Source organism: Amaranthus tricolor, chromosome 15 (genome assembly GCF_026212465.1).
Source record: "Amaranthus tricolor cultivar Red isolate AtriRed21 chromosome 15, ASM2621246v1, whole genome shotgun sequence".
NCBI classification, from domain to species: Eukaryota; Viridiplantae; Streptophyta; class Magnoliopsida; order Caryophyllales; family Amaranthaceae; genus Amaranthus; species Amaranthus tricolor.
This window is the reverse complement of record NC_080061.1, coordinates 6,563,339-6,624,286: the sequence shown is the minus strand read 5'-3', so window position 1 is coordinate 6,624,286 and position 60,948 is coordinate 6,563,339. Positions and strand designations below refer to the sequence as shown.

The 60,948-nt window shown below is 33.6% G+C and overlaps 5 protein-coding genes across 10 annotated transcripts; 3 read left to right on the top strand and 2 right to left on the bottom strand.

The window, feature by feature from the left end:
• The first annotated feature begins 5,103 nt into the window (after positions 1-5,103).
• Positions 5,104-20,202, top strand: LOC130801315 (protein MAEA homolog). 3 transcript variants are annotated; one of them, XM_057665138.1, is made up of 6 exons: positions 5,104-5,459; positions 7,519-7,701; positions 14,417-14,602; positions 18,609-18,742; positions 19,085-19,271; positions 19,376-20,202. In XM_057665138.1, exons 1-6 carry the CDS (start codon positions 5,235-5,237, stop codon positions 19,475-19,477), a joined length of 1,017 nt encoding a protein of 338 aa, XP_057521121.1. In that variant the 5' UTR covers positions 5,104-5,234; the 3' UTR covers positions 19,478-20,202. The 3 variants fall into 3 exon arrangements, with proteins under 3 accessions (XP_057521121.1, XP_057521120.1, XP_057521122.1); XM_057665137.1 differs by having other exon boundaries at positions 7,513-7,701; XM_057665139.1 differs by lacking the exon at positions 18,609-18,742 and having other exon boundaries at positions 7,513-7,701; positions 19,131-19,271.
• A 357-nt stretch (positions 20,203-20,559) lies between these two features.
• LOC130801316 (serine/arginine-rich splicing factor RS2Z32-like) lies at positions 20,560-24,300 on the bottom strand. 3 transcript variants are annotated; one of them, XM_057665140.1, is made up of 7 exons: positions 24,188-24,300; positions 23,629-23,761; positions 22,856-22,895; positions 22,628-22,723; positions 21,990-22,186; positions 21,615-21,719; positions 20,560-21,047 (listed from the first exon to the last, which is right to left on the bottom strand). In XM_057665140.1, the coding sequence occupies exons 2-7, from the start codon at positions 23,754-23,756 to the stop codon at positions 20,669-20,671; spliced, it is 945 nt and encodes a 314-aa protein (XP_057521123.1). In that variant the 5' UTR covers positions 23,757-23,761; positions 24,188-24,300; the 3' UTR covers positions 20,560-20,668. The 3 variants fall into 3 exon arrangements, with proteins under 3 accessions (XP_057521123.1, XP_057521124.1, XP_057521125.1); XM_057665141.1 differs by lacking the exon at positions 24,188-24,300 and having other exon boundaries at positions 22,856-23,128; positions 23,629-23,763; XM_057665142.1 differs by lacking the exon at positions 24,188-24,300 and having other exon boundaries at positions 22,856-23,120; positions 23,629-23,760.
• A 2,892-nt stretch (positions 24,301-27,192) lies between these two features.
• LOC130800979 (uncharacterized) lies at positions 27,193-27,564 on the top strand. The gene has a single exon (XM_057664722.1). The coding sequence runs from the start codon at positions 27,193-27,195 to the stop codon at positions 27,562-27,564; it is 372 nt and encodes a 123-aa protein (XP_057520705.1).
• A 469-nt stretch (positions 27,565-28,033) lies between these two features.
• LOC130801314 (uncharacterized) lies at positions 28,034-46,910 on the top strand. Of its 2 annotated transcripts, none has more exons than XM_057665136.1 (15): positions 28,034-28,426; positions 28,552-28,608; positions 31,811-31,892; positions 33,745-33,848; positions 37,288-37,414; positions 38,401-38,495; positions 38,657-38,780; positions 40,723-40,803; positions 41,367-41,465; positions 42,534-42,692; positions 42,782-42,833; positions 42,959-43,029; positions 43,218-43,262; positions 45,463-45,639; positions 45,721-46,910. In XM_057665136.1, exons 2-15 carry the CDS (start codon positions 28,571-28,573, stop codon positions 46,165-46,167), a joined length of 1,701 nt encoding a protein of 566 aa, XP_057521119.1. In that variant the 5' UTR covers positions 28,034-28,426; positions 28,552-28,570; the 3' UTR covers positions 46,168-46,910. The 2 variants fall into 2 exon arrangements, with proteins under 2 accessions (XP_057521119.1, XP_057521118.1); XM_057665135.1 differs by having other exon boundaries at positions 28,035-28,426; positions 42,782-42,845; positions 45,721-46,909.
• Positions 46,911-54,864: 7,954 nt separating this feature from the next.
• On the bottom strand, positions 54,865-57,846 carry LOC130801312 (aquaporin TIP1-2-like). The gene is made up of 3 exons (XM_057665134.1): positions 57,625-57,846; positions 56,130-56,380; positions 54,865-55,459 (listed from the first exon to the last, which is right to left on the bottom strand). The coding sequence occupies exons 1-3, from the start codon at positions 57,755-57,757 to the stop codon at positions 55,082-55,084; spliced, it is 762 nt and encodes a 253-aa protein (XP_057521117.1). The 5' UTR covers positions 57,758-57,846; the 3' UTR covers positions 54,865-55,081.
• Positions 57,847-60,948: the final 3,102 nt, after the last annotated feature.

Below are 60,948 nucleotides of genomic sequence, written 5' to 3'. Positions count from 1 at the left end.
GATAGTAATGATTGTAGTGATAACATACAAGTAACTAATTCATATGTCTATATTCATAGGTGTCCGATACAGACACGTTAGGCACTAGGCATCCAGATTCCGTTCCGTGGGTGATCGATGAAAGGATCATCCCGTACTTGGAGTTCACGAGGTTGTATGATTTTCACCTCATTACATACGGCAGAGTTGACCGTGCTATTATCACAGCACTGGTCGAGAGATGGCGTCAAGAGACACACACATTTCATCTTCCCCTAGGCGAGGCTACCATCACACTGCTTGATGTAGCCTTACTAACACGGCTTTCCATCGAGGGACATGTCGTGTGTACCGCTGAACGCCAGCTATCAAGTTGGCGTGACATGGTGCACCGCATATTGGGAGAGCGCCCTCCGGCAGAAGTCATTAGGGGGAGCGGTTTGCGGTACACATGGTTGGTTCAGACCTTCTCGCATCTCCTCGGAGGTGCTGATGAGGGCATCATTGCGAGTTACGCCAAGGCGTACCTCCTATATTTGATAAGAGCTGTCTTGTTTGCCGATAAAACAAGCAACCAAATACAGCTCCTATAGTTGACTTTACTTGACGACCCCTGGGAGCATATCGCCGAGTATAGTTGGGGCTCTACAGCCCTAGGATACTTGTACAGGAGGCTATGTGGTGTTGCCCATAAGAACGTCAAGGAAATTGCAGAACCACTAGTCATATTACAGGTAATAACAATAACATTTAATTTTAATCCACATTTGGTGAATTACATACTAATTACATTTGCAATCTTCAGCTGTGGGCGTGGGAGCATATTCTTATCGGCCAACCTTACAGAACCGTTGGTCGTGGTGATCCTGCTCCTCCACAACAACCCCCCACCAGATGCTGCGTATGGTTCACGGTGGAATTTTGCACGCCGAACGCGCAAGCACACCGGGATCAGTCTCAGATTCTATCGAGATCAATTAGACCTACTGCGACCCAACCAGATAAATATTCCAGTACTCATTAACATTACTGCAATTTATTTAACACATCATTTACATTTTCATAACATATACTATAGTTTTTGTGGGACCCATACCCTGCGGAAGCCTACGCATCTGTTCCCGAGCACTCAGGGATTCAATCAGGTGCGTGGAGGGCTTCTGTGCCACTCATATGCTTCGACATTGTCGAAGTACATCTACCAGAGCGCAAACTGCGTCAATATGGGTTGGTAAAGGGCATTCCACCGCTTTGCGACACTAAACCCGAGTTGCAATCGATTTCGCGCAAGAATCAGGGCACGGCGAACTAGATAGAGATCAACTGGCGCCACATCGCTTGTTGGGATCGTAGACTTGAGTTGCTGGCCCAAGGTGCGCCGATCGATGTTCATGGCGCACATACTACACCGGACTACATGTCGTGGTTCCTCTCCATCACTCGCCGATGGATGACACCACGTGGCATCATCGCAGCATCACATTATGCACCTGTTGTGCCTACGATGACCCAATTTGTAAGTCTTCATTTGCATTTAAATGATTAAGTTGCCGATTACATAATATAATATTACATTAACTAAATATTAATTGCAGTCACAAGGTGCGGCAGTAGTGATGCGATACAGCCACGAGGAGCCGGTGAGGGAGATTACGCAAGGCATGCTCGTCGGCACGTAGTTCCAGCACTTCATACTGGAAGTCGCTACGGAGTCATCACCGGCTACCGTCGATGCGCACGTCTCATCTCCTACTTATGACTATCATTTGGAGGAGATGGACCTTTAATACCCCATTGACGTTGCCGGGACCTTGCAGGCTGGGCCATCGCAGCCATCACAGTACCAGTCCCCTTCTCTGCCAAAGAAACACCTGAATGCCTCTTACTACCGTAGAATGCTTCTTCTTCATCTGATTTTTGCCCCTGATTTTCGAAGAAACATAGTACTCCATTTGATTTTCGAAGGTAACAAACAAAATAACTTGTACATTCTTTCCTTTTTCCTTTGATTTTTGAAGAAACAGCAATGACAACCCTTTATCTTTTCGATCTTGTACAACCAAGCAAAATGCCTTATTTTCCTCTGAATCTCGAACCAAATTCCGAAGTTGCTGGCTTGGTTTTATTCGAAAACTTGATAAAAACAAACCGCCTCAAATTCCACTTGTTTTGGGTTTATATTTGGAGGTACTGCTGCTGTCTTCGTTGCCTTCTTTCGGAAATTTCAGCAAGTATCAACAACATCACAGAATACTCTTTCCTCTCTTAGTTCTTTTTAATGGAACCCTAAACAAGAATTGTTCTTCTTTTGGCATTGTGTCATCAATTAAAAGGTAGTTGCTATTCTTTTATATACTCTTTTCTTTCTATCCTTATATATACATAATTGTATTTCAGACAATCTTTATTCTATGTTACTTTGTGATTTATTACCTTCATTCATCATGTGTCTTTACCAATTAACTAGTTAATTCAAGGCTATTATATACACTTATTTTGATAAGGTTAGATGCATCTTATGATGATTGGAATTGCATTAAAGGAATACTAGTAAGGATTAAATGTTGGATGATTTAACATTTTTGGATCAATTATTAAATTCTTATGGATTGTAGGCTAGAATAAATACCTTGCGATAATTAAATGTATAATGGTCAAATATTAATTTAATGGTGGATTGGTAAATATGGGAGTAAGTTTGGATCTTGATGACTAGCATGAAAGTTATGAAGATTAAGAAATAAGTGGAAATGTTGGTTATTGGTAGGTTATCGATGATTCAAAATTCTTGTTTATATTTGGAGATTCTTTGGAAACCATTGATTGTGGATCAAGAGTTTTAGTTAAACGAGGACTTTAGTAGGAGATGCAATAATTTATTTGTTAGTTTAGTAGCATCGAACGCACTTTGGTGATTATGTTTATTGTTATGCTTCAGAATACGATTTTTTTGGGAACTCTTTCGAGCTGATAGCTGTGCATCGAACCCGACTCTTTGAAGCGTCATTGTTAGTGAGTAGTAGCAGTCCCTTAAAGGGTCTGGCCAGACTACACTTCTTGAAAATAATTTTATTAAAACTCTTTCGAAATCAAAATTTGTTGAGACAAATGTTGTTGTGACTGCTTATGTTGATATTATGATATGGTCAATGAATCGGACTTGTGAGCTGGTCATTGATGGAGTTGAGGAACATTGTTCCCTACTCCTTGTTTTTGAGGCGATTTGTCATTCAAATATTGACTAGCTTCACCCGAGAGCGACATAGCCTTAGAGTTATGGGGCACCTCTCAAACTAGACTTCCTGTGCACACATAGATCTAGGAAACTGATATTGCTTTTAAACTTGGATTTTGAATTATTGTGTTTTGATCTTTTGGATTGTTACTTCTATTCAATTTAACCTGACCCCCTATTGTTTCCATCTTTTAGATTGTTTATAGATCGGAACCGGTCGGGAACGATAGGTTAGCGGTGTTGATTAGAGTTCCAAGGATGTTATATTGAGCTGAGCACGTGGGAATTTGTAGTTTTGTATTAGGTTTTTGATAAATGTATATTAGACTTAGCTGTGTTGGTTATATTGAACTTAAAGTGCATTATATAATTACTTTATGATTTAGATAGATGTTTGGATTGAGAATTAGTTTATTTATTTAGCTATGTTTTAGAACTAAAGACTCATTTGCACAGGTTTTGAAATTGAGATTTGAGTTTCTTGGGAAGTAAACCCCGTGATAACCTTGTTTACTCAGTCAACAGTAAGTCGGGTTGTTACATATAAATATTGAACCACTTTTTTGTATACAAAATTGTATGTTAAAGTATAAATATTATTATAATCATCACATATTAAAATCTTTGGTTTTTGCTTACTTTTGACCCATGAAACAACTATATATGATTGATCATGCATTAATACATATTGGTAAAAATTTAAAATTTATGTTAGGTAATAATCAAATGATTAAATTCTAATTTTATATCTTGCTCATTATTTTCCTATCAGAAAAATAAAATTTTAGATTTTAGTATTAGGAAATAATATCACGATTGTTATTGTCAATCCTTCTCACGTTTAATTACTCCTCTGTGGATTTCGTCAATCTCTAAATACAACTTACTTCCCCTCAATTTGAATAAAGAAATTAAAATTTGCAAAATTAGAAAAAAAAAAAAAGAAAACCAAGTTTGATCAATCAAAATAATAACAATAAAAGGCAATTAAAATTTAAATTTATAAAAAATATGATACAGATAAATCAATAAGTAAAATATTTAAAAAAATAAAAGATAAAAATAGACTAACGCAGGAGATGACCTATTCATCGAGATTGGTTACATGCTTTACTTCTCTCTTTGGTTCGAATTAGCTATACTTAAAAAATCTATAGAGAGAGATAATTAAAAATAAAAAACCCAATTTTTTAGATATGAGAGTAGAAGAAAGATAGAGAATTTATGTGAGAAAAAGATAGAAGTAATCTTCCATCACAAGTTCCAATGATCTTCAAAAAATGTGATAATTAGTTTAATGAGACATAGAAAGTCAGTAATATTGCAGTAATTAATTCCTTAATGGTAGGGATTATTATAGTAGATAATCTAGATATTAAAGATTATTTAAGATAATAGCGTATTCAATACTCTAGTTATTAGGCAAAAACTAAACTCATCAGAATATGACATGTGTCCTTAAATGATTTCTGTTTTAGTATTAGATATAGATAAATAGATAGATTCTATGAAAATGTGGTATGTACATTTCTTCCTTTATCACTTGTATTCTAAAATTTTTAGTGAAATGTCTAATGCTTGTCTAGATAATAAGAAAATCAATAAATATTGAATTATTCAAGTAACTAATCCAATCTATTTAATAGTACCTCCTATTTATTCATAATGAAACATTTAGTTTTTGACACTATTCACTTAACTCTTAATTGATATTTTATTCTTAATCTAAAACATAGTTAAGTGAAATCTTATTTAATTCATTTTAATGCAAAGATTATTAATATCAAATTTTTATAATATTTCGTTATTCATTTTAAATATTGAATAAGTATATTGGATGGCGTGAATAAAATTTAAAATGAGTAAATGAGAACAATCTTTACCTTCGTGTTGCATTTCTCCATCCTCATTCATCACTTTCTTCTATAATCAAGTTTTCCTTATATAACTTCAGGATCGTACTTCCTTTACATCACTCTGAAATTGCGATCGATCCTCTTAAACCTGAACAGCGGTAACAATGGCGGCATTGCCGACGTCGAACTTGTCTGATACAATAATGCAAGAATTCCAATTTGTTAAAGTTCCTTTCGAACACTACAAGAATACTATCCGCCCTAATAATCGTTCTGTTAAGAAGGGGATTTCATCCGTTATCTCCGCTGTTGATTCTGTTTCCCTTAATGATGATACTGTTTCTCATCTCTCTTCTCTCGTTTCTCGCCTCCATGGTCTCAAGCGAAAGGTATTGCGTTCTACTCATTTGTTTGTGTTCTTTTTCTTGTTAGCGTTTATGAATCGGGATAGTTTTTGTTGATTGCAGTTGTTTAACTAGCATTTTTGAAGTTTAGAATTTGACGTTCTTTGTTCAATGGAGTCTAAAAGTTATAATGTCATGAAAAAACAGGTATAAGGTTTTGGTAACAAATTAAAATAGGATTTGACGTTCTTCTAAACTTTGTTGTTCAAGATGGATACTACAAGGAGTGCACTGCAGTCTTTTGCGAAATTAAAGATATGGATAGTCATTAGAGGGCAAGAATATGATTTTGGTTGTGAAATGGATTTTCGGATTAATGAAGAGGGTTTTGGGATTGTCTTGGCTATATTTAAGTTGCAATTAGTTCTAGACTCATGACTTAACACTTGATTGAACATGCCTTAGTTGTACTTCGGAGAAAGACTTTAAGGATGTGTCGTATGCAAGTGATTTGGTGTTTGAACGATCAATGAAGTGATCGATATGAGGCTAATGAGGGCTGAGGCTTCATTAAGGAGTGAAGCCATGCCTTGAATGAGTCAAGGCATGGGAAGGTGGTTGCTTTTTGGAAGCAACATGAAACAAGTGAACAGCAGGCAGCAGCAGGGCTGCTTGTTCGAGCAGCCTGTTGTGCTCTTTCGAGCAGCATTCCAGTGGGCCAACAGTGGGTTTTTGATGTGAGTGCTCATTCGAGCAATAGGTTGGCGCCTTCGAGCACTCTACCTTGGATGCTGATTCTAGCTACGGCTTTGCATTGATGGGCATTGTGTTCCTTTGGCTAATGCCATGTTCATTACTATGTTTATAGTCATAGTTAATTTTGTGTTGTTAATGTGAGTTAATGGTGATTTGTGAGGGAATTCTAACAATGATATATGGCTTGCCTATAAATAGGATACATTATTCATAGAATTACACACTACAAACACACATATTGAGAGAAGGCTATTACATTGTATAAAACTTGACAATGTTCTTTGTTCTAGTATTTGTGATCTTGAGAGGTTGTTTTCAAGATAGGAGAGGTTTATTTATACTTGTATTGTTGAATCCAATCATAAATAAAAATACATTTGAGGGGAGGTATCCAAGAAACCTCATAAACACTTGTGCGCATTTTTCCTTATTGTTTTCATCTTAATTTTCACTTTTTCTTAAAGATAACCTTTTGAGGCTTTCATTTCATTTGCGATTAAAAATAAAATTACTTTTAAACTTCTTGACTTTCTTTACACAGCATGACTTAGCCTAATCACTTTACACGCTGCTCTGCATTTTCCAGAATTGGATTGTCTTGGCTATATTTAGGTTGCAATTTGTTCAAGAATTTAACAAATTACAATTACAAATAAAATTACTTTTTATACTTCCAGACTTTCTTTACACAGCATGACCTAGACTAATCACTTTGCACATTGCTTGCATTTTCCAGAATTCTGCACTCCACAGTATCCAAGTTCCTAAATTCCAACTCTATTATTTAGCTGAAATAACCACACTAAAGGCTTGTTAAAATTCAAACTGAAGGCTTAAACATTGATCCAACAAACTTAACTTGCTTTAATTAGGTGTCAATAAAATTTGACACAAAGAATAGGAATGTTAATCATAGATTCTTTAATGGGCTGTAATCATTTACCTAGAAGTATCTTAAGAGCTGGATGATGGTTGTGATAGGATAGTGTTGTGATTGGATGGTTTAGGTTCATCAAGAAAGGATCTTGTATTAGCTACGAATTTGGTTTGTGGGGTAGTGACTAATGATAGTGGTGCTCTTTATATACCGGGAAACGCGGCGGCATAGGAACCACGGGCTAGTTGTAAGATACAACACTGGGTAATGGAATATTGTTTTAAATGTGTAAATCAAGAATGAGATGTTAAGGAGGAGAAACTTTGCACAATCTTTTAGGTTCTTATACAGGATATGTCACATATTTTATGAAAGTAAACCTCTTGTTGAATTTCATGATGCATAATCTTTTTTCATGTGGTTTTTCTGTGGCTTTTATAACTAATCGTATCCATGATAAATGAGCTGAAGGAAGGAAGTCAAGTTGAGAACTTACAAGCTCAGCGGATTAAAGCTCGGTTAGACCATTTGGAATCTACTGATGCAAATTCTATATTAAACAACACACGTTTGACGCGGATTATTGTGGACTATATGCTTCATATGACATATTATGAGAGTGCTGCAAAGTTGATTGAAGCAAGCAAAATACAAGTATGTATTTAAGTATTATTGCTTCATAATATGTATACTGTGCATTCTAGATTTTCATCATAGAAAAATTTTGTGGCTTGACATATTTAAGTATTATTCCACTATTACTGACTAACTCATCATTATTCCGAATTCCATCCATAATATTTTCAACCCTATTTTGTACATGAATTTTCTGACCTCCAAATATTTCAACCTGTTTCTCTTAAATCTAATTTTTTCTACTTATCATGTTTATTCAGATTTGCCATTCAAGTTTTTTTTTTTCAATCCACCATGAGGTCAAGGTGGAACTTCAGATGGTCGGTAATGTGATATATTATTAGTTACAAGTGTATTATAGGTAACTAGTACTAATTAGTTATAATATTAGGGGAGAGAAAACTAGTTTAAATAAGACTGGTTAAGTAGAGGAACATATGAGAATATTTTGTAAACACATTTAGGTTAAGTTCGTAACTCATTTTGGGAGAGTTGTAAGCCTCTTGAATGATTGTATTCAATCATTGTAGTTCTTGAATCACATTGATACAATCTTTTTTACATTTTTATACTATACATTGTCATAGATTATGAATGGATTTTTCCAATCTATTACAACATCCTTCTTATATGTTTGTTTTAGGTGACTATAGATTACACGAGATTATTGTATATAGTGACAATTCAACATACATCATTGTCTTACATTTGTGTTTTGATTTTTGTGTTTTTGATTTGGAGAAAACCTTAAAGGAAATTTGTACTAATTTGATTGTAATCTTTTTCATGTTAGGATCTTGTTGATTTTGATGTATTTCAAGAAGCAAGAAGAGTCATTGAAGCTCTTCAAAATAAGGATTTAGCTACGGCATTAGCTTGGTGTGCTGATAATAAGTAGAAACTAAAAAAGTCAAAGGTATATTTATTGTGGTAGCTCACATGTGTAGCATGTTTCAAAGTCAGTCGAACATAGAGCATATATATGTTACCCCTAGCATGTATATGTTCCCATTGTACCTTAACATAACACCAGATATGTGTGGAACTCGGGCCTTAACACACCTCATTATCTATAACTTTTACATTATATTTTGAGGTAACATGGGCAGTTCGCTTGCTATCTTTAGGCTTTAATTTTTTTCAAGCTTCATAATAACACAATGATAAATCAAATTCTAAAATTCTAATTTTAGTTCTGAAACTTTAAATTAATTATAGTTCTTGCTATACTAATTTACATAAAGATATATATATATATTGTCGTGCATGAGTCCATGTTCATGTCTTGAATATTCAGGCATCTTTCGGACACGTCATGTAGGATATTGGTCCTTGTGTCCCATTGTCCATGTAACATAGAGTATTGGTTCTGAAAAAAGAAGGTCATTAGCAAAACCGCTTTTCTTTGGTTGTGTTCACCTTAGTCGTGAATGTACATATTCCTTCAACAACAACAACAAATTGAACGCCATTAGTGCATAGCTGGAGGGGCCGGAGTTGGCCACGCCCCCTTGATTTTTGAATTTCCTTTTTATGGTAATATCTATAAGGTACTTTATGAATTTTGGTCCTTTGAATAACCATAATCTAATCTTTTGACCCACCCTTACCTTAAGTTCTGGCTTTGCCAATGCCTATAGTTCTTTGGCTTTAGATTATAGTAAAATTTTTCATTAAATCATATGCACTTTTTAGGTAAAATTTCATATGATGTTCACTACCAAGGGTCAATCGAAAACAACTACTTTGTTATCACTAGCAAGGGTATAACAAGGGTAAAGTTGCGCACAATCCATCCGCTCAACTCTACCCCCTAGGTGGAGCCAATAATGGCATTAGGGTAATGAAATTCTGTTGTTGTTGAAGGAAAATGTATATTCACGACTAAGTTAAACAAAACTGAACAAAAGCAATTTTGCTAATGACCTTTATTTTTTTCTCGAACCAATACTATATGTTACAATTGTAATTCCTATACGTGAATAAACATTTCTAGTGTATTGCAATTTTAAACTTACAATAATGAGTAGCTTTATGCAATGAACTGATATTTTGGATACTTAGTTTACGAAAGGGTAATTTAAGTGATTGCCATGTAAGAGAAGACTTGGGGGAATAAGTTAGTATGAAGAGGTAGCTTTATTATGAATAAGGGGAATTAGAGGGTCATAATCATTCAGAAAATTAGTAATCACACTGTGGGTGAGTTTTATACTCAATGGGAGATCTCAAGCATCTCGAATAGTTTGATTTATCTTTTATTATTATACTTTTTATGGTTGTATTCTTCCTTTTAACATCCATTCTATAATATAATTTCTCTTTGGTTTTTTTAATACATTCCCAATTTACAGTTTAATTCAAGTAGCCAATTCCTAACACTTTAACTTAGTAGTCATTTTTTTTGTGCTTGCATGTATCCACACTGCTTATGTTGTTAATAGTTTGTTCCAAAACTTCATAGGAATAAAAGTGTATATACCATGCGTACATGACTTAGAAGTCATCATGGAATTGGGTTTCGAATCTTTTTTCCAGAGGTTGATTTCACAATTAAAGCGTCAAAAATAAAACCAACATCCTTTTTGTGTTGGTTTGAAAATAGATACCATGACAAAAGAGAAATTGCGAGGTTGTGTTATGAGAACTCCTAAATGAAGTAATGATTTTTATTTATAAACAACTATCTCATTCAACTTTAATAGGTTTAAAACCAACCTACACTTGTTTAATTTCCAATCCAACTACTTTACTTTCCCTCTCTTTTTGCAATAACCCACTGTTATGCTCTCTTACTCTTATATAGTTATAGCAATCCCCTCTTCTTTCAAACAAGGGGTTTAGTTTATTTCTAGAGATGGAAAAGATATGATTTAGGCAAAAGAAAGGAATGTAAAGGAAACTCCCTCAATTTTTTTTGTGTTTAGTTAGAAGGGGTAAAGCTCCAAAAGTCCTTTTCATTAAGTTTAACTCGTTTTAATCTTCAAATCATGTTGGTCTCTATTGCCATCGTACAATCAACATTTTTGGCTCTTCTCTGCCTATGATGGGTTCCTTAGAGTTCAAACCGTCTTCCACTGTCACCAACCTTCAACATATAGCGGCTTATAAAAGAGATTGGTATCACTTTAAAAAAATTGAGCGTTATTGATGCACACCATAGCCCATGACACCATATTCACTGACCATTGCAGTTGTGCTAATACCTGAACTACCACAAAGATAGTGTTATGTTCAATTTTGACTGTTTAACACTAATTTGAAGTGCTAATGATTGAATCTGACCTATTAAAGTAATCGTTTAGGTGATAAAAGTTATCTAAAATTCTTCATGTCTATCTAGCTCTCTAGCATGGTGCTATGACGTTTTTGGCTAGTTAGTTGTGCTGCTTTGGGGTGAGATGTAGGTGGTTGGATTTCGTTAGGTCAATGTTATTGGCAGAAAGGTGGCATACTATTGAAGTAATGGTGAAACAACCTCTAAACCTCTGGAGTATGAGAGAGAGGTCTAGTGGTGAACTAAATTCATATAGTCAATCAAATGGTTACTAAAGGAAATATGGCAGCAATCTTTGCTATACTGAGTCCCCCAACCAAAGACCCCCCCCCCCCCAAATGAAAGAGCATGTCAATCTCTCCTCATCTTAGAGCAGAGTGTCAAATGTGATTTTGGTACTAAACGCAATTGGTTATAACTAACAATTATGGAGATGTGGTAATGGAGGTGATATAGTTGTCATAAATGAGATATTCCTTGGGTTGATTTAGAACGCTGCTTTTTTTACACCTTCTATGATGTAGATAGTGTTGAGTCGCTAGATATGAATACATTTATGACTCCGTTAATTCGGGCTTGTTTTATGCTATGTTTTAGTCAAATTCAAGTAGCACACAAAGAAAAATTCATGTGGACGACCATTGGAACTGATATATTAATTTATGTAGTTGACCCTAATCTTTTGGGATTAAGGCTCTAGCATTGTTGCTATTTTGTTGTGACAAAAAAAAAATTCCTTTTTGACACATCATGGTTGTTTTCTTAGATTTGTGTACATACTTTTAAAGTGAACTGTATTGCAATAAAAGAGCAAAGGTTCCATTGATTTTAAAAAGCTTTTGTTTTTCCTTTTTGCTGACTTATCACACTTCATGTGTGATGGCTTTTGGCATTGCAGTTTTAAAAAATTATTGATCATAATTAAAATAAATTTGAATCTTTAGGTTTTACTTCCTCTAGTTTTGAAAGATTGCAATATTTGGTTAATAGGCTCTCACATAAATTTGGTCAAACTTTGCAAGCATTAAAACATAATGCAAAATATCACTTGCATCACCATACTATGACCATGTCATAAACGATTTTAAGATTACCTTATCGAAATATTGGCCGAGACTGCAAAACCATGAGCATTGGCTGCAAAAGCTGCTATGACTACTACGACTATCAAAATCGTATTTTTGCACAATTTTCAAAATTAGATGATATATATGAAGGAACTTTTCTTCAATCACTTGAATTTTACTATAGTGAAGGGATTTTCTGGCTTAAAGTACTTCTATGGTATTTGTTTGAAATAAAATTTCGAAAAATGTGTTTTGGGCTAGACGATAGTTTTGTTTGGACATATTTTGGTGGATACTTAAGAGAGTTCGTTTTGTGTTTTTCCCGGTTTCTCAAGTTTTTCCCTACTGCTCATCACTCATAGAAATGCTACCTCAATTAATTGAGTTGGTAATATTTGTCATGCATTAGGAGTCCATAAACCCCTAACCAATGTAATGTGGATTATGCTGTCTTTACTCAAACCACAGAAAAATGGGAATTTTCTTCCTTATGTTTATTTTTTTTGGAAAATTTGAAAATGGGAATACTGGATTATGACTCTAGTGAAGCAAAGTTTAGTTGTAATGCCAAATTGAAGGAAATTGTCGTAATTTAAATACCCCTGTAACTGGTACTTTCAATTTTGTGAATGGTATGGAATCTTTGAGTGCTAGAGTCTACACTGAAAGCTGGTTGCAACTAAAGACTTTCCAAATATTTTTCAAGTCTTTTGTTGTGCTGAATGACTCTAGTTAAAACCTCAGTTGTTTTGAAATCTTTGGAATGTAGAGAGGCATATTCATATAATGGATTGGATGGGGATCATAGTGCAAAAATAGGGTTTCGGTCACGGTCACAAAACGTATTTTGCGGCAAATGCAAATGATTTCACGGTCTATGTCGGTCGCAGTAAACTCAAACATTTAAGATACGGTCATGAAACATTTATACGGTCCTTTTCTTACACTATGGTGGGGAGTGGGAACAATGGAGGGTTTCGTATTAAGTTCCAGATAAACGCAATGTTGGGATGCAATGGGTGCACTTCATCATGTATAATTTAATTTTTTTCGTTTTCCCTAGTTCTAGATCAAAATTCTATATGGCATTTTATCACACGCGGTTGCACCTTGTCGAAACCTTTTAGTGGTTTCATATTTACATTACTTCAGATATTTTGTTCAATTCATCCTAGAAATATAGGCATTGTGCTTTTCATCCAAGTATCAAGAATTATTTTTATTTTGATCTTAGTTAAATAAATGTCAATTTAGAACGAAAGGCAGTAAGAACTTAAATACTCCCAGTGTTTTAGAATGTTTGTCCTAGATGACTTTCAATGGAACTAGCATGAATCAGCTTTAGTGGGGTATAACATTAAATGCATAGAGAGAACAAAAATAACTAAGACAATCACATTCAAATAGTATAATTAAATGGAGGGGTTAGTAAAACTAGTTTCAGACTTTCAGTATATAGTTAAGCTTTCATATGGGTAAAAAGAGTATTTTTATGAACATGTATTCCCTAAAATATAGTGCTTTTCTTTTTTTGGAAAATCTGTAGGTAACAGATTGAATTTTGGTCAAAAATAGTTTATTTTTTCCAACTTTAAGTATTTTGTTTTCTTGGACAAACTTTGAAGTTAGTTTTCATCCAGCAAGCAACCATAGGTCAAAATCGTGGATGTTGATGCGATTGTGGTAATGACCACAATGTTGCGGACGCGAGACCTTGTAGCGTTACGTCTTGTTTTGTGAATATCGCAATGTAAATTGTCAATTTGAAACTAGCCCTTTTATATTTGAATTAAATTTTATAGTAGACCTTTTAGAACCTAGTACGTATTAAAATAAAGATTATAATGGGTACTATATTAGAAAACCTTTTAAGGAATCAACTCAACCAAAAGTTTAAGCAGATGGTTAAGGCCCAAAAGTATGTTATATACTCTAACACGCCTCTTCACACAAGAGCTCATTCGTTTAGATGTGTGGATGCAACACATGCCCTTTCTCAAACATGACACAAAATATTCCACTTTAAATTATGAGGGGCGGTGAGAGTTAGACTTTTGACCTCTCATCAAGTTGGTTTATGATATAATGTCAAGAAACCACTTCAATCAAAAACTTAAGTTGATGGTTGAGACTCCAAAATATGTTATACTCTAACAATAACAACTTCGGTATTTTAAATCACATGTTACATAACGGGTTTTTGTAGAAATACTAGAATGTAAGCTCAAAATCTGTTGTGAAGTGGATTTTATGTAATGGAACGACTTCAATTTTATGGTTGTAACTAATAAAAGACAGAATTTACATATTACCCTCTTTTTTATTAGTTGCAACATTTCACAATTGCAACATTTCATAGTTGACACACTATTCTCTTTTTTGGTGTCAGAGCATATTTGAGTTTCAACTAAGACTCCAAGAGTTCATAGATTTGGTTAGAGAAGATAATAAAATGTGTGCAATTGAATATGCTTGGAAGTATCTTACAGCTCACAGAGCCACACATATGAAAGAGTTGCAGAGTGTAATTGCAAAACTTGTTTTTGGTAGCAGTACAGAGTGTGATAGCTACAAGGTCAGTTTCTTTCGCTTTTGTGTATGCGTGTTGTTCTCTTCTTCCTCGCACATTTTTTTGACTGTTGTGCTTGAATGAGTTTGGTTTGTAGGATGTGAATTTGGAATTTGTATATTAAACACAGATATTGTAAAGATGATCTTTGATACAAGCACTTTTAACTAAAAATGATATTTTATCAAGTTGTAAAACTGTCACATATAACTCATGTTGTGCGTAATTGACTGACTCATTTTTTACCCTAATTTTTCTACCACAACTTCTGTCCTTGTACGTTCTTCTCTATTAGCAAGGCATGTATATGATATTTTTTTTGATTTGCTGTTTCTCCAAACCTCAAGTTTCAGAAAGTGCAACATTTAAATTAAGGTGTTTCTTTGATGGTGCTATTCTAAAATTCTGTTAATTTGTTGACAAAGATGATATTGTTTTTTGGCTATGGATTTTATCAAGTTGTAAATTGTATATGCGTAGTCTCACTTTTATTTTCTTGCAATCATATAATGACGTGATTAAGAAAATAAGATTTTGTGCTTATGTGCAATGGGGGGATCATAGACTCAACCTATTGGGCCCAACCTGAAAAATAGAATACTAAAAGATTTTCAAGTTTTTAATAATCTATAAAATTGATTTACATCAGGGAATAACCCCACATATCTACAAAGAAAGTTTTAACCTAATATAAACATAATATTTTCTAAATATGATCCAATAGAATAAAAAAAAGTCCAATAAAAATACAAAATATTTTCTTTTTGACTTATTCAATTTTCTAACATTCCCCTTCAAGTTGAGTAGTAGGATCTTGGATACTCAACTTGCAAAGTGCTCCTTCAAAGGCTTCAAATCCAACAACCTTTGTAAAAATGCCTGCAATTTGATCTTTTGATTCCAAAAGAAAGACTAATAACTTTGTTTTCAAGATTTTCCTTATTGAAGTATCTATCAATTTCAACATATTTTGTTCGATCATGTTGCATTGAGTTTTCAGAATTGCTAATTGTCGCCTTATTATCACAAAATATTAACGCACTTCTATTAATGGAAAATCAAGTTCTCTTATCAATATTCGTAGGCATAGAAACTCCATAACACCTTATGCAATTCCTCTAAATTTTGCTTATGCACTAGATAAAGCAACAACTTTTTGTTTTTTGCTTTTCCATGTTACTAAGTTTCCTACAATAAAATGTACCCTAAAGTAGACTTTCTTTCATTTCTATCTCCAGCTCAATCTGCATTAGTATTATAGTATATTATAGTATATGCTATAAGATTAAGATGACCATTTTTCTTGAATAAAATTTCTCTGTGGGGGCAATTGCTAGGGCCCTATATTATAAAGGTTAACTTTGATAATTGACATTATAATATTAAAATAAAATATTTTTGTTTGTGCTTGGAAATTGGAACACAAATAGATTTGGGGTTGTGAGAAACTCAAATAGCTTTTCATTTCTCTCTCCATCCTTTATCTTCCCTCAAAAATTTTAAATGACATTTCAATTCTCTGATTCTCTCCCCAGCCTCCATTATTCTTCTTTGCCTAGAAAACAAAAAGAAGCTAATCAGTTTCAAATAGGAAAATGTATCACTTTTTCTATGATTTTTCTTCTTTCTCCGCTTTCCTTCATAAACACTTTGGCAACTCAAAATTCCATTACATATTAGAGATGGAGTGTAGTGTAGTCATAAATTTTGTTGTTTAGGACCCCAATGTTTTGTCAACTTGAAGGTTCATCAATTGGAGGGCAATAAACAATCGCTATCTTCCCCAGATTTTAAGCCCACTTTTGAGAGTTTCGATAGCAAAACCAATTGTATGTCTTTTTCTTTTTATTCAATTTACTTATAGTTTTAAGGTTTGGTTTTGAATTATTGATTGTTCAATTGGTTATATATTTAGAATTATATCGATGATGTTGTTTTGTGTTTTTCATATTGGAGCGAGAAATGCGAAATGCTCCATCTGTTTCCATTGACAAATAAAGATCCCTTTATTTTATCTTAGAACTTTAATGCCAAGAAAGTATTTAAGGTTTCCAAAATCCTTTATCACAAATTCTTGAAATAATTTTTTCTCCAATTCTTTTATTTCATTCACATCATTACGAGTTGTGATCATATCATCCACATAAATTATTAAGCATGTAATTTGATCATTTTGCCTTTTTAGAAAAAAGGTATGGTCATAATTACTTTACTTATACTCAATTCATTTCATTGCTGCAGTAAATCTTCCAAACCTTGCTTTAGGAAATTGTTTTAGTTCATATAGGGCCTTTTTAGTTTGCAACTTTCTCCATTTTTAAAAGCTTGGCAAAAACCAGGTTGAGATTCTCTATACACTTCTATTTCTCCATGAAGAAAGACAATTTTAACATCAAGTTGGTGTAAAGGCCAATTGAAGATAACAACTGAGAATAATACTCGAATCGTAACAATTTTTGCTATTGGAGAGAAAGTTTCTGGGTAGTCCACTCTATAGGTTTGAGTATAATCTTTTGCTGCTAAACGGGCTTTATATCTTTCAATAGCTCCATTTGGAACACCCACCTGCATCCTAATGCCTTTTCCTTTTGGAAGATAACATGTTTTGTGTTCCATTTTTCTGAAAAGCATAACCTCCTCTTCCATTGCCTTCTTCTAGATTTTAATCTTTAGAGCTTTTTCAACAGTTTGAGGGATTTCAATTGTTGTTGGTGATTTCTTCCTGCAATATGATAAATAGGATATTTAGATCATTGACGTTGAGCTTCAAATCCATTTTCTTCTAGGATGTAATTGGTACCCACTAGATATTCCACCTTCAGTATGTTCTATTACTTGTAACATAGAGTTATTAGTTTAAAAGCCTTCTCATTAACCTTCTGATTAACTTCTCAACAATCTCCTCAGTAAAGTCCTAATTAACTTCCTCAAAATTCTCTTGACTTCTTCAACTCTTTCCTCTTCATTTGGATGCTAATGAGACAAGATTAGGACTAGTTCAATTGAAAAAGGAGGTGAAGAAGTGTTGTTGTCAGAGGCAGTTGTAGAGTTGTCGCTCGCCTACTTACTTGCTCCAGAGGATCCTGTACCAACTCTATAGAATAGGTCAACCAACTTAGATATCACTAGAGTTCTTCCCCTGAGATTGAAGGTGGTGATTATAATAAGACTTTTCAAAGAAAACACTGTCCATGGTAGTATATGGACTGGATCTAAGCAACAATACCCCTTTTAAGTTGTGGCATACCCAACAAAGACACACTCAAGTGCTCTAGGTTCTAATTTATTCCAATTTTGTTCATGAAGATGAACATATACAATAAAACCATAGACACGTGGAAGTAAAGAATAGGTTGGTGAATTGACATAAAAGAACTAAGAATCAAGAAGTCTTAAATTTCAGTTTTTTTGTGGGAAGACGATTGGTAAGATAGCAAGGAATAGGTAGGTGGGATTGACACAGCCTCCCTGAAAATTCTTCGATCATCATGTAAAATCAAAATATTGCCTAATAGTCCATTTACTGTAGAAAGATATGACTTAGTGGTTAAGAGTATTTTTTAAATTAAAGGTTGGAAATTCAAATCCTGGCCCCCTTAGTTTTTTTGTTTGGATAACTTATAGACCAACACCCGCTACTGATTCAACATATATTTTGACTTCAAGTGAAAAAACCTAAATGTCGTTATGATATGGAGACATGGAGTTACACAGCTGCTAGTTAAGGAGATGTTTAGCATGTCTGTACATGAATTTCTCAATGGACTCAAAAAGAGGTATTGCAATTATGTCATACTTCCTTATTTCACCTCTTTTGCTTAAATGGTGGAGATGTTTGCCAATTATCATTTCCTTTCCTCTTTGACAATTATCAAATTATTTGTCTCTGGGTGATGGGCATATGATTGGTATTCCGGACTAAACTTTCTTCCTGAGCTTCTAATGTTTTATAAGATTATGAGCCTTGTCTCTGTATCATTATCTTATATTTCCCTCCATTTACTCTTGGCAGGTTCTTTTCGAACCCAAACAATGGGACCATCTTGTAGATCTATTCAATCAGGAATTCTATAGGTTGTATGGCATGACCCTAGAACTGTTGCTAAAAATCTATCTGCAAGCAGGTTTGATAGCTTTGAAGACTCCGTATCCTTCTTTTGTATGTGCTTGTACAAGAATGAACTTTTCCGTTTTCAAAGCCATTATGGAATTTTTCTTAAATTACACTTTCGGCATGGCAATTTTGTGTTCAAGAATTATATCCTTGCATAGGCCGTTGTGTTTTTGCATGTTTTAAATTCTTAAGTTTTCTTAAAAAGAAAAAATGTTTCAAACATGCTAGGGTGTTTTGTCCAGTATGATATCTTCTTCGAATTGCATGCCCAAAATGAGTTGCAAATTGCAATTATTGGAAAACAGAGGAAATATGAATTACTGGATGAATGAGCATCTTTTTGTGAATTTGTTGTTTGCCTTGACCTCCTTTAGATTCTGCTATAAAGGTGAATGTCCGAAAGCTGATCCCTTATTTCAGGAAAGTTTACGTGAACTTGCATCATCGCTACCATTCCCATATCAGCCAAATTCAAAGCTTGTCTGCTACATAACAAAAGAATTGATGGATGCAGAAAATCCACCAATGGCCCTACCAAATGGCCTTGTCTACAGCAATAAGGTTTCTATAGTGTCCTGTGTCCTGCCTTATATGGAAATATTTTGTGCAAAAGCTAGTTGCTTTCTTGTATTAACTATGGCTTTACATTTCTTGTGTTGTGGCAGGCTCTCGAGGAAATGGCCAGTTGGAATAATGGTAGAGTTACTTGTCCAAGGACTGGTTTGGTATGTAACTACTCTGATCTTACTAAGGTGTATGTCTCATAGATGCTTCAACAATTGTGTAAAATGATTTTAGTTGTAGGCTCAAGAAAAATAGCTTAAAATACTCTATTTCCTTTGTACATACGAATAGGGAAATTTTGAAGAATTTGTTGATTTCTTGGTAGCAATAGTTTCTAAAGCTGCTGTAAAGCAGTTGTATGCATTGTATATCTCAATTAATCTCCATTAATGACACCATAGATGTGTAATTAAATCAGGTGATCTATGTATCTCTTAAACTTTAATGTCCATTAATAACATTTCTAATTGAAGTTTTTGGGTGCTTTTAGGTCCCTAATTCATAAACCCTAGCTTAACCATGATATCACTCAGATTTTCTTGGTTGGATTTTGGATTGTGGACGTTGGAATTGTTTAATTGACACAATTGCTACGTATGGTGATGGACGGGTGGATATCAATATTTAATCCGTAACCCACAAATACATCTGCCAACCCACTTTAAACCCACCCCAGAGCAAACCATATTCATTTTTTGAATGAAAACTTGGCTTCATCAAAAAGCTTTTACCATCCAATCAGATTGTCATAACTTCCTCAAATTACATGCAGTCATTATTCGAACCAAGTGAATATACACCCTTTGTACCCTTTGGCTAATAACGCACTTACATTTCCTTCATATTTTTCATCTCATCCATTCACATTTACTTTACATTTTTCATCCCATCCACACATTTTTATTCCCCTTACAGTCCGAAAATAATTTATGGTGTAAAATTTTATCAAAAAATTTATGTCATTCACATGGTAACAAAACTTTAATTACAAAAAATTTTTTATTTACAAATTATCATTACCATCTAATATCACATCTCCCAATAATAATGCATTGAAATAAATTTTATAAAGAACAAAAGATGGACAAGCATGGCTATCAAAATAGCCAAGTCAACTACATACTTTTTATTCTCATTACCACAGTTTATAACCACCACCCAGATAGACTGTTAAAGTATTACCTTTTTACCACTTATTCTCTCTTTCCTGGATTTACACATTGGATAGTAGCTGTAGGGCTAATTCCATGGGAAAAAAAAGAGTTCCATACTTAAGACGATCAAATGGAAAGGCATACAAACTCAGGACAGGAAATCAATAACAGCAGAATTTTTAAATTGAAGGCACAAACAGTTTTGAGTAGTGAAGAAAATGTAAAATATAGTATTTTAAGTTAACCGCTGCTTCTAGGAGAAGCCTCATAGACATCATTCTTTTCATTTCTAGCAACAGGGCTGACACTTCGGTCTCTTCCGTTTACCTCGTAGGGGCTCTGACTTCGACCATCTTCATTCCTAGGGCTACCTCTTTTGCCTTCTATCATGGGGCTTCTGCTCCTTAACCTAGGGCTACCGCCATAATCAGAACCATTTGCTTGTCTTTCATCCCTATCAGAAGGGCTACCTCTGACATCTGGGCTCCTCTCATCTGGTGATGGAGAGTGTTTTTTGCCCCTGGATGCCACAGGAGAACCTTTTTGTCTTCTAGGGCTCCTGCTTTGACGAGGGCTCCTTGACCTCTCAGTATCTCTTCTAGGTGGAGTCCTCGACCGACTGCAGAATCAAGAACAGTCATTAACAGGTAAGAGCATGCAAATATTTAAACCAAAATCTGAAGAGGAACGACAGCAATTACAAACAGCAGTAGCGAGACACAAAAAGGCAAAAAAAACAGATCTATAGATAAACAATGAACGAGTTTATCAAGTTTTCAGCTGCAAATAAGATTTCTCTGAATTCAAACATACAACAGTGCCATGGCTCCAATATATATATATATATATATATATATATATATATATATAAGCTATAGTATCACCAAAAGGCCTCAGGAAAACTTACCACTATTTAATTACTGTTACTTAGCATAATGAAATAAAAAGCTCCACAAGTCCCCCAAAAAAAAGCATGGAAATTATCTACTATTTAAGCTTTGATACAAACCTATTATTGCATTAAAAAAACAAAATTGGAAGCATCATTCTAGCAAACATACTAAACCTTTAACTTCCAAAAGTACAAAATGATGTAACCTAACTTTGCATCACCAGTCAGAAGAAACACGTGAATAATAGGGACTGGCAGTAAAATTTAAACAAAAAGGTAGAATAAGCAACACACCTGTAGCTACGGCTTCTGCTAAAGCTGCGGCTACGACTTCTACCTCGGCGAGGTGATGGGGAACGACGGCGAGGAGATGGCGAGCGTGAATAACTTCGACCACGTCTGCCAGAAAACACAAAGACAGTTCAAGACGAAAATCACAGATGAAAGCAAACTTCCTCCAAGTGGAAAATATTCATAATAAGAAGGCTTCATAAACTAGTTGACTTGTTCCGAAAAATCACTTAGTTAACATAATTTTCTATTTGCTTTAGCCCCTTGCCTACAAACAAAGATAAATTTAATGGTGTAAACTCAAATCAGCGTAAGTGTTTGCACAGTAGGTAGCTTTGGTAGACCAACATAGGTGAAATGATAAATAGCTTATAAGACCTTAGTTTCTTTGGGCTGTTTTGACAGTTCCTTTCTATGTGCCCTCGCTCTCCACAGCGGTAGCACTTGTTCTTCCAGTCACCTGCTTTGCAATCTCGAGCCCAATGGCCATCAATTCCACAATTAAAGCATCTCCCGGATCCAGGAGGAGGTCCTCTGCCTCCAAAGTCACGCAAACCACCTGGACCACGTGGTGTCTGAATAATGAATAAGAAAAATTCAGCACGTCAAACCTTTAGTCTAATTTGACAAGGTAATGTCATAAAAAAAACAATAGCATGATCAGCGCAGGATCTACAAAACTGAAATGTCATACATTGACCAGCATGCATTGCTGATGTACATCTGGACAATTATGCAATGTGAATTCTAACAGCTGGAAATCTAGCTTTTAACAGCTGTGTCCACTAAAAAGGGAAAGACTGAAAGGTGAAGGCAGACAAATGATAGCCATGACAAGTGAAGCAACAAAAATGATAGACACCAAAATTACATCTCAAATAACATGAATCATGGATAACTAATCTAATAATTGATGTTATGCAAGTACCCAAAATTAGTGTAGAATTTCAATGTATAGATATGATCCATGAATAAAGCAGAAAATCTTTTAAAAATTGAACTCCACTGCAACATACCCCCTTTGCGAACTCGACAATAATTCGACTACCACCAACATCACGCCCATTTAGACTATATCTTGCATCTTCAGCATCACGGGGATCACTAAACTCCTGTAATCATAATGTCACAAGAACAATACAAGGAGCTCATATGTGATTAAAAAATCAGAGTCCAAAATGATGGATATAGTGCACTGCAGAGAACAATATAAAATAAGAAGCATAAAGAGAAGAAATACATACAACAAAGGCATAATCGCGCTTCATGTCCACGTCACGTACTCTGCGTAAACGGTTGCCATAAACATTAAGGCCATCAGGACAAAACTACCAAAGGATTGATACCTCGCCCCTCACAGATGAACTAAACACCATTTTGAGAGTTTCCAATTCCATAAAAACACGCATAAATTATAAAGAATCGCCAAAGTCTCCTATACATTGCAAGAATAGGCACCAATTCCATCAAGGGCAACCATCCCACCAGACCTCCAGGCTAGGCAAAAGCCTAGAAACCTTCAACAACACATTCAAGTTAAGCCACACGACACATGGAGGATTGCAACAGTCCCAAACAAATACTTCTATACAGCACATATATACATAAGTGAATTTAAACCTTTGCAAGAGCCCCCTTGATTAGCCAAAGCACAAGTCATGAAGAGAAAAATTTATCTTGCTGACAACGATAATACATGAGCACACACTAAAGAGTTCATCAAACAAGATGTCTATAAACACACTAACTTGGTTGTTACTTTAAAGAGTTGCATAAATAAGGATATAACTCCACAGCCACATTAAAATATAATGGTATTTGCACATGATCAAACAATACTTGCACTCAACAAAAAAAAAAAGAGAGGACATGGTAAAAATGCAATCTTCACACTTAAATCAACTAAAAGCAACATGTGGCCAATACCATTGAACCAAATGTATCTCATAAACCCTCTCATGCGAGTATTGTCACACTAAGATAAAGTAGGCACTAATCAATCACATGATAAGATTACCTTCCATATCGGCTAAAAATATCATCCAAGTCATGAGTTCTGGTACGCGAAGAAAGGTGCCCAACATAGAGACGAGTACCACTGCCATGACGGTCTCCACGATCTCCACGATCTCCGTAACGAGGCATTTTCTCTACAAAAAAATCAGAAAATTCAACAAACCCATCCATGTACTAAAAATTCTCTACCAACAACTTCCCCCTAAATATCATAAAATTTTCAACCATCAATTTACAAATTAAATCAAAAATTTGGCTGCTCATCCAAATCGATCCCCTTTTTCTTTTTTTTTACATTTTATGTATGCCGATAATCAAGACACTAAGATTGAGTTAACATATCCTCAGAGAGCAAAATGAAAGAAATAATTTATATACTCATAATCAAAATCACAAATCAAACACTGCAACAACCTAAGTCTCTAAATTCACAACTTTTAGCAAAAACTACAGAGTAACATTAAAAAAAGTGTCACCGACAGAGAAAATTACAAGAAATTTGTACAACATAAGAGGATGAAGTAATTGAATCGAGTATAAAATAAAAAAGATTTGGGCACCTGGATGAAGAACGACGAATGAAATTCGAAAGCGAGCACGATAACCCTAGATTTCTTTCGGGAAAGAGAAAAAGATAGGGAGGTCGAGTTCTCTCTCTCATGATATATATAGAGATATTAATTTGATGAACGGCTAAGATGATTCTACCGAGCAATCGTACTTGGGATAGTCAATTCTTAACAATTAACATTACTTAAAGAGTTTTAATTTAATTATAACTACATAATGTCCTTACGGTGCACGACTTTATTAAATTTTTTAATATATTTGTATAAATAAAAAAATATAATTTTTTTATGCTTTAATCATCTTGAAATATTCTATACTTAATAAATACATTATGAAGATTTAATACTAATTGAAAAAAAAAAATATGTGATTTTTTAATTCATTAAATAATGTGATTTAAAAAGTAAAAAATGAATCAATATGAATAATAATATAGTAATAATTAAAAATAAAAAAGTCAAAGATATAAATATTACTCATAACAACAATGACATCATCATTGAGTTTTGAAGGGAAAATTTTTATTAAGAGAATGATACGTAAGCAATTTTTAAAAATAATGACATCAACAATGTTTTCTTTTAGTATTAGTTATACATTTTAAATTGATTCTAAATTTATGTAAAAATTAAAACATAATCATGTATAATTTTGTTTGATTACATTAAGTTTTAATAAATTTTTAATTATTTATTATGTATATTGAAGGTATTAAACTATTAAAGATTCATGCATTCAAAAGTGTAAAAAAGTAAAATATAACAAAATCTTAAAAATTTATGAAATACACCTTTTATCTCTCTCAATTGACACTTTGTCCTACTAATTTTGTACTGTTTTCTTGTTAGACACACGTCTACCGACCACACCACGTAACCTCACTTATAAACCTACTTTGCATATAAAATAATAATAATTTGTGAATTACAGCCTTAAAGTTTAGCACTATTGCGAATTACAGTCTCAATGTTTATTTTTTTGCGAATTACAGTCATCAAAGTATCAAATTTTACAGGTTCAGGCAATAACACACACAACTCCGTCCACTTCACCTAAAATTTTGACCATTAAAATGATCGGAATTCAGTGTTTTGGCCTAACCCTGCTAACTTTGATACTTTGGTGAGTATGGTGACTGTAATTCGTAAAAAATAAACATTCAAACTGTAATTTGTAAAAGTGTTAAACTTTAAAAGTATAATTCGCAAATTTATTCGTAAATAAATTCATTTGATTATCCCATCATAAACTTAATCCCTCCCTCCAATTTATTAAACCTACCTAATTTAGTCATAACATTACTTATAAAAATATCTTTCATTTTATATGAGAAATAATTTTTTTTTTATTTTCTTGTATACCCGTACGTATTTAATATCAGGACGGTTTCTTCTTACCCTAATCCTATATATTTAAATATGACGTACCGAATATTAAGATTTGCACGCGTATTATCTAATACTTTACCCAAGTTCTGGTAAAATAGCGTGAGGGTTTATTTATTTTTAAATTGTAACAGGATCTATCTTTTAAAGCTTTAACATTATCATCATGTATATGGAGTATGGAATTTTTTTAAAATGTTTGTATCTCTGATTTTGGTTTTTAGGTTTTGAGGTGCATTTTGCTGTTAGATGTGCTTCTTCTTATCAGTTATCAAACAAATATATTTCTTTCTTATGAAAAAAAAAGTTATAAACTAATAATAAATTGAGCAAGTTAAAATTAAATACTTAGATGATTGTTATAGATCAGACTTTTCATAGTTATTTTTAAGTAAATGCAGAAAACAAAGGTTAAGACAGTAATGGAATATAAAGAGGAAAGAAAAGTTTACGTTAATTCCAGCTAGCTACTCTAAATACTATTATTTCATTGGGCGGAGCTAAGGGGGCTTACTCGCCCGCATTTGAGGATACTTGCCTAATTCAAAAAAAATTATAGTTAGTAAGGATTGATCCCACAAACCTAACCTCAAAGACAGTTGGCATGTGCATCTATTTTCAAACTAAGTTAAACATTATTATTGATTATCTTAGTACTAATTAAGTATATCTATAATGTGAAGTATGTTAGATTAGTAAGACTAGTGAGATGCAAATTATAGTTATTTGATATATATCATACTTCGACCGGTCCATATATACATTTCAAACACAATAAATTTATATAAAAGTATATAACTTTATAATTGATAATATTGAATCTAAATATCACTCCATTATTTTTTTTATAAATCTTTAATTAGATATTTTTAAAATATTTTTAATAATTATTTCTATGTCGATTGTGCTTTCACTGAAACTGAATTTTAAATTCACCACATCCATTTCTAAGTTAATCATTACATCTTTTGCTCACTTTTTCCTTGTAGTGGTGGCATGACATTATTTATCCCTAGGCAGTAGTTTAACCTTGTTGTCAAGGTGATAAAAAGGAAAAGCAACAAGCATATACTAAGACCATGAACATTCAAGAGGATTCACCCTCCTCTTATCAATTTTTTTCCTCCTCTTAACTATCCTCTTGAATGTATAGAGGAAACAACAATCCTCTTGGCCAAGAGGATTGGTCATAATCCTCTTCATGAAGAAGATGTAGATGGATGCAAGAGGACTGAATAAGACAAAAAAAAAATAAAGGCATTCCTACCTTAGAAGGGAGAAAAAAGAGGGAAGAAAAAGAAAAAAAGTATTTGGGCCAAGAGGATTGGTACACTTGGCACAATTTGATTAGTTGAATTTAAGTTTGATTTTTTTACAACGGTATTATTTAAAACGATCATAAAAAAACGGTAAAGCAAAATTTCAAAATAATTTCACCTAGCGGCTCTTTTTTTTTTTCTCTATAAAATGAACCTAAATTTGCTTATATTTCACACACTTTAATTTTTAGGTTTTTCCTCTCTCTTCTATACTACGCATCTAAACTCATTCGCATTGTGGATACCCTCGGTTTACATTATCGTTTTTTCCAACAAAATTCGGATGCATGTATGCGGCAAGGCGCTACTGCTCTTCAGAAATGCACTGCAGCCATAAGGATGTTAGCATATGGATGTGCAGCTGATCAAATTGATGAGTATCTTAAACTTGGTGCTACAACGTCGAAGGAGTATCTTACCCACTTTGTTGATGGTATAATTGCGCAATTTTCAGCAGAGTATCTTCGAAAGCCAAATACTGAAGATCTCCAACGTCTTCTTAAAGAAAGTAAAGACAGAGGATTTCTAGGTATGATAGGAAGCATCGATTGCATGCATTGGGAATGGAAAAATTGTCCTACAGGATGGAAAAGGATGTATCAAGGAAGATCTAGAACAACAACTGTAATCTTAGAAGCCGTTGCTTCTAGAGATTTATACTAATGAGAGTTAAAGAATAAACTTTCTATGATAAAGGCTCAAATATTTTTTTTACTACTACACTAATCTATAAATATTTTAAAAACAACATAAAATACGAAAAATTTGATATTTTTAAACTAACCTTTCACCCATTCGCTATAAATAATGTCAATTTTAAGTTATCTTTTAATACATTAACCTTTACCCTTAATTGCTGTTTTTTTATGTGTATAGATTGTCGCCTTCTTTTTTCTTCCCAAACCTAATTATAGTTTCTTAGTAAAATGATGAATTGAGACTTTCATATTATTAGATTAATCTTCATTAATTTATTACTCCATGAACCAAGTTTATTAAAACTTTTACTTAAAAAAAAAATAGAATAACATTCCTACTTTAAGACTGGCGGGCCCTCACAGCATAAGAAGTGCTCTTGAGTACAATACAGGTCCCACCTCCTAGACACAGATCTATCTACAGAATAAGTGTGCAAGTGTTGATGACTCATCAGAACCTTCCACTAGCACGAAAGGCATTAGACACACACAAAGTTGGTTGGCCACAAACAACGACTCAGCCTCCCCCAAAACAAACTTGACCTGGTCAAAGGAGAGAGAGTGCTATAAACCGCCGATCAGCCATTGCCGATCATCGATCCTATTCTCTCGTCAGATCTCTAACAACTCCGATTTTCACTGATTTCGAATTTTTTCAGAAACTTGTTCTCCCATGTTGGCTACCATAAATCTCGTCCAAAACCATTTTAAACTGAACCCGAATTAGGTTTAATCACTTGATTGATAATCGATTAATCTTGCTTGATTATTGTTGACTCTATTACAAGTTAAATCACTGTTTTTCATTACTTTATTGCAGCAATCAGGTAATTTTATTAATTTTGCTTAATGATTACGAAGTTTCTACTGCTAAAAATTATCTTTAAGATTTTCAGTGGTATTCGTTATGTTATAATTTAGGTTTGGTTTTTGATGCACATTAATTTTGCAGGCTATTAATTGGCTGGTGAATGGAGCAACTCGTAAACTTCATCATTCGACCACCTAGGTTTGATTTTGGATTACTTTTCGTGTTCATTGATTGAATTGGTTTGGATATTTTATTTTATTTTATTTTTTTGTTTTCAATTTTAGCTCGGCCTCTATTTGTTGATTCCTATGTCTATGTATCGGAACTCTTTTCCTGGTTTAGTTGTATTTTGGTCACTATTTTTTAAGTGATTTAAGTATATATTTACTTTCAATTTTCTATTTCGATTATGATTAAGTTGAAGCTTCTCTTTAGGCTGAATTTTTATTATGCGTTGGTTGATCATGCTGTTAATCTTTGGCCAACCTTTCCAGAATCATTTCTCAACTTGTTTGGATAGAAATTCAGTAAGCAAAGGTAGGGAGAGAAGATCAAGGAAGGAGGGGCAACCAACTTTGACGGGAACTTTGGACTTTCTCCCTTAGCATAATTAAATTGAATGCTAGTTAATTGTCAACATATTTGGAATTTAAAAGAACTCTTGTCTCATTTTGCTTTAGTCGATAAAATTTGTAAAGCTAAGTTTCCTTCAAGGTTTCGGTGTTTTCTTGGCCGAACAAGTTTAACACTATGGAGAAATGCTATCAATCATCTCTCAACCCTCAATGGTGCATAGTTTGTTTTAATAGAATAGCTCCATTGTAAGTTTGCAAGGGACATAAGAAATAGATTATTTAGCATCAAGGGAGAGCCTTGAATGGGGCTTTTGATGATTGGATTTTTCCTTCAAACAAGATTCGTTGATTTCGGAGAGGATCACCTTAAACTTCTATGGAAACCATGCTTCTTTGCCACTCTTTGGATCATTTCAATGGAAAGAATTAGAAGTTTTAAGATAGAGCTCTAACGTCTGAAATGTAGTTTGAGAGAGATCCAAGTTCCTAGCCACTATTTGGGCTAAGTTGAATGACTTATTTTCCGATTTTTGCCTTACATAATCTTTGTAGGGATGAATGGAGAAACTTAATACAAATCACTTGTTTTTTTAGGGATGACTCATCCCTAATCTTGTATCTTGTCCTTTGAAGTAAATCAAAATTTCCTTATTCCAAAAAAGAATTCTAGACTTTGTTTTAAAGGGATTATAGATTATGTGAATTCAAGGAATTTCGTTTCATTTTTTAATGGAGCTTGGAGAGAGAAAATTATCAAGCACGTTGTACGCAATATTGAAAGAGAAACAAAATTAAGGAAGGAGCAGAGAAAAATATAGTAATTGATGATGAATATTTAATATTTCTTTCAAATCTCCATTTGTGGAGAGATTAGTTTCTTATAGAACGAAGTATTGAGGATCCCTCCATTCCTTCACCCTTATGTGCCTTCCTTATCGGCACAGTCAGACCCTTCTCATTCTTTTCTATTTGCTTCCCTCTAAACACCTCTATGGATTATTATGGTTTAAGTGAATGGCTAAATTTCCTTTAATCTTAGGTAATACTACTAGCATATCAAGTATGAATTTGTGACTTAAGAGTTTTTATGGTATGGAAACTGAAGAAGGCTTGTGGCATTCACTAGTAGAAATGTCAAAATTTACTTGGTTAGAGAAGCACCAAATACAATAAAAACGATGTTGGAGTAATGTGCATACTAGTCTTATTGCATCTTAATCGTTGAAGCTTATGTAGTATTACGAAGGATCCCAATATTTCTTGAACTATCGTGCGTTCTAGTCTTAGGGCCTCCTCTTCATTGAAACTTAAGTAGCGTTGACCCAAACAATGATTGAACAAATATGTTGATAATTTATTATGTAAGTAGTAATAATTCTTATTTAAATGTCAATTAATTGAAGATTTGAATTAGATCATAAGAATAATATGTGTAGATTTGTTCGTTTCATTGAAGTACATAATGCAATATATCAATAAAAATGAGATTCAATAAGGAATATTAGCAAACTAAATTTTAGCCACGATAGATTAATTGTGGCATAGTACAAACTTAAAAAAGGGTGTTGTATACTATAAGAGTTAAATTACCTTTTTAAAAACTACTTCAATGTATTGATGTGACACCTTATGGACTCGACTTCACCTTTAGCTTTGTAGTGATGCAACTCCTTTTGTGATGAAAAGACAACCGAGTTTGACTCAGTCTAACATTTTCCTACTGAATCGTAATATGTACCCAAATGCACAACTTTACTTTGGCAAGGTGAATACCACTTTGCATAATTTCAAGAATAAGACCCCTGAATTGAACTTTTTGGAGTTAATCAAAAGGTAAATTGATCTAAAGAGATGCAAAAATTTTGGGACATACGAATGTTGATTTATATTAAAATTATATATTGGCAAATTTTATTCAAGGTTGTCAATACCAATGATCTGAGCATCTATGTCATTTCAAACCCAATAATGTTCTTGTGTTTTGAGCATAGTGCAAAATATTATTTGCATTATGACTACATTGTAAAGGATTTTGAGCTTATCACGATCACAATATTGGTTGAGACAACATCATCGTCAACATTGACTGGAAAAGTTTCTTTTAACCATTATTGCGACTGTGTCCACATATAAGATTTTGCACTATGGTTTAGAGGGATTTTGCTCAAGCAATGATAGGCAATATTCATATTTTAAAAAGATAATGATGTTGTGAAGTGGCGATTTCAGAATATTGGGAAAATTATGATGTGAAAACTTATGTGCAGACATTTCAATACGTTTATGTTTGTTATTCTATAGGATAAAACTTATTTTGGGTGCTGGTACAGTGCTTGACTGAAGTAGGTGGCATTATACATTGTGTTTGAGAAGAAAAAGAAAAGTGTGAGGAGAGGGCAAAGAGATGGCTGCAGGGTCTAAATCTAAAAGAGAAAAACGAGAGAGTGGAGCATGACAAATGCATAATAAAATACATTGGTCCAGCATAAGCAATTATATTCGCTTAAAGGAAAAATTGAAATTGCGAACATAGTGCAAAGTATCGTCCGCATCACTATTGTGAAAGAAATATAGGCTGCGAGGACAGCAAAATCATCCACGGTTACCGCAAAATGTTACCGTAACCGTGGGTCCGTGACTGAAACAACATTTTTTCCCTTTGATTGCAACTTGCAAGTCACCTTTGAACCATTGTATAAAGGTTTTAAATGTTTTCTTTAGATTTGATATTGTAAGCAGAACTGAAGGGACCTTTTCTGTTTCAAAATTGTCTTCTAATTCTGCTTTTTTGTGTTTGAAATGTTACTTGTTCATGTTTCGTGCAGAGCTGAATATAACGCTGAGCATGACCTTTTGGATCAAGAGTTCATGCTAAAAGGGAAATGGTACCAAAGAAAGGACATTGAGGTAACCTTCTGAATTAAAGCATTTGATGCTGGTATGTACCTTTTCTTGAGATGAATATGTATCAAGTTTGTGCTTATGTACAATCTTGTGTTCCCTGTGTGTGTAATATTGTATATGTATGTGTTCGGTGTATGCATATACTCATTAGACTACCGGTTGGTCTTGGGCTGGACTTCACTGTGTATGTGTTCTACCCATTTAATGTTTGAATGCTCAATCAGAGCTAGTTCAAAGGTCTTCCTCCAACTGTGGCTCTACTGGACCTGACCACCTTTGGATTTGACTCCGCTCAGTCCTATTCCATGTACTATCAAAAACCATTCCATATTTCACTTCTTTAAAGTAACACAGTTCCGATTTTGAGAATTTCATAGAACATATGATTTTGAATAAATTGAACTCTTGAAAGCTCATACAAACAAAAAATAAGATTTACACTTGCTAAATAAAATGGAAATTAGAGCTAATAAGCTACGTTTGTTTAGTTGAGAAAGAGATGGAGGCTGTATCAGTTCGATGTCCATTTGAGAGGTTTAGAACAACGGAGATCTTTTAAAAATCAACAATCGAACTTCTTGCTGACAATTGAATTACTTTTGCAGGACCCAATTTTTCTATGATAGAGACATCAGAAAAAATATAAACCATATGAGGCAGAAATCAGAAAATAATGAGAGGCTTTTCGAAAGTGAGTATTTTCTTGGATGAAAATATTGAAGGTGACAAAGAGTTGATGTGAGGGAGTAGGGAAGAATGAAAAAGTGGGTAGAGAGAGAGAGAGGGAGAGAGAGATAGAGGTTGGTTTTCAATATTTAAGTGGGTGTTTGTGCTTACTAATTACCTCCCAGGTTCCCACATGAGAATCAATAAAAAAATTTAAAAATGAGTTTGAGAATTTTCAGAAACAAGACCTTGAATGCAACACAAAATTCTGTTGGACTTGACCAGACTATCTACAGGGTACTTATCATTGAAGCTGCTATCTGGACAATTTAGAAGACTCTGCCCCTTTTGATTCAGAATGATATACTCTGGATTCATGTAGGGTTCACGTCGGTATTAAATTGGATCCAAACTAAATTTCAATCGTTTACTTGGACACGGTGTGTAGAATAGGTTTAGTAATAAAAAACTGGATAGACAAAGCCAATCCAAGCTGCAAATCGTACAATCTTGAAATTCCTGTGATATGCACACGGGAGTCTCCCTCTTTAACAGTTTGTTCAGATCCCACCCTCTCGCTACCCAACTTATTTAGAATCCTAATGGAAGAAATAAGATCTCTCCGTCCCTCTTCCCTCCTTTTTGCTACAAATCATTCGTTCCAAACAAAGTGTAAATGTGAAAGACAAAAAAGAAAAAAAGTCAGTTTCATAAATGCTCACATGCCATAGCTTGATAATAGGCACCTTTCCTATTGCTTAGCTAGATGCTTTGAAGTATATTTACCAATGCAGGATTTCTAGTTGACATCCTTTGTGGGATATGGGTAGTTCCCTTTTTAATGGGTTTGTTGGTTATGTGAATTTTCACCCTTTAAGTGGTCATTATCAAGATTGACATGATGTTTTGCTGTAGACTTCTTTAGAGAACCTGTGTTTCTCAATGATGTATAGATCTTTTTGATTCTATTGATAACTATTTCTTTATTTTGGAGAGCATTTCCTGCTATCTTGACTGATTAATTCCCAATCAGAAATCTAAGTAGTTGCTTGGATTTTGCAACAAATGTTTCAATTATAAGTGTTCAAAACTCTTGCTACTTTTTGATTTGTAGTGAGCATTACAGAACCTGAATATCAGCTGCTTTTCTATCTTCACCAGACTAAACAATATGTATCTTCATGTGCAGATTAAGAACAACCGAGGGGATGCTCTTCAGTGTAGTCATTACAGCCCCCTTGTGAGTCCTGTAGGGAAGCTCCTACCTTGTGTAATATACTGCCATGGTAACAGGTTAGAATAACTTTTCAATTCAAGTTGTAAGCTATATATTCTATGTATCCTTTGTCAATGTTCTTATTCGTTTTTATGAAAAATATTTGATCGGACAGTGCAGATCTGCTCCAACTGTTTGCACACTGAATTTATTTATATAACATAATACATATCAGAATTTGTTTGATTTAACTAGAATATTTTTATATGAGTATTTATTTGGATACCCTGCTACTTTCTCTTCTCATCTTCTTCTTCCATACTATTTTTTCTGAAATTCTCTAGCTATTCCAATGCTTCTTATATTCTGTAATGCATTTGTTCCATTTTGGGATCCCAAAAAGAGTATTATTCTTATACTAATTGCCAAAATGATTAGATAAGTCTAGATTACTTGTAATCGTATCCTGGATTGCGAAACAGACCACTGATCTCTGACCTATAAAGTTTGACCTGGATTGCGGAACGGACACGACCCAATTCGTTGTGGCTGATGAATCGGATTGTTGATGTCATCATCCCTTATGGCTTTTTGGTATTTTTCTTTTTTTTTTTTCATCACAAAAAGGCAAAAGAAAAAAATGTACTATCGAGAAGAGAAGAAGAAATGCACAAATCAAAAGGTAATGTTACATGGTGCAGCCACCATTGGAGAAGAGGAGATAGAGACAGATAGAGCATGGAGAGGTGGGAATAGGGATGATGGAGGATGACGAATATATTTTTTTTCTTTCATTTCGTTCTCCTTCTTTATGCCCTTATCTCCCCTTTCATGTGCTTGATTGCAACTTGACCATTTAACAGAAGCCTTTTACTACTCTACAATGTTAAGGTCTCCGCAGACCACTCCATCTCCTGTGTTTTACAATTGGATTGCAACTTGCAATTCTTAAACAAGAGTTTTTATATTTTGTTTATACTTATTTCTATCCTTTAAATTTTTTTAGAGTTTTACTGATATGTTTTATAAAATATACAACAATGCGAAAGCTTTAATGCCAACAATATGGTGTCAACTACATGAACTAAAACAATTAATCGTGGGAAAGCATCGCTATCAAAGATTATACAATACTATTAAAGACTAATATATAATCTAATAATAGTCTATGACTAAAAAAATTAATTTCAGTGATTATCTACGTATTTTCTCATGGGATTTCTCTTGCATTAATTCTTGAGAAAGGAGGAGGAGGCTACAACAAGACCATAGTGTAAAAATGCGGTAACGATCGCGATCGTAGTAATGGAACAATGATGCGGTAAGAGGAGTGATGCAGTTATCGTAACGCCTATATATTGACGAAACCATAAGATATCACTTGTTACCACCCAAAAAACATATTTTTACACTCTTACAATGCGTAAACTATCGATTCATTTATTTTGAAAATCTTTACAAAAGAGCGGTTGTGATGCAATGTAGTTTTTACACTATGTACAAGACGAAGCATAGGAGAGGAGATGTGAATTACCACTTGCTATGCTTTATGACTTTTAAGTGTTGCATAAAACTTATCATCAATTTTTAATGTGAACAGGAGTGGGTTTTGAATTGGAAAGAGCACGCCTTAGATCATTTCCAATTTTTTTCTATTGTATTTTTGTATAAATAGCTTAACTAGGATTTAAAAGTGTACCGCTTAAATTAGCCATCTTTAATTCTAAGAATTATGGATGGTGAATTCAAACCCTAGTTGAACCAAATCCATAAATCTTGGTCCAAAATAATATTTTTATTTTGCAAAAACATATAATCAAATTCTTACAAATCAATGAAGGTACAATCATATGGATACTATCAAATCACTTTTTCATTAATGAGACTTTTCAGATGCTCATGTAGTAGTCGAATTTATTAATCTTCAAACTTTCAATAACAAACCGTGCTAAACTCATCAAACCTTTCAACGCTTTTTGGTAATAAAACACATTATAGTAAGTAATGTTCTAGGTAAACACCTTTCAACTTTTAAGTTACATAATAAACTAATTTCCAAAAAAAATACACAACCCAAAAAAATCTAATTTCTAATTAACAATTAAGTTTCAATTTAAGTAAGTTACAAAGTAAAAAAACAAGTTTAGTGCACGAATAAAAAGATTATTAAGTTTAGGACTTTGAACACCTACAATAACCAACATCATTTTTATGGAGAAACGATGAATACATAGTATTTATCAAATATTTTATATATTAACAAAAGATTAATAAATATCACCAAAAACCTACTTTACAAGAACTGCTCACTACTTGGTATTGAGTAGTGTAATCAAAAAATGATCAAGCGATCAAATTTTGGGAGCAATTTGCGACGAGTCATATACAATATATTTTTTATTTCAAAGGGTCTATGAGTTGTATATGGGTCACATTTGTGCCTAAGGTACATTGTAAAAGTGAATTGATGAATTTGAGGGCCTATGTTAATGAGGTGTAAACTAAAGCTAGAATGTATTATTATTAAGAGGGAGGAATCATCTGTTACTTTTTTAAATGAAGTTGGGGCTGATTCTAGGGTACATTTTTCAAGAGAAAAGGAGTGTTCATTTACAACAATGTGTGATCATATAGCACGTCCAATACATGCTGCTGTCACCTAGAATATTATTCTTAGTATCATTGTTGCAATTCCTTGTTCCTTGAGAATTGGAGTTTTGGCTGGAGTTGAGGGGAAATCTATGCAACTTCAATGTTGTAGTGGTTTTTGTTACATCAATGTGTAGTTTCTCTTTCACTTTTCCTATCTCTCACTTAGCTAATACTTCGTCGAAGTTATGAACAGATGTCAGGTTAGTGTTCACCTACACAGTTACCCTTCAATTTGTTTAAAGTAAAAGATTGGCTTATATTTTCATAAAATAGGACTTCTTTTTTAATTGATTGACACATTGATTAGTTCCCTATCTCCCTGATGATGTGGAGTTTATAATTAATTTGCTCAATAATGATTATTTGTGCTTTTCTGGAAAGTAGTCACCTACTTGATTTACTTTCATCCTTCGCTTTTGTGTCATGTTTAGAATCTATATGAACCAGTTATTATAAATAATGAATCATTTGTCAATTTATAAATGTTTGGGTACATAACATGTGTCTTACTAGTTTATTTCCTATTACATATGTGACTATTCTAAATGGGATTGGAAAGACTGTTCTTTGATTTTCCTTTTGCTGAGATTGCTAGATGTCTACGAGTATGATAAAGAAATCATAGAGCCAGTATCAAGGAATAAATCAACATTTGAAAATAAAAAACCATTTACTGCCATTCCCAAAGTATATAAAGTTATCTTATAATAATTAAATGTGATGGGTAACTCTTTAATTTAGTTTGTCGGCCTTATGCACATTTGGTCTGTATCATCTTTATGTACATTCTGTTTAATGGGCCACTTTTCTAATATGTAGTCATTGCTGTTTAATTTTTCTGACTACAGTAAGTTTGTACCGCAGTGGGTGCAGGGCAGATGCAAGCGAAGCTGCTATAATTTTGCTGCCTCTGAACATTACAGTTTTTACCTTGGACTTCTCAGGATCTGGACTCTCTGGAGGAGAGCATGTTACCTTAGGATGGAATGAGGCAAGTTTCCCTCAGTTTCATTGAATTGAGCCATTGAGATATTCATATACTTCCACCATTTATATATACTCCCTCCAATTCTTTTAAGTTGTCCCATTTAGTTTTGGCACACTATCCAATGCGGTAATTCAATTCTAAATATCTCTAATTGTGCATAAGTAAAACTTTCAAAATTTGATATCAATCAAATTTATTTTGAAACAAATTAAATAAGATCCCATTTGACTATATTTTGATGTCTAGATTAAGAATAAAATAGGAGTACAAATTAAGAGTGTTGATGAATAGTGTCAAAACACTAAATGGGACAACTTAAAAAAATTGGAGGGAGTATTATTCTATTGTAGTTTCTGAAGGAGCCAAAGATTCATGGTTCTTTGGTTTAGGATTATATTGGATTATGAAAAAATAAATCATGAACTGGTGACATAGGAACTTAGACAGCGAAAGAGGCGAAAAAAACAATCCATAAAAAGATTTCGCGCCGCTGGCTAACATTATATCTCGTGCATTTCTTATTCATGTAAAAGGTTGATGATGATGTTTGCAATCAAGTGTATCCAAAAGAGTATCTTTCGTAATCTGTCATTACAAGAAGACTATGTACACAGCCCCCCTAACCCTGCTTAGCTTACGTGAGAGCTGCTTAGTGGCAGTGGGGTGACTCAATGTAATAATTTTCGAATGCGCCCTTTCTATGGGCGATCTATTACAGTTTGGGAGAAAGGGTGCAGTTACAATATAGTAGATATATTTTTTTTCTATGATATTGTTTCTTATAGATGAACAATATAAGCTGTCTTTTCATGATATCTCAGCAATTTAATTAATTCCTCCCCTATGAATCAGAAGTTCAAATTTGCTATGTTTTAAAACCAACGACTGTAATTCTTTGTTGAGAGCTTGTTCTGTTGTAGCTGGAGCAATAGACTTATTGCAAGGGTATTTAAGCTTTATTTTTTCTGAGTATACTGTGGCATTTACAGAAAGATGACCTCAAGGCTGTTGTGGATTATCTACGGTCAGATGGAAATGTGTCTATGATTGGCTTGTGGGGTCGCTCAATGGGTGCTGTTACGAGGTTCGACTGTGCATTTTGTCATTAAGTTTCTTATGTGTTTCATTTGGTATCTCTCTGTAGACTATAGTAGTTTTGCATTTATACTGTTTTGGAAGATTCCTGAGGGGTAATGGTGGAATATCTTGCTGGATGTTTAATGTAAAAGTTCACTTCTCCTACAGCTTAATGTATGGAGCTGAAGATCCATCGATTGCTGGAATGGTCCTTGATAGTCCCTTCTCAGATTTAGTAGACTTGATGATGGAGCTTGTGGATACTTATAAAGTTCGGCTTCCAAAATTTACTGTGAGTAATGGTTTTATTTGAGATCTTTTATCGAACTTTCTGGAATTCTACTTAGTTTCAGATCTATATCCGATAAATAAGTTCTAAAAGTTCCTCCACTCGACCTACTTTATTATTGTACAAAAAGATGGGATGCACTTTTATTTCTCTCTTCTATTCCTGAATGTTGTGTTCTTGTCATCTGAAGCTGAATAAAGATGGAAAATGAAATTATAATGGATTTTACAAAAAAAAATTATTTCTCTTTTGGGAAAACTTACATTAAGTGCACCATTGCCCCCTTTGAGACATTTCTAAATACGTGCACCATTTTCTTTTTGAGATATATTTAGGTGTATGAAAGACAAGATTACCTATGTTCACATCATAATTTTCATATGGGAGCACCACAGTCTCTTCCTTTCACATGAACATTTTGGTACACTCACACCCTCTCTCATCAATCCTATTACATGCACTAACGAAATGGTGTACTTAAATGGATGAAGTATATTATATTATCAATTATATCTAAGCTCACAAAACATGATGTTTTTGGGAGCATAGAGCATACCATTTAAGCGTTCCGCACTAGAAATTTTAATTTAGTCTATATGTATGTAAAATATATTATCCTTCGTTTCTTTTTACTTGCAACACTTCTCAAAATACTATATGCAAATTTTGTACAGCTAATATCTCTAGTTACACAAGTAAAAAGGTACATCAAGTTAATTTATCGAAACTATAAATTGAAACGATTCTAACAAGATTTCACATGAGTATGCTTTTTTGGTGATATTCACTAAAGAAGGTCAAAGCTAAATTTGTGAATGGTATCAAAGCCAAAGCGTTTCAAGTAATAAGAAAAGTTGGATATAGCACATATATGGAGTTTAGGATGGGAGTAAGAGTTTGATTTGCAAGAAAAGACTAAAAAGATTCTAATTTGTAAAATAAGCATGATTGATGTTATATTTGAAATTCAGTGATCTTTATATCATTCGAAGCTTCTCATAATATGCTTTTTATGATTATGTCCATATGCAATACAATTAAGATTGTTTGGTATCGATGAACTGAGGATCTATTAGGGAAGGTGATATTAGATGTGATAATTTTCTTGAAAAATAGTATTAAAATAATTATGCATTTTGGATGTTCAGAACAGTAAAAAATAAATTCCCATCCTTTTGGAATTGAAGGCTTATTATTGTTATTTTCAATTTTTGGAATTCAAATATTCAAACTTCATTATGAGCATGATTTCTTAAACTTTATATGGATTACTTAAATTTTATTAGAAATAATTATTTATTAGTTTATACATGTATAAAATTTATATGAAGGCCTTAGTAAAATCTAACATTATGAATTACATATCATATCCCATATTAATGTTGCACAACAAAAGTTGGGTCTTAGGATCATTAAGATTATAATGTTTGAAATTCTATACCAATTAGGATCTTATAAATCTACATTGTTTAAGATTGTACTTCATACTTAGGATTAAGACGTGTCATATGTTTCTGAATTGTATAATTGTGTGTGCAAGATCTTGGTTGGGATATTGACCTAAATGCATATACTTGCATCACTTGGAAAAAAGGATAAAGCGCACAAAGTATTATGTTGTAGTACACCACTGAAGTTTTGGTCCATGCCTCAAACGTTTTTTAAATGCAACTGAATTATTTTTTAACAAATATTTTTATATGATTCTCAGTGCTGTTTAAAACATATAATTAAGTTACTGGTCTATGTATAGCCGACCATTGGGTATTGGAGATTTCACATCTATTGCTCTATTTAAACAATAAGATAAAATTATGACGTTTTCCATCTTTTTAAAGCTTATCAAGTGATTAATCTATGCCATAATTATCCTTTTTGCTCTTGCATTTTTTGCAAATTAGAAATCACTAACACTGGCATCAATCTTTTCCTTTTCCCATTTTAGGTAAAATTTGCCATCCAATACATGCGAAGGGCAATCATGAAGAAAGCTAAATTTGACATAATGGATCTGAACACCATTAAGGTTTCTTTCCCTTTGTCCTGTTTCTGGAAATTTCAATTCAACAGTATTTGTTCTATAATTGTGTGATCCTTCCCCCCGTCTAATAAATATCTTTTGGAACTTTTTTTTCAAAAAAAATTCAAATTGGATTTTACCTTCTCAGAATCATCATTGCCGTAGAAAAATTCTGGATGGATCAGTGAAAGACTGAAAGTATATAACATTATGCAAAATAATGAGCTACGTACATTACCAATCTTTGAGAATCTCACATGTCTTGCACTTATGAGTTAGAGACTATGTCGTAACTGGTAACTGTACGCTATAATGAAAAGCGAATCATGATGTATGGGAAGAATACTGGCATGAATTGTATTCCTTATGTTTTATCTTTTAAAGGAATTTGTTGACTTTACTGCATGCTGAGCCTTGCTTGGATCAATAAGATATATAGTTTCTTTGTTGTTTTGATGATGGTTTATTATAAGGCTTTCTTGGATAATTAAGGCTTGAAATTGATTGCTTTATTGTTCTGATGATTATTTATACTGATTGTTTCATTTCTCCCACTTGTGCAAAACTAGGTAGCGAAGTCTTGCTTTGTTCCAGTATTATTTGGCCATGCAATTGATGATGATTTCATACAACCTCATCACTCAGAACGTATATATGATGTGTATGTGGTAAGTTCAACATTTTTCTCGTTTTATTATCAATAAATATTTACATTTCCTTATTAATTCCAAAAATTTTGTTTGAATGATTGATTTGCATCTACTGCCTGGTTTACAAATGTACGGTTCTATTTCATCAGTTGTCTTGAATCCTTGTCTCTCATTAAATGAGACTCCCAGAGAATCATATTGATTGTTTAGTTCTGTTACTTGTACAAAACTAATCTCGAAAAGTGCAAGTCTGATGTTTGTATTTCTTTTATATGCTTTGTGCTTCTGTGATTCTTTTGAAGCATTGTGGTAATCTACTTTCGAAAAGTGCAAATTACGAAGTGGTCTGAAAAGTTGTACGATATGCTACACTGACTGAGAAATCTTCTGAGAAAGTGTCTAGTCTTACAAGACATTAATGTAATGAACTAGGAAGATTATATATCTTAAATGCTCATGTGTAGTAATTGACACCCAGATTAGTAGCTAGAATAGCTTGTTTCGAAGGAAGGACTTTCAAAGGAGGTCAATGTACGCACCAAGAGTGCAGGTTTCGTTGTTATTGCAAATTATGCTTGTTATATAAAATATTTCACATGGTTCCTGAAATAGAAGTATCTACTGTTCATTACTTAATTCATGAGTTCAAGAGGCTTAGCTCATGCTTCTAGCTTAAATACAATGCAACGAAATATCTATTTCTTGGGTGCTTGATAGAAAGAACTTTTTTCCTTTCCTTTTTTCTAGGTGACTTAACAAAATGTAGTTATAAGTAAAACGACATTAATCAAATCACAGCTGAATTCATGTAGTTAACTTCCATAATTCTATCTTATACAATAATGTTAGTCTTCAGCATATTACTATTAGATATAAGTAATTATCTATGTGTTTTAAAATTTTGTAATGCTTTTGATGAATGAAATATCGGTTTTGACTTCTAGATCATAAGATATCAAATAAGAACCTAAGAATTTAGAATTTTAGATAAATGTGCAATTGTAGTTAATTTTATTTGTTTCTTTCTTAAAGCTTTTGTGGATATCATTCTTCAAATAAAGCTAAATGCTATGATATCTCTGACAGGGAGACAAGAATATTATCAAATTTGAGGGTGACCACAACTCTCCGCGGCCTCAGTTCTACTTCGATTCAATAAGTATATTCTTTAATAATGTTTTACAACCTCCTGAGGATGATGCTCCAGTAAGGTTATTTGACCCAGTGCATGAATACATTGATAAGGTAGACTGCAGATTGATGCCAACAAGTGGAGAGTTTGATGAAAAGGAAATAGTTGTGGTAAATAATTGATTTGTTCTTTCAATTTTTAGGCTACTTGGAATGCATTGCATGGTGTAGGATACACAGGCAACAATTCTTCAGGTGGATCCAGAGGCATGACTTCAGTAGCTTTTTTTCATCTAATTTTGGATGTTGAACTTTTGATCCATCCATTGTTTCAAATACTAGTTTTTCAGAGTCTGTCTGTCTTATTATATCTGTTGCAGATCCTTCCAGTAATGGCACTGGAGATGCTATTGAGCAGTTGCGTTCCAAACGACCCATGAGCAGAATGGAGGTTAGTGTTATTAGATGCCTCTTATACTCAGATGCTGGTACCATTTCTGATATCAATAAAGATGGACACACTGGTCCTAGAAACCATCGTTTTGCATTCTTTGTAAAACATGCTTAGATAAACTGCAGATACCCTATTATTTAATTCATTTATGTATTTGATATTGTTTCCAAATTGAATATTCTCAGGTGCCCCCAACAATGACTGAAGGAGATGAACAACCTGTAACGAAGGTATATCTGATCCCTTTTGCTAACACCTTATTGTCTTTTGGTTTTTTGATTAATTGCTACAATGTTAATCTATCGAATACTATAAATGCAATTCTGTAAAGTTGAGAGTTTCTGGGTTAGGGAGAATCATTTTCCCAACTACCTAAAGACTTAAACAGATGTACGTCAACAGCATAAAACTGCTTTTGACTATGATAGTCTTATCTGATCAATTTCTAGAATAAAGTGACTCATCAACACATTACAATCTGTTTCTTATCTGAAAATTATCATCTGTTGGTCCAGAAAATTATACGTTTCTAGTAATTATGGTGCTTTGGGCATTGGGATGATGGAATGTTTCTTTACTTATCTATGATGCTGAAAACTTGTACAAAAACACCCCTAAAATTAGGACTTAAGTGCTTTTCCAGATGATCCTTCATTGTTCAGGCAAATTTGAGTATTCTGTTTTCTTTGGAGTTCTGCCGACTTCCTCGAATTTGTGTAGGCAATGATTCAAATCTTTCTTTGCCCCATCGAAGATGATATCTGGGATGAAGTTGAGTTAAGTGGCTTTGTAGCATGCATTACAATTTGAAGTTAAATAATAGGTTCTTTGCGCTTGTTTCCTCCAAATTTAACCAACTATGATTTAGCAAGTGGGAGGGAGAAAATTTTCACATAACTTATGATGGCTATGAAGACTTGAAAAATTCATGTATAGAATCTTTCAATCTAATTATAAAAATGCTCTCGATATACATACCCATCTCAAATCTGCACGAATGTAGTTAGAGCCTTGAATATAGAAATGGAATGGCGTGGAAAGATGAAGAAAAAGGGGTGGCTGTTGTAGAGCTCGAAAAAAAGGGTGAAAGGGGTATGTGGGATAGGGTTTGATCTTTTATTGTTGATAATTATTTTATGGACATTTTATGGAAATTCTAGCTCCATTTGGGGTTCATTTTTTGAGACCTCTAGTACATTTGGATGGTTTTTAGCATCACTGTTGCAAGTTGAATATACTTGTGGTAGACTGAGCAACAATACCAAAACCTAATATCAGAAATAAGAGACTGAATGAACCAAAACAAATCATTTTTCTGACTAAAAGCTTCTTTAACTAGTGCATTTTTGTCACTTTTGCACTTGATCAAAACGTAAACAGTTCTCTCATTTTGTCTTCAGTATTTGCGGTACCAGTATCTTTTCTTGTATCTTCATTCCAAACTCTATTTTTTAGAGTGTATTAGCTCGTCGATCTTAACATTTGCATCTCATCTACTCTCAATTTCGTACAATGATCTATTCTGGAAGTTAAAAAATCTGACCAATAGAGTAGTACTAATGCCGGTCATATATCAAACCAATTAATATTTTCTGTTTAACTTTAATGGCACACCTTGTTCATATGGTATTTTAGCTGCAACTTTTCATTTGAGCCATCCACATTAAATCCTATGCTTAATACCTTAATCATTATCTCTATTGTGAAAACTTGGGCCTAGGTACTTGTAACATGCTTGTGGAGGGAGTATCTTCGCATCTAACTTTACAACACCTATGCCATGATATTTTACGCTGAGTAGTGGACACCTCCATGTTAATTTAAATTTGGCTCATGGCATGAAATGTGATGATGTTTTATGTTGGTTGTCACTTGCTTACCACAACCATTCTTTATATGGGCTCGAGACCTGCAATGAATGCATGGGCACTCACAGGTGGAGCTTAAACGTTCCTTTTCTTTCCCTCATTTGTTCAATTGTGTTTCCTTCTGCTGTTACTTCCGTGGCATTTATTTCTCCTCAAGAGTATTTGTTGCTGATGAAAGAGTGAAGAATTTATTTGATGAAGTGAAGGAGAGCGAGTGGAGGGAAAGGATTAATTAATCGGAAAATAATAGGAGTATTCATTATGTCCTGTCTCCCTTCATCTTCCAGGTCCATTGTCAGTCTCCTGACTCGTCCACTTTGACTGATCCATGAGTTGCTCTTGCAAACTATCAATGTTACAAACTTTGGATTCCTATTTTCTTGAAAAAACAAAAAGTTGGTCATGGTCAGAAACGTTTCATTTCCCTTTATCCTGATGTTTAGATTTTATACTAAGACATTGATTGTAATATCTGCTTGCAAAAGTTGCTTATGTTCTACAGCTTTTGTTATGTTTTTTTCTTTGTTGAAAACCTTATGGCTCATAATACGCTATGCACCAGGGAGAGGCCATAGGAACTGAGTCACCTTCCTCAAGTTCTGGGATGATTAGCTTTGAAATAGCCAACGGTCAACCCTATGGTCCCCATGTTCCAATTGCCATTGACGATGATCAGTATGTAGAATACTCTCTCGACAACATGACAGAATTTCCCCGTAATTTGGAGGAAGAAGAGCGGGTTGGTCAACTGACTATCTTGTTACATGCGATTCATTTTTTTGCTTGCATCATTGATTTGCTGTGTATTTCCCAAATTCAGATGGTCATGGAAGCCATAGTCGAGTCTTTGAAAGACATGGGTACGAGGCAATCACCTGAAGAATTAACGCCCTGCACAAACTCCAATGTTGTAGAATCCAGCCAAGAAAATCATACGCCAATTGCACCCACAGATAAAGAAAGTTGTGAATCATCGAAAACGGACTCAACTTCCCTTTCATCAACAAATAGCGATGCTCTAGCATCTCAGTCATCTGCCTATAATACTGATACACCTTCTGAACATCAATCAGTTCAATCAGACAAATCTTCCCCGAAACGCGATACAAATACTGTTACACCTGCCCAAACAATGGAATCCTCTAGCAATGATTCCGGTGATGGTACAAAAGCCACATTGACTGTTGAAAAAAATTCATCAGCTGGTAATATTATGGATGGATTCTTTCGTCGTTGGGATCGAGGTTTTTTTAAAAGCTCGCGATGAACGTAGCTTAGTTGCAGCTTTTGATCGAATCTTTGTGAGAAAGCGCTGAACATATTAACGAAAAAGAGATTCCTATTTTTTTTCTTGCTGTAGTTTCTTACGCTGTAGATCGTTCCTCTAAGCTGAAAAGAAGAGGTGACTGGATAGGTGTGAATATTTGGTTCCCATATTGAAGACACTGGTAATTCTTTTATGTGCATAAAATTTCCAGCTTAACTGTAATTCTCCCTTGATTTTCTCATCATTTATACTTAGTTATCTTTCTAATAATATCGATTATTTACTTCATCTACAAGTAGATATCCATACCCAAGATGATCAATACCGTCATTTACCAATGTTTTATTACTATCTTTGCAGATAAGATCTTATTATGTAAAGTAGCAGTTTTTTCTCATAAGAGGGTATCCCAATATTAAGAAATCGCTTCCATTTTGACTCAAATAGATATTCAAACAATGGTTACTAGAAGTTTGGTAACAAAAGATGACTTCAACAACATTGACCATGCTTTGTTTTTGCATCCATACCGAACGTGCTTTTGAAGATAGCTAATATGATAAAATGACCTAGTCGTCTTGTATGAGAATGTGTCACGGTGAGACGATTTTAAAACAAGAAACCATAAGCTAAAAGTTTTTATTGTTGGACTATTTAACCCAAATATGAGGCATGTTTCACGGTGAGACCATTTCATACAAGATTTGTATAAAACAACGAAATATCAAGTCTGAAATTTTATTACCACCTTCTGAGTATACGTTGGGTTTGTCCTTGTGTTTGAAAGTTTTCCTCTTTTATCTTTATGAAAGCAAGTGGATTGGAAATTTGGAATGATTATTTTACTCTTCCTTCTTGCCCTCAGGTATTCTTTAGTCTTACTTCCGAATTTAAAAAAGCTTTCCCACTAATCAAATATATGGTAAGTGGTAATGTATGGTGAAATTTTGAAAAAATAAACTTAATTTAAAAATAAATTTCAAAATAAATTTCGATAAATTTTAATTTTCAAAATAAGCGTTTTAATACTAAAGTTGAGGTAAGATATTTGTTCGTCGTATATTTGTTCACTGTTACTAAGAGCGAATAAAGAAATTGTTTAAAAAAGTCAAAAATTTTGTTTGTTGTTAGGTGTTACTAACAACGAACAAAGAAAATGTCATATCGTTTAAAAGGACAAAAAAAATAACAAATGTTAGTTCGTTGTCATCAATAGCGAATAAACATGTGATTATTTTGTCTCTTCAAGCGTTATAACATTATTTTCCTTTTATTCGTTGTTAGTAACATCAAGCATAAATTTTTATTCTCTCATTTATTGTTAATATTAGCCAAAGTTACCATATTACTAATGTAAGTAATGATTTACATATACAGAACATTTTTAAGTTGCTCCTTTCACAACTTGTCCGAGCAAAGTGTAATGGATAAGTCTTTGTTATGAGATTGAATTAAATTAATTCCTAAGACAAAGACTAATTGATACCTCCAAACTATTACCTCTTATTTCTCACTACAAATCAATTCCCTTTCTTTGGTTTATGTCTTTTTTTCTCATTCCCTTGCACTTTTGTATTCCAAACAATTAATGATAGTAATACTTTAACATTATCTTTATCTCTTTTTTCGTTTTGATTATGAGAGTGTTTGGATGAATGTTAATTGTTAGCTTTTTTAATTAACTTGTTTAACCAACTGAAAGAATTATTTGTTTTTTTACTCTGCAATAATATTTTAAGGGGTCCTAAGCTACTATATGGGCTTCCAAAAAACTCTACCACATATGAAAATTTGAAAAGGTTAAGTGAAAAAATAAAAAAAATTAACAAAATAAACTAGTTTTCAAAAATTTTTCAAAAGTAAGCGTGAAAATTCAAAACCTGAGGTTTGGAGACTAACTGTGAACAGTCAAATAGGACAAAATAGTTGTTCGCGGTTACTAACTGCGAACAACTATTTTGACTTGTTTTAACCTATTCGCAGTTATTAACTGCGAACAGATAGCTGCACAAAATACACAGATAGCTGTTCGCAGTAGTAACTGCGAACAGGTCAAAAAAAAGTCAAAGCTGTTCCCAGTTACTAACTGCGAACAGCTCCAAACCTCAGGTTTGGGATTTTCACGCTTACTTTTGGAATAAGTTTAAAAACTAGTTTATTTTATTAATTTTTTTTATTGCTTCACTTAACCTTTTCAAATTTTTACCACATATGCTAAGTAGAAAATTTGAAAAAAGTAAGATTATTCCCAAAATAAGCGTTCTTGGCTCTAAAGCTAGGCTTGGTGTAAACTCGCTCTTATTAACAGCGAATTAAAAGAAATTGTCAAAATTTTGGTCAATGGATATGTCGCTGTTACTAACAGCGGCCTAATGTTTGACTGGTCAATAAGGTCAAGTCGCTGTTAGTAACAGCGACTTGATGCGTGTTAAATTTTTCAGTTCTCCTTCTTCCTCATTTCAGTTTACTTCCTCATTCAACCTACGAGATCTCCCTCTTCTTTCCACCATTAATATCAACTTCAATTCTTTAATTAATTTCATCAAATTCCAAGTTTCTACTACTAATTAGTTCTGTCATCTTCCTACGTTCACTTAAGGTACTATTTTTTTTTTTTGTGTTTTTTCCTTTTTGAAAAATTAGGGTTCACAAAATGTTCATGAACTTTCACATAAATGCAGGTTCTTAAACTTGCAATTTACTACTTCTTGTTGATCTATAGCTTATTAAGGTACGTTTTTATTATTTATTTTTTAGTTCTTGTTGATTTTAAAATGTATGTCATTTATGGTGGTCATTTACACTTAAACTCTATGAATATGTCAAATGTACTTGTTATTTGCCATGATCTTCATACTGAGGTTGTTTGTTCATGAATTTAATGTAGAAAATATTTGAGTTTAATGTAGAGAATGTTTGAATGCAAACCCTAAATTTGAATTTAATTTAGAGAATGTTTGAATGCAAAACTTAAATTTAATCAATGTTGTTATGTAGTATATATTTATGCACTTGATGGTGATGTTGATTTTGTAAGTATTTTTGTAGAAATGACTTCATTTCGTGTGACTGTTGTATGTTTTTGGAATGGTTCAATTCGATCAAGTAGTAGCAATGTTAATTATGTTGGGGGAAGACGTAAACTGTTTGCATGCAACTCAAACATGGATTTGAATGAATTTAAACATCTTATTTGCTCTATGATTGGCATTGACACTACAAGAAGTACTGTTAATGTAAATTTTAAGTACAATATGAGTGGAGAGTTGTTAGCTCTTCCGGTTGAGGATGAGGAGGCTATAGATGCAATGTGGGAGTATTCAAAGTCTACCTCTTTTCCTTCTTTAGAGTTATATGTATAAGAGGTACCCCTAGGGAATCAAGATGTCAATATTGTAGAAACAAATGCATTCCTGAATGTAATTTCTTCTACTCCTTCTCATACGCCCTTCCCTACCCAAGAAATCCAAAATCCCATTATGCCATCTTCCTCTTCTCCTTCTAATGAACCCAATCAACTTCAAATTCAAGTCTCAAATGATATACTTTTAACTTAGAAGATACAAATGAGCCTTGGGGTGATGTTAATAGTGAGAGTAATGAATTCGTTGAAGCTCCTTCTGAGGACGATGTGGGTGTTGACGAGGAGGCTCTAGCTAATGACATGAGCTTAGGCAACATTCCAATAATCATTGCTCCTACACCTTATGCACTAGTTCCCCCTCTAGATGAACACGTTGAGGACAACTCTTGGAGGTCTTAGGCTTGTGATACAACCTACACCGATGAAGGAGAGTTTCAAAAGGGTATGATGTTTGATAACAAGGATGTGTTGTTGGATGCTGTTAGATAGTATCATATTCGTAGGAACGTTGAGTACCGAACTGAGACTTCAAATCAAACTGTGCTCACCTTGAAGTGTAAGAGAGGGTGTGCTTGGAGGCTTAGGGCTAGGAAGAGCTCCTATTCACCTTTATGGGAGATTGTTACATATAAAAGGAAGCATGGGGGTTGTATATTAAGTTCTGAAAATGTGTCAGATGGACACATTCATTTGACATCTTCCGTGATTAACAATCTTATTAGAAATTGTGTTGCTGAAGACCCATCAATTAAGGTCTCTATAGTGCGACAAATGGTGAAAGACCAATTTGGTGTCGAAGTGACTTATAATCGGACATGGTGTGCTAAACAGCAAACCCTTCTCTCCATCTATGGGACATGGGAAAATTCTTATCCTCTCCTTCCACGCTTCTTGAAAGCAATGCAAGTTTCTTACCTTGGGACTGTAGTTGAGTGGTTCTTTAAGGAAGATAATGATGTTGGTGTGTATGTCCGTCCTAGTATTAGAACTTTCCAACGCGTGTTCTGGGCTTTTAAACCTAGTATTGAGGGGTTCAAGTATTGCAAACCCTTTATTGCCATTGACAGAACACATTTGTATGGTAAGTATCGCCATACATTGTTAAGTGCGATTACTCAAGATGGGAACAAGGGAATCTTCCCGCTTGCCTTTGCTTTGGTGGAGAAAGAATGCATAGCCGCGTGGTCTTGGTTTATGGCGTGTATTCGTAAGCATGTGATGCATAGTCCAGGTTTATGTGTTATTTCCGATAGACATGCGGGCATTCTAGCAACCATGGAGGAGCCGGAATGGCAACCTCCGAATGCCCATCATAGGTTTTGCTTGCGGCATTTGTTACGTAACTTCAACCGTCAAATGGGTAATGTGAAGCTGAAGAAGATGTATGGAAGGACTGCAGAGCAAAGACAACCATATAAGGTCATCGAGGGATTGAAGGCTATTGGTGTTGCTAATGGATTGATCAAGTTGGTGATATGTGTAAATGGTCAATATGTCATGATGGAGGGTATAGGTATGGTGTTACTAATACCAACTTAGCCAAAGTATTCAATAACGTGATGAAGGGTGTACGTTTCTTGCCTATAACTACTCTTGTGGAGTTCACCTTCTACCGTGTTAATGATTATTTTGTTAAAAGACGCGAAAATGCAAATGCATGGCTAATTGGGGGAAGTAAGTACACTTCACACGCCACAAGAATTATCACCCGTAACACTGAGAAGGAAAACTTCCATGAGATCATCGCATTTGACTACAGACGAGGCCTTTTTCAAATTAAGACTGGACGTGGTAATAGAGGATCCGCCAAGGGTGGTAAAATACAAAGTGTGGATTTGAGAGAAATGAAATGCACTTGTAACAAACCCTCCATATATCACTTACCTTGTTCTTATGTTCTTGCCGTTTGTATTAAAAGACACTTATCGTATGAGCGTTTTTTTGAGTCTTGCTACACTACTCAGAGCTATGTAAATACATATGAATCCATATTCATGCCGTTGATTGATAAGAGGTCATGGCCTTAATACACCGGTGTCGAGGTGATACACGATCCAGATCACATTCGTGGACTAGAAAGACCTAAGTTAAGGAGGATCACCAACGAGATGGATGAAGGATCAAGTAGACGCAACGCTTGTCGACGGTGTGGTAGTGAAGGTCACAACACTAGAACTTGCACATCAAGGTAAACAGTATCTGTATTTGAGTATATAAACATAAAGACTATGAAATAAATAAATAACATAAGTAAACAATTTGAGTATTTCTTAAGTCTTTTTACGTATAATCATAACTACAACTTAGTTATTGTTGAATTGCAGTAGAGATGGATCCAACAGCTCCAGGCCCTCGAGACCCTAGTGTACTGACGATGCAGGCGGATCACAGGAGCAGTGTACTATGGGATGTCCAGGTTAGTGAACTTAGTATTTTGAATGTACATGCCTTTATAATTTAACTTTATGTTAATATAATCTTTGCGTTTAGGTGTCCGACGTGGAGACCATATACACCAGGCATCTCGACTCTGCTCCGTGGGCCATTGACGCACGGATCATCCCCTACCTTCAGCGAGCGAGGTTGTACGACTTCCACCTCATCGCTTATGGAAGAGTCGATCGGGCGCTAGTCACGACTTTAGTCGAGTGGTGGCGCCAAGAGACACATACCTTCCACCTATCTCTAGGTGAGGCTACTGTCATTTTACTTGACGTAGCTGTGCTTACACGGCTTCCCATCGAGGGACATGCCGTCTGCACCGTTGGACGCCAATTCGAAAGTTGGCAAGATAAAGTCCATAGATTATTAGAAGTCCGACCTCCCGCAGAGGTAGCCTAAGGGAGCGCGTTGCGCGTAACATGGCTTGCGAAGAACTTCTCGCACCTCCCTGAAGGTGCTGATGAGGCTACCGTTGGCGTATCTCTCATATCTGATTGGTACTGTCTTGTTCTCCGACAAGACTGGCAACAGGGTACAGCTTTTGTACTTGACGTTGCTTGATGCGCCATGGGAGATCATCTCCGGTTGGAGATCAACTGGCGCCATATAGCTCGTTGGGATCACAGGTTGGAGTTGCTGGCCCAAGGTGCGCCGATCGAGGCTGTAGGCGCACCTACTTCAGCGGATTACATGCCGTGGTTCCTCTCCATCACTCGTCGATGGATGACACTATGAGGTATCATCGCGGCAGCCTAGTACACTCCCGCAGCACCGACAATGACACACTTTGTAAGTATTCTTCAACGTTGATTATTATCCATAGAACTTACATGTTATACATTTCATTAATACTTCAGTCTTAATGCAGGCACAAGGCATTGCATCTGTCATCAGCTCCACCCAAGAGGAGCCTGTACGGGAGATTGCCCAAGGCATACTCCTAGGGACACAGTTTCAGCACTTCATTCCAGAAGTCGCTATGCCGGACACCACTATGGACGAGCAGGGGTCATCTCCTCATCATGCCGATGTTCATCTTGAGGAGGTAGACTTAACGTGCCCCGACTATGGTGTCGGGTCCTCACAGGGTGCTGGATCATCACAATATCAATCACCTCCCCTACTCGAGCGTCATGCGATAGCCTCTTACTATCGTAGGAGGCATCGTAAACCGTCACAGTTAGACAGGGTACAGGAGGAGGATTAACATTCGTATACTATTTGTATATATTGAACATTAGTAAGATTTTGTATATATTGAACATTTGTACATAGTGAATATTTGTAACATTTGGACTTTTGTGTATAATTTGTAATATATAGGTAGATGTATATATTTTTATCGTATTATCACATGTTTATTATGAATGAAATGATGTTAATTACTAAGAGTTTTCGGCGATGAATCATTCCGCCAAGAATTAAGTATGAATTTAATCAAAATTATACAGACAATCATATTCAAATAGGGGAAATGCTCTCGAAAATTCAACAAAATTTCATTCATGTTCAACGAATCCATATCAAATTACATAGTTCATTCGTTAAGTTAAACCACCGCCGCTAACTAAGATTGCTTCTTCAACTTTCTCATAATTCTTTCAGTCTTTTCTTTCCTATGTTTCATATCATCTATTTGTCTTTTGAGATTAAATACCTCATCTTTAAGCTCTTGTTTTTCTTTTTCAAGCGATTTGGTACCCTTCGGAGCAACCCACCTAAAGTACGTGCATCCGAATCCTTCATCCAAATAGAAAGGACAAGCAACAAAATCCCGGCCGGGATCGACGTCGCTCCAATCTGTATTAAACTCAACTTCATAACCACAATCATAAAGCTCTTCAATAGAATGCTCCTGTGACATCTACGGAACACATATGATATAGTAACATAAGTAAACATTCAAAAATAATATTAACATTTATAAATTGAGAATAATACTAACATAATACTTTATGTTACCTTCAAAATCGATTAACTAGAACAAGAATGATGGAGTTTGGATACAATGAAGTAGGGAGATGATGGAGTTATTTATAGAACATAATAACAACGGCTATTTTCAACTTCATAACGACTATTTTTCAATTTTACAACGGTTAGTTTAAATCATACAAAAAGATCAACAAAAGTCAAACCAGGTCAAGGGATATGTCGCTGTTACTAATAGCGACATATCTCTTGACTAAATTTTTTACCATTTCTTTTAATTCGCTGTTATCAAACATTAGGTCGCTGTTACTAACAGCGACATATCTCTTGACTAAATTTTTTACCATTTCTTTCAATTCGCTGTTAGTAAGTGCGAGTATACACGAAGCCTAGGTTTGAAGGTAAGGACGCTTATTTTGGAAATAAAGTTTAAACAAAGCTTATTTTTTGAATAAAGTTGTTAAATAATCTTATTTTTTTTCAAATTTTCTGCTAAGTAAATAACTTAAATCCTATTTGCACATTTGCATTTGAGCTTGTTAGATTTTCATTCAAAAAAGAAAACCATGTTAAATTAGAGAAAAGTGTACTAATAATACTACAAATTATTCATGATTAATTAATAGTTTGAATATATTGTAGTAAAATTAGTAAAAGATTTGATTATTCTGTGATTTTTTGTAATTTAAAACATCATTTTTTGAGTAAAACATTATTGTATAACTTTAAAACAATACTCATTTAAAACATTATTGTATTAGAAAATTTATACAATGAAATTATATATATATATATATATATATATATATATATATATATATATATATATATATATATATATATTAAAGCTGATTAAGTAAAACAAAAATATTATAAATTTATTAATATTCTAAAAGTAATATAAAAATATATAACTTTAAATGGGATTAATTGACCCATAATCTTAAATGAGTCTCCCATCACTAATTTAAACTAAAAAGCACTATTACAATCTCCACAATCATGGATACACTTGAAGAAAGCACAGGAATATATATATATATATATATATATACATATATATATATATATATATTTATATATATATAACTTCAAATTTCCTTAAAAGGGGAAAGTGGGACCACCCCTTTGTAATAATTACTAGCTTTATTGGCTCCCAACATGAATAATTTTGATCTAAAAATCAGTGGAGAGTGGCTGGTGTGTATAAGCAGCATCACCAATGAAAATGTGATCATAGATAATAGCAGCAAGAGCAGCTCCAATGAATGGGCCCAGCCAATAAACCCAGTGATGAGCCCAAGTCCAGCTAACAACAGCAGGCCCAAATGTGACTGCTGGGTTCATCGACGCCCCGTCGAATGCACCACCAGCTAAGATGTTTGCACCAACTATGAACCCAATTGCAATTGGGGCTATAGTGCCCAAATTGCCTTTCTTTGGATCAACTGCTAAGGCGTAGACGGTGTAGACTAGTCCAAATGTCATCACAATCTCAAGTACAACTGCATTCCATGAACTCACTCCGGGTGATAGTGCGAATGCTGTTACTTCCTGCATTACAAGACAGTTTCGCCGTGAAATGCACTTTATATATAGTCTTAATAGCCCAACTAATATAATTATTAGCATGTGCACTATTTAGGTCGACTAACTGAAGGATGGTCTCTCACAAAAGTAACCTTTTATAAATAGTTTATGTTTCAAGCCTCAGGCCTTATCAATAGAATTAACGAGAAGAGTAATTTATGAGTTACAGCCTTAAAATTTAGGCCTTTTACGAATTATAGATTTAATTTTATTTTTTTTCGAATATAAGTCACCAAATTATCAATGTCTACAGCAGTCAGGCAAAATCACACGATTCCAACTACTTAACTTAAAATTTTGAAACTAAATTGGTTGGAATTCTGTGATTTGGCCTAAAAGTTATAAATATTGATATTTCGGTGGTTGTAATTCGCAAATAATCTAAACTTTAAGACTGTAACTCAAAAATAATTTTAAAGCATTACAACCACCAAATTATCAATGTCTACAACATTTTGGCAAATTAAAGAATTCCGACTACTTAATCTGAAATTCTGACCACTAAAACGGTCGGAACCGTGTGATATAGCCTGAAAGCTGTAGAATATTAATACATTGGTGGCTGTAATTCGCATATGATCTAAACTTTAAGGTTATAACTCGTAAATAATTATAATGAGAAAAATATTAGTACCATGCCACCGGTAGCGAATTGGAGAAGGAAGCAAGCAACAACAGAGGCAAGTAATTGGGCGATCCAATATAAAGTGGCACGGATAAAAGTAATGTGACCACCAAGAAAGGCACCAAAGGTGACAGCAGGATTAACATGTCCTCCAGAAATGTTGGCACCAACTGCAACTGCAACTATCAGTCCAAATGCGTGTGATAATGATGCTGCTATTACTCCTGATGATGGTGTTATTCCACTGTCTTTCAATCTGCCTTAACTCAACACAATACAACGCGATACATTTTGTCAAACCAATCAATTAAACACCACACTTTGGAACAAAAAACACTACGTTTGGTTGTTGGTATTAATCGGTGTGAATGGTAATGAAAAGTTTGTATAATTTTGATAGGAAAAACTCTCGACAAATTTAATGTTCATGTTTGTTCTACGACAATTATCACATTTCCTACGCAAAATTCATTCTAATACATTCCAATATTCTATCACTGTAGAAATGACGTATTTGGAGGTCCTACCTTATAAAAAACAAAAAAATAAGAAGGGTTATGACATTTTTCTCTTAAACATGTTCAACGGTTTTTATAATTTTTCTTATGGTATGTTTGGCAACTTGGAATTCATTTTCAAATGTTAAATTGGCCAAATACTATGTTTGGTAAATCTTGAATTCAAAAATATAAAATTGGGTCAATTCCATAGAATTCCAACAACATTGTAAAATAGGTCAAATATCAAAATTTGCAAATTTCATGTGTATAGGTGTCATTTACAATTCTTAAATTTAAATACCAAATTTAAATTCCCTGTTTTCAAATGAATTCTATGTTTTCAAACACTACCTTAAGAAATTCAATACCCCTAATTTTTAATTCATGGTAGGCCCTTCAAGTGTCCACAACTAACGTTGAGCATATTCAACCTTCTAACCCTATCTATGACATGCTTTGACTGCTAACTACTTATTTGGTTGTTGATACTAAAACGTGGTAATAGAAATGACTTGAATTGTAATTTTTTATAAAATGCATCATGTCATTCTCAAGGTAATGAACTTTGATCATAAAAACATTTTTTTTTCACGATTTTTCATTACCACATAATACCATCTTTTTAAATGGTAATGCATTGAAATGAATTTTGTGATGAAAATGAGATGATTGAAGAACAAGCAAAACCGATAAAATTGTGAAGAGACTTTTTTACCAAAATCACGCTAACTTTACATTATCCTTCTCACCATTTAATACCAACTACCAAACATGCCGTAAAAATGATAAGTCAACTTGAACAATGATACATAAACATAGTGCAAAAATAAGGCCGCATCACCGTATCGCAGTCATATTGTAAAGGTTTTTGAGTTTACTGCGACCGAAATATAAGCACATTAACCGCAAAATCATTAGTATTGACCGTGAAATCCGTTCACAACCGTTACGGAAACTGTATTTTGCAATATGTATATGAATGCCATAAGACATAGTTTACTTACTGAAAGCCATCCCGGAACCTTGTCCAGCGAAAACGAATATAAGCATAGAGAAGAACTCAGCAACGGCAGCTCTAAGAGCATCTGGATGCCTTGCTTCTCCGGGATTTCCCACTGCTATTTTGTATATAGGCATCTTTTTTTTCTTATACTTTATTATAGTTGGTCTTTGTTTAATTTTTTTTTTCTTTTATTTTCTCCACAATATAAACATTTATGTCATAAATTTTTATCACCAAATATAAACATTAAATTAAATCAATTTATATTGTAGGATGCAAAATAATTAGGCTTAAAAGTTGGGCCATGTATGGCTTTGATTTTGTCAAATCATCATAATTGACAAAGATGATATTTAACCCAAGGATTAAAGCCATCCATTCATTACTATTTGTGGTAAATTTTATCTTGCCCTCAAACAAACTAAAACATACTAAAATAAGCCATATAAGATTATAAGTCACCAATATATTTTAACATGCATTAGCTTGAACATCCTTGTCGATAACCTTTTTCCTAATAAAAGAATATACTAAAATAAGCCATATAAGTTACAAATTTTCATGTTTTACACTAATATGCTTCTTATATATAGGGGTAGGATCTCGTAATAAGTATTAAGTCGGTGAAAACGTGAATATAGGAAGAAAATAGTACATATGATCTTAAAGGGGTACATACAAGGATTGCGGGGTGGACGTGTTTTGCTGTTAAAATAAGATAAGGTATCTACGAAAATGTCATTAATACATGTGATATATCCCTATAACCTGATATGTAATCCCCGTTTTCAGTTTTTATCGACATATGATCATATTCTCATAAATACTTAAATATGTTTCCTCCTATTCGTATATGATTGGAATTTGGAGGGTATTAACCAAATCTGAAATGCTACAAGATTAGGGCCTAAATGTTGAGGCTTTATCCCTAAATAAACGCATAAGAACAATGGTAGGAAGACTCTTGAGTCTTGATCAAGGAACAACTTAGTTAACGAACTAGGAATGAAGACAATAGGAAATAAGTACAATAATAAACAAAGACACAATCTTTTACAAGGTTCATCCAATTTGGACTATATCCTCGGTGGTGACTCGCTTTGATCAACGAAAGATCTAATTACAATTTTTGTACATGAAAAGACAAAATAACAATAAATATAATATATAAGGGCATTACTATTTGTCGCCACTTTTTTATTGTGTCGTCCCACTAAATTTTTCAAGAACTTCTAGTTTATTGTTAATTATCTCTTTAAATCTCACAAACAAATACTTATTTAGCGTAAATAAAGGTACTTTAAATGATATTAATTGGTCACTTATGGAAACTAATTTAATTAAAAATAAAGGTACTTTCTGCCTTTTAGATAGCACCATTTGACTTAAATATGTAAAAGTTTTTTGAGTTAAATAGTGTTATTCCAGAGGGCAGAAGGATTAATACTCCCTCCTATTCATCTTAAATATCTCATTTTCTTATTTGGTCAAGTCATCTTAAATGTCTCATTTTTATTTTGGGTATGCTAACTTTACCAATTTATCCTTACTAAACTTAACTTTTTCACACTTTTACACCTACTAACCCCATTTTACCTCTTAAATTTTAAAAACACTACACTTTTTTCTTTTACTTGTGGTCTCATTTGACCACCTAAAAAATAGTGAAAAATCAAATAGGACACATTGGGTGAATAGAAGGGAGTATAAAACATTATATTCATAAGATATGTTTTGAGGTAATATTTCTATTACCAAAATATATCATACACTAACACACCAGATTACAAAGCATGGTTTTCACTTCTTCACAAACAAGTAGTCAATTAGTTTATATATCTTTAGATTAAACTAAAGATATTGCATTTTTGAACATAATGCCAATGAACAAAGAAACAGCACATTCGATCGAACATGCAAATTAATACAGAATTACACGATTCTAAGTTTCATTTTATTTTATTACATAAAAATTAGAATCATTTAATACATAAAAACCATAAAGTTTGAAACTTTTTTTTAAAATTTATTTTTTTTTTAATTATAGCGGCTGTTGTTCAAAAAGTGTAAGCATTATACTAAAGTTGCTGGATCGGACTCTGGTGGCTTTGATCGAAGATGAGTTGTTGACTTGAAATTTACCTTTGATTTTCGATAATTTACTTTAAAAATTTTTTGTCTTTTTAAAATCAATTTCTTATTTATTTTTAGGTTATTTTTAAAACTACTTTTAAAATTACCTATTTTAAAAAAGTCAATCCAATAGATAAAAATAATAATTATTTATTTTTAATATTATATTGATATATTGAAAGGAACGAGTATATAAAAGTAGATCTGGTTGTGAAATTATATGGGCTTTCTACACGCTACATCAGCTATGATAATCTGTTTATACATGGTATTTGGACTTGTTTAGTTCTCGTTATGTGTAACTAGTATCCGATAATATGGCCCGAGATTGTGATAGTGGCCCAAGAGACAGAAACTTTTACTTTGATTCAAATACTATAATCTATCATCTATGCAACATTTTATTAGCTACTCTTCTATGAGACCATTTTACTGTAAAAAAAAATCCATGTAAAAAATCAATTATTAAAAAATATTAAAAAATAATGAAAATTGAATTTTCACTTGTACATGAAGTAGTTTTTCTTTAATAGTTTGGGGCTTTGGGCTAATCCAATTAAAATTGTCTCATAATGAGACATCCCGAAATACAACTCTATCCAGATAAGTTTTAATTTGATTTTTGCTTTTTTTTTTTTAAGTCTACTTCGTACATATGAAATTTTTTTTAAGTATGCAACATTTGAATAGCACAGTAACTAATTATTTTATCTATTGATCTTGCCTTATATTTTCTTATTTATTTAAAAGAAAAAAAAATCTGACCAATTAAAATCTTGTTTAAGTAACAAGGAATGTTAAATGTTATAATGATACTTTATTAATTATTTGGTGTTAAAACGGTCTGAATTCGATCTTGGACTTGGGCCAATCATTAATTAATGTGTCAAGATTAGGGTTTATTGAATCTATATCTGACCCTTATATATGGAATTTTAATGAGTCGGATTTTAAATGGCATTTGTATTTATAAAAATAAAACGAACTATAAGCAGGTTCTATAGAGGTGTTAAATATGTCTATATTATTTTATTTGTTTCTTGAATAACGATAGATTACTATAGATTATAATTTTTAATAGGAATTAAACTTGATAAAGCAAGTAACTAAGTTTTAAGATATTTTGCTCAGTCTGACGTACTTATTTCAATGGAAATTCAATAGAATATAATTATAAAAAGACTGGGCCTAA

Coding starts and splice junctions, on each gene's coding strand:
- LOC130801315 (XM_057665137.1), top strand. CDS start 5,235: ATGGCGGCATTGCCGACGTCGAACTTGTCTGATACAATAATGCAAGAA. Junction 7,702..14,416: donor TTGAAGCAAGCAAAATACAA/GTATGTATTTAA, acceptor TTTTGGTGTCAG/AGCATATTTGAGTTTCAACT. Junction 14,603..18,608: donor CAGAGTGTGATAGCTACAAG/GTCAGTTTCTTT, acceptor TACTCTTGGCAG/GTTCTTTTCGAACCCAAACA.
- LOC130801316 (XM_057665140.1), bottom strand. CDS start 23,756: ATGCCTCGTTACGGAGATCGTGGAGATCGTGGAGACCGTCATGGCAGT. Junction 22,896..23,628: donor ATTTTTAGCCGATATGGAAG/GTAATCTTATCA, acceptor CCGTTTACGCAG/AGTACGTGACGTGGACATGA. Junction 22,724..22,855: donor AGCGCGATTATGCCTTTGTT/GTATGTATTTCT, acceptor TTATGATTACAG/GAGTTTAGTGATCCCCGTGA.
- LOC130800979 (XM_057664722.1), top strand. CDS start 27,193: ATGCGGCAAGGCGCTACTGCTCTTCAGAAATGCACTGCAGCCATAAGG.
- LOC130801314 (XM_057665135.1), top strand. CDS start 28,571: ATGGAGCAACTCGTAAACTTCATCATTCGACCACCTAG. Junction 40,804..41,366: donor TGGATCTGAACACCATTAAG/GTTTCTTTCCCT, acceptor GTGCAAAACTAG/GTAGCGAAGTCTTGCTTTGT. Junction 41,466..42,533: donor GTATATATGATGTGTATGTG/GTAAGTTCAACA, acceptor TATCTCTGACAG/GGAGACAAGAATATTATCAA.
- LOC130801312 (XM_057665134.1), bottom strand. CDS start 57,757: ATGCCTATATACAAAATAGCAGTGGGAAATCCCGGAGAAGCAAGGCAT. Junction 56,381..57,624: donor AGGTTCCGGGATGGCTTTCA/GTAAGTAAACTA, acceptor TGTTGAGTTAAG/GCAGATTGAAAGACAGTGGA. Junction 55,460..56,129: donor AATTCGCTACCGGTGGCATG/GTACTAATATTT, acceptor CTTGTAATGCAG/GAAGTAACAGCATTCGCACT.